This window comes from Vanessa cardui, chromosome W (genome assembly GCF_905220365.1).
Source record: "Vanessa cardui chromosome W, ilVanCard2.1, whole genome shotgun sequence".
In the NCBI taxonomy this organism is placed as follows: domain Eukaryota; kingdom Metazoa; phylum Arthropoda; class Insecta; order Lepidoptera; family Nymphalidae; genus Vanessa; species Vanessa cardui.
Window position 1 is genome coordinate 8,681,645 of NC_061153.1, and position 72,089 is coordinate 8,753,733.

A 72,089-nucleotide genomic window follows, 5' to 3' on the forward strand; every position below is an offset into this window, starting at 1 on the left:
TATAACAATAACAATGTAGACTTAATGTTCCATCTCACTCTCAGTCTGAGCGTCATCTCTAGCGCTGAGCTGTCGTGCGTACTGCTCGTCCGCACTAAATAATTATAATTATCATTTATTATAGGCACAACTTGTAATTAAAAATAAATAAAATAGCAACAATGACAAGTAATAGGAAAAAAAAAAGGGAAAACAGACATCGCAATGGTAAGTCAATATTTTTTGGATTACATATGATAAGATCATAACTTAGGCTTTTCAGTTGTATTATATTTCTCTGGTCCAAGTCCTTTACTTTTTATTTATTTATATTCTAGGCTCTCAAGTGTAAGTGATCAAAAACAATACTATACGGAGAATACTAATGTTAGACAGAAAGTTAACGCCAAGAAAATTTAAACCTGTGGAAGTATTATAATGTTTAATATCCAATACAAAAAAAAAAAAAATTGGAGTCGGAGATTGTGTTTAAAACTACAATAACAACAACAACCGGTCACCGAGCGCTGGCATGACTCATTCCCAGTGCTATCGGGCCGCAAACAGACAGGTACCTACTCTTACTATTTTAATCGTATTCCTAAAGTAAACTAAACATACTTAGTGTATTATAATAATTACATTCTGTTAAAATTTATTTTCATAATTTATATCAATTCTTAAATACTGAATACCTACACACGAGTACATACTATAACATAACATATATACATAGAACAATTATTTAAAAAAAAAAAAAAAGAAAAATAAATAAATAAAAAAATAATAATAATAAATGAGTATCTAGTATCCTCATTCAGTTTTTTGTTTATCTAGCAAGTATTGTTTATATTTACTTTTAAATGTTGAAATTAAAGTTCTATCTTTTATAGTTTAGGCATCATACGCAAAAAATCAACTTTTTTGGTAGATTTTTTCCTTTTTTGTCCGAAAAACCCAAAATATCTTACGGAACCCTATTTTTTTTCAAAATAAAATTTAGCCTATGTTATGCGGGATTAATTTAGCTTTCGAATGGTGAAAGAATTTTTAAAATCGGTCCAGTAGTTTTTGAGTCTATTCATTACAACCAAACAAACAAAGTTTTCCTCTTTATAATATTAGTGTAGAAATTACGTAGGGCTGCCGTTGAGGATGCAGAATGAAACCGAACGAATTTAACTTATACGTTTATTTAAGTAATTCAATTTAACAATTAATTATTTCTAATTTATAATACGTGACAGTCTGTTCGATGTCAGAACAGAAAGTGAAGTTCTGTAGTCTGAATTACATATTTATAACGAAATCACTGAATGGTGCCCACGGTATGGTGATTCTTGGTAGCGCTCGATGTTCGGGAGGTCTTGCGATTATTTCTTAACATAGATAATAATAGTGTATGTGAGCTCATATTAAAAAATAAGTAATGAAATACTTTCTTTGATTTTTAGACTACCCAACGATAAAATCAAATAATAAAACCTCGTTTTTAGCGGCAGTTTTCTCAACGTAACTAACGTATAGTAGATGGAACAACACGATGCAAGCGGCGGAGCCATACCGTTAAGGTAAGATGATATGTAATTAATATTTATATACCTAGGTAAAGAAAATTAGATCTCAATGTATGTTATATTTTAGTACTAGGGATTGCATTAGAAATTCGCATCCCAAATTTAAGGTTGAGGAAGGGGTGGGGGGTAAGGGGGGGGGGGTGTAGTACCTACACCACCACTCCCCCGCGCGGAAATCATTAGTTTTTTTAATGTGCGTTTAAAGATACGTGTAACGGATCGATATTTTACATTATAATTAACCTTAAATTATTTTTTATGTTTATTAGCTTTTCTCTATATTACATTCCAACAAATACTACGTTAATTTATAGTAAAAACACATGTAAAAATTTAATTTTGTGGATATAAATATATATATATATATATATATAATATAATTATTAATTTTGTGGGTCACCCAGAAGATTTTACGAACATGATAATAGAATAGGGGTAAATTTCAAAAGGGGGGAATCAGGGGGTAAATTTCGTGAAAGGGGAGAAACCCCTTTAAGGAACAACCCCTACTATCATCAAATTCGGGATGCGAATTTCTAATGCCGAACCCGTATTAGTTGTAGGGATAGGTTAACTTGGGGTATTTGGAGAATATGTGGAAGGGGTAAACATCTCCTTTGCAATCTCTGCATAAGATCTACGTACAGGAGGGAACCGGGAGGATGCTTCCATATAAGATATGTTATCATGAGACATAACAATTTTAATCGATTGTTGCCGAGAAAACTCAGGACAGTCCTTGTCTGTTGAAATGATTACCAGAGTCATTACTTGTCTTCCTGTTTAACCGTCTAATTTTCATTACTTCACCATATCCAGTGGGAAGTTTGAGTGGCATAGCTAGTTCTTCCATCGTCCAGTCAACGGGGATACTCTTAATCAAACCCATTCTGGTTACATTGAAAGTCGGTACAGTCGCTTTATACTTGCACATTTCAACGATAGGATTTGCCAGAAATGAGTTTGCTGCTTGAGCTGTTGAAAATTCAACAGAAATTTTGTTCCGACCTATATTTTTAACACCATCGTTAATAATTCCTTGAATTTTATGTGTGTGCAGAAACTGTCCAAATTTAATTGCTCGGATAGTAGTTCCTGAGGCTGGGTCAGACATTTCCCGGGACACTTGAACGATAAAAGGACCCTTGTCGTCGACTGAATATATTTTATAGAATTCAAGCAAAAACGAAAATATTGACGTGGCAAAGAATTTTAAATTGAAGAATGGTAGAGTCTATCGTAACAAAAATGATGGACTACGGTGGTTTGTACCAAAAGCAGTGCGTTGGCAAATTTTAAGGAAGAACCATGATGACATTGGCCATTTCGGCTTGAATAAGACGTTATCTCGAATAAAATCATCATATTGGTTTCCTAAGATGCGCAGATTTATTAAAAAGTATGTAAATGCTTGTCTAGAATGCGCTCATCACAAAACGCATGGTGGACCTCGGGAAGGATTCCTTCACCCTATACCTCGAGTAGATAGACCATTTCACACTGTGCTCGTCGATCACCTTGAACCCTTTGTTCGTAGTAAACGTGGAGACTGCTACTTGCTAGTGATTAAAGACAACTTCACAAACTTTGTGAACATTACTGCAGTAAGAAATACAAAAGCAACAACTACAGTGCGAACAATGAAAGATCACATAAGCTATTTTGACACACCGACAAGGCTTATTACAGACCGAGGCTCTTGCTTCACGAGTCTGGTCTTTAAGAAATATATACAAGGTACTGGGATCAAGCATGTTTCATTGCATCTTGTTATACTTACCTACAATAATCTTTTTTACACATAGATCTGAACAACCCTTATTATATAAAATTACTTCTTTAAGAGTATTTAAATACATCTTATTATAATTTTACAGTTTAACATCATGGAGTATACTATCATGACCCGCAAAACTTCAATGAAAGATATGGAGGCCAAATTTCAATTGACCCTTAAAGAATTACAATCTTCCAAGGAGTTAAACAGACAACTTCTTCAAGAGCGTGAGGACAGTGAAGAAGAGATTCAAAAAATTGTTAATAAAAACACTGAACTCAAAAGCGAGTTAGCTGAATTAAACGAACATTGTTTAGATGTTGTTAGCCAGCGGGACAACCTTCTTGAGATTGTGACCTCATTTAAAGAGTGTAGCGAGGAACATGAAAGAGCTTTGAGTCGCATTACAGAACTGGAAGTGAGTCTTTTTAATGCTCAAAAGGCAGAATTAGAATTGAAAAAAATTCAAACAAGCCAGAAATGTGATGCGACTGAAAGTTTGTATAATGAGTTAGTTATACCTGCCCCTGACTCCAAAACCACCTTACAGGAGTCTAAAATTAAACATACACCCATGAGTTCACATAATAAGATAAAAAAATATATAAAATTAAATAAATTCATCCGTAAAACAAAAGAAAACATTAATAACTATCAATACATATGCAAAATGAGAAAAGACCGGTCACATTTAATTAATAAAGTAAAATCATCAAATAATAAATTGCAGAATAATAAAATAATATATGAAAATGACATTGAACAACTGCAATTAGAAATTTCTAGCCTACAAAGATCTTTAGATTTTGTTAATAAAAAATATGAATTGGCTCAAAAACAGATAGAGGAACACATACACACAGCCAACAATCTTCTTGAGCTATGCACCTCCAACTTATAAAAATTTGAATCCTTATCGAATAAATGTAACTGTATGCATACTCAGGAAAATTAGTTGGTTCCTCCCATTAGTAATAATACCAAAGTATCACCTATCAAATTGAGTCAATGTGCACCAGGGATCCATAACCATAATAAACTGGGGTTAGAAGTAAATAAAGATGTTATTGTAGTATCGGATAAGTTAGGACAGGGCTTTGGCTCAATAATTAAAAGTGAAGTAAAAAATGTATTTAACACATGCTCACCCGGGGCAACCTATCAATATCAAATAAATAAAATAAATTCTATGCATCTGGGTTCTAATAATGTAGTAGTATTAATGCATGGTGACAGTTTGTCTCTAAACAAAAAGAGTTTAAAGAAGGATATTAAATTATTAATTGAAATCCAAAATCAAAAGAAATGCAAATTTATAATTAGTTTATTTCCATATTCACATACCTTGACAGATGCACAGAATTTACATATTTATGACTTAAACCTATGTCTATATAATTTGACTCGACATTGCAGTAATGATTTAATGTTATTTGACATTAATAAATTCATTCATAGATTTAAGTGGACAGAGGATACTATGTACCTACCAATGAAATCGAAAAGACAAATTGGTAACCTAATTGCCTACAATATCAAAAATTATTTTACAAGTAATGTTACCAAGGATCATATGTATAATAAAAATAATAATTTAATTTATATTAACACCGACAATATTCAAAATACTCAAATTAATAGTTTAAACTAAATAAAACGACAACATCTGCGCCCTCTTACTTAAATATTATACATCAAAATATACAGGGCATAGGTGGCAAAGATCATGAAATAGAATTATTTTCGGAGTGTTATAAAATACATGTATTTTGTTTCACAGAACATTGGGTTAAAAAATTTGACATATTTAATATTTCAAACTTTAAATTGTCAAGTGCGTTCGTAAGAGGGAGTGCTATTCGTGGTGGCTCATTAATATTAGTACGGAATGATATCGTTTGTAAATCTCGAAAAGATATTGTGGCCCTCTCTATCGAACGTACTATCGAACTATCCTGCGTGGAATTTCCACAGTACATTATAGTCTGCGTGTACCGGCCCCCATCGGGAGATTATTATTTGTTTGAAACCACTATGGAGGACATTCTTAAAAAGCTATGTAAAACTAATAAATATATAATTGTATGTGGGGACTTTAACATCGACTTACTTAAAGAAACTACGTTAAGTGTTCGGTTGGTCGCCTTGTTTATGTCATTTAATTTAACTCATAGAGTTAATGAACCGACGCGAATAACCGACGGCACTTCTACGTGTATTGATAATGTGTTCTGTGACTGTGAAATATATGAAGTATCAATTATAAATAATTTAACTTCTGACCATTGTGGTCAGAAGTTTTCATTAAAACACAAAGAAATAAATCATTTAAAAAAAATAACATACAGGCCAATAACGGCTAACAAATTACATTGTTTTAAAGATATTGTGGCGTATAATTTGTCTAATCTAGATCTTACGACACAGGATCCAAATGAGCTTTATAATTCATTTTTTGAAGTAATACTAAAAGAATTTAACAATATATTTAAAATGAAATCATGTTATAGTAACACAAAATTAAAGTTTAATAATAATAATAATAATAATAAATACTCTTTATTGTACACCAATAATAAAAAACAAGGCAAATGGGTAAGATGTTGAGTAGATGTACAAAGGCGGTCTTATCGCTACGGTAGCAATTTCTTCCAGACAACCTTTGGGCATAGGACTGAAAAAATAAATGGAAGCGGTTTGGAGGCGTACAAAAGTTATAAATTAATTGACTAAAATATATTACATGCGAATCAATATATATCAATATGGAAAAAATATATAAATATATAATAATAGATATAAATGAAATATATACATACATACACATGCACATACATACACATACACATATATACATATACATATACATATACATATACATATACATATACATATACATATACATATACATATACATATACATATACATATACATATACATATACATATCATATACATATACATACATATTAACAAAAGTGTAAAATAAGTTATGACGTATTAAGCGACAAGTAATGTTCTTTTAAGTATTTTTTGAAACAGGTGTGGGATTGCGCTTTTCTAATGCTAATAGGAAGGGAGTTCCAAAGGCGTACTGCTTTTACTGTGAAGGAATTGGAATAGAAGGAAGATGAGTGAGAGGGGGTTTTTAAGGTAAGGGTATTGTTGGATCGGAGGGAACGTTCATGGGTATCACAGAGGAACTCAAAGCGCTCTTTAAGGTAAAAAGGTGTGTCAGGATGAAAAAGTACACAGTAAAGTAAGGAAAGGATATGCGTATTCCTGCGAAAGCGAATTGGAAGCCACTTGAGCTTATTACACGCCACCTTGTGGGACGCCAGCAGTTACGTAAGACCAGTTTGAATATGAATCCTGGACACGCAACCGCTGCCGGCGCCCGTACAAGTAACTACGAAACCAATCAATTACTGATGGAGATATGTTAAGAGAACGTAGGATGGCCAAGAGAATATCAATGTCCACTGTGTTAAAGGCATTGCTAAAGTCAAGCAATGTTAACACCGTAAGCCTTTGATTATCCATTGCAAGTCTAATGTCATCTGTAATTTTAACAAGAGCAGTGGTCGTACTATGACCCTTGCGGAAGCCGGATTGGAGTGGATTTAGGAGATTATTCGATGAAAGGAACAAGGATAATTGTTGATGGACAAGACGCTCCAGTACTTTGGACAGGAAAGGAAGAATTGAAATAGGACGAAGATCAGTAAAGGCTAATGGATTAGACTTCTTAGGGAGAGGAATAATTTGGGCGTCTTTCCAACAGGAGGGAAAAGTACCGGATGAGAAGGAATGATTAAAAATGTGGGTTAAAATAGGAATAATAAGATCACAAATGGGAACGATCATGTTACGACTGAGGCAGTCACAGCCCACTGCATTAGAATTGACAGCAAGTAAGTTCTTCTTAACATCACATTCAGATAATTGAGAGAAATTAAAAGGGGAATATGTCATAGGAGTATTTATGGCTGAAAGAAAACTAAGAGTATTAGATTTTGTAGTATTATCAATAGTAGATGATGAGATGAAATATTTATTGAGTTCGTTAAGGTCGAACGTGCTTAGATTAAGGTTCTGTTTAACCTTGCCAACTCCCAAAGACTTAAGGAATTTCCACACTTTAGCGGAATCTTCTTCCTCAGTGACAGATTTGTGAATATGGCGTCGTTGTGCATCTCTACATGCCTTGTTGCAGCGATTCCGAATTTTTTTATAAATCTCCCTGTTACTTGAAGTCGGATCTCGTTTGTACTTTGCTCGAGCTTTATTTTTTAGGTCTTGTAACAACTTGATATCAGCGGTCAGCCAAGGAGCAGGCAAATGCTTAACACGCACAGGTCGTATCGGAGCATGTTTATCAAATAGCTGTGTCAAAAGCGAATTAAATATAGCTACCTTTTCATCCACCGCAGACGTGCTAAACACCACTGACCAGTCAATCTTAGCCGCATCATCACGTAAGCGGTTCAGATCCATGCCACCAAAATTGCGCTGCAGAAGAATTCTTGACTTTGCTTTTGGGGGTCTAATTTTGTAAGAAAGGAAAATTAAGTCGTGATATGAAAAAGCATCGGCAGAACATTGTCCATTTTTCTCAACGTGATCGGGCGAGGAAACAAGAATAAGGTCAAGAAGGGAAGGAGTTGAGTTAGGAAAGGAATGCGTAGCATTTAGGGGGAGGATATGCATATTGGCCGAGTTTACAAGAGAGCAGAGGCGTGAAGACCTGCTGTCTTGCTTGAGCAGGCAAGTATTAAAATCGCCCATCAACACTGTATGACTATATTGGGGAGTATATAATTCCAGAAGATTTTCAAAGGAACCAAAATAGTCAACAGTTAGTGATGGGCTATAATAAACACCTAATAAAAGTTTTGTGTGAGAGAATATGATCTCAATGAAAAGATGTTCGGGGCCATGACCGTCACATGAGACGGAAGTGTTAATAATGGTAAAGGGGATATGGGGTCGCAAGTAAATTGCAACACCACCCCCTGTTCGGCCAATACGATCATTGCGGATAAGATGGAAACCAGGAAGAGAGTAGGAAGTTGAGGGTAGACAAGGTTTCAGCCAAGATTCTGATACTAAAATAGCGTGAATGTTTTTATTATGGAATGAAGATAACATATCGGGATAATGAGCAGGGATACTTTGCGCATTGATATGGATGATGTTAAAGGTTTTTGGTAGATCATGGAATTGGGAATCAAGAGTTTCGGAGAGGGAAGGAATACTGTGAAAACTTAAATCATCACTGATCACACCAGTCGAAGAAGAAAAAGAATGATAGATGTCGTTATTGTCGCTTGTCATAATAAATATAAATATATATATATATATATATATATATATATATATATAAAGAAAAGTATATAATATGTGTGTAAAAAATAAAAAAAAAATGAATAAATAAATATAAATGTAATTAAAACGAAAATAAACTAAGATTAATATAAATGAGGTCTAATCTATATGTCGTCCATACACCCGCCAGCGTATGAAAAAAGAAAGCTTTACACTTTATACCCTAAAAAACCAACAATTTATAATAAGACAATGACAGCAAATACATCTTACAAAAATCTTACAACGAGAAAAAAAAAAAATGATAATAACTAATCATAAAGTAAAAAGTAAAATCACTACGTCATAAAAGCAACCGAAAAATTATTAATTGCACTATAATAAAATCTAATGTAAAAAATCTAATATCTAATTAAATATCTAGATAGATATCTAATTAAATAAATAAATAAATAAATAAATATGAGACAATCTAATTAAATAACTATCTATTATTTATACTAAGTAATAGTTATTTCCGAACGTATAGCAACTGGCAACCCGTTCTGCATGTCAGGCTATCATTGTCAAAGATATAAACAATGTTCTCGCATAATGTACCTAATAAAAAGTTATATTAAAACAAAAACATACATATTAAGAAAGTAAATGTGGGTACGTTGTGGAATTAATTAATATTGTTGTAATCGGCAAATAATTAATAAGGTGCCATCACAAATGAAGAATACATGAGGAACGACTAATAAGAATTAAAATAAGAACTGATTTAAATAAAATGGTAATCACTTATTTTTTTACCACTCGTTTGGTACGAGGAGAAATCACTTTTTGATCAACTCTGGATGCTGCAGTCTTCACTGGTGGTGGAGATTTTTGAGAGGATGACGAATTGGAGATGCAATCAAGATCGGGTATGCACTCAGCCCTGTGGTGCACACCATCCGGAGTTACAATGTGGATGCAGCCATCCCGTGTCCAGCAATTGCTTACGCCGAAACGCTGTCTTGCCTCTAAGAACACTCGGTGTCGGGTTTTTGTCAAGAATTCTGACTGTGTAAATCCAGTACCCTTAAGTTTGGATTTGGCGAACCAGACCTTATCTCGACTAGCAGCATCAGTGAATTTTATTACTATAGGTCTAGGCTTATTGTCCAGTGGGCGACCCAACCTATAAGATGCCTTGATGCTATTGCTAGAGAAATTTCCAAGGTTGAGATGGTCCGCTACAACGGTGGTAACACGAGCCGAAGTGTCCTCAGATTTGTCTTCCGGCAGCCCATGGAGTAACAACATCTTCCTTCTGCGTCTCATCTCTAGCCGATCAATTTCTCTGCCAAGAAATTCAACCTGACGCTGAAGTGTGTTCAGTGCCGTGACGATAAAGGTTTTAAAAGCTGAAAAATCTGAGGATAGTGTTGCAGTGGAAGCTGGTGAATTTCCTTTGTTTAACTCCCTTTGGAATTCAGACATTCTGGCGTTGAACATGTCTGACAGTGCAGAAATTGAGTCCTTCATGGCATCCATTGTTGTGAGTGATGTGGTGGTTTTAGTTGGTAATGACTTTTATTGTGAATTAAAGTGTAAATCAAAAGGAAAACACTTGCTGGTAGGTAGTAAGGTGCAAGATTATATGCACATAAGTAATTTATGCATTAAATTAATTAAATTTTTAAAAATAAATACGAGTGTCAAAAACAGCTGTGTTGTCAGTTTCACTCCTACCCGCGAAAAAGTTTAGTGACTGGGCTACTGTTGGTATTTATAAAAGTAGAAATAAATTATACGACTTATATGATATGAGGCGGTGGAATCGAAGCGTAGCCTTTTTAGAATACGTCATTAAATATTCCAAAATTTTTAAAACAGTATGCATTTCTGCTAAGTCCTTATATTTAAAGAAAAAAATCCTGAATTCTGATAATAGAATTAAAGCCACATGGGATGTTATTAGTAGTGTTAGTGGAAAACCCAAAAAGGAAATGATACCAATAGAATTGAACACAGGTAGTAGATACACGAGTTCTGAATTAAAGGTTGCTAATTTATTTGAATAATTTTTTGATAAAGTACCCCATAAAATAACATTTCATTTAAAATCATCTACATCAAATGCAGCTAGGTTATTAAATAATAGTGTTTCTAAATGCGTTATTGATTTTTCATTTGAAACGGTTTCTGCAATAGATGTCATAAAAGTATTTAAAACTGTAAATATTAAAAAAACTAACGACATATGGGGCATTTCGGTAAAATTTTTTAATAACATCATATACGATATTGCTCCGTATATAGCAGTAATTTTTAACAAGAGTTTGGACACGGGTTCATTTCCTAACTTGTTAAAATGTAGTAAAGTTTTACCACTTTTTAAAACTGGAAACAGAAGCGATCCCGGTAATTACAGGCCTATTTCAATACTCCCATCCTTAAGTAAAATTTTCGAAAAAAATATTTTAAATCAACTTCTCGTCCATTTACCGAAATGCTATTTTTCATGGTGAGCAATTCGGTTTTAGAAGAGGTCGCTCGACAACTGATACGGGAATATAAATGATCTTCCTTTCTATGTTAAGGGTATTTGTGATATAGTGTTGTTTGCTGACGATACATCGCTGATTTTTAAGGTTGACAGGAAAAAAAATGACTATGACGATGTGAACGGTGCATTATCACAGATACACAATTGGTTTACGGTAAATAATTTAGTTTTGAATGCTCAAAAAACAAAATGTGTAGTTTTTACCCTACCTAATGTTAGCAAGCAAAATTATAATATATCTTTAAATGGTGACCGTCTTGAAGTAGCTGATACTACGGTGTTTTTAGGAATAGAATTGGATTCCAGACTTTAGTGGACTTCTCATTTATCATCCCTAACAGGAAGACTCAGCTCCGCAACATACGCGGTTAGAAAAGTTAGACAACTAACTGATATTGATACCGCTCGTTTAGTTTATTTTGGTTATTTTCACAGTATTATGTCATATGGCATATTACTTTGGGGTAACGCTGCAGATATTGAATCTGTCTTTATTTTACAAAAGAGAGCAATTCGGTTTATTTATAATCTTGGAGCTAGAGACTCTCTTCGGGATGTTTTTAACAGAGTAGGAATACTTACTGTTGCGTCGCAATATATTTACAACAATATCATGTATATTCACAGTAACATTGATCACTTTGATAAAATCAGTGATAATCAATGTATATGCACTAGAAGTAAGGATAAACTTATAACGCCAAGTTTCCGACTCCGCAAAGTCAATGGATCCTTCTTGGGGCAAGGTATCCGTTTCTATAATAAAATTCCGCAGAAATTTTTAACTTTGCCGTTTAGTAAATTCAAATCGTTTGTTAAAAATACATTGGTAGAAAAAGCATACTATTCGATACAAGATTTTGTAGATGATAAAAAAGCGTGGAGTTAATACCTGTTGACTTCCAAGCAGGATACATTAATTGAAATAATTGTATTTAATTAACATGACGCTGTATTTTTTAAATGTTAAAAAAGAGTAACTACTGAGTTTCTTGCCGGTTCTTCTCGGTAGAATCTAATTTCCGAACCGGTGGTAGCTTCACTTAATTGTAAAATGACGATTCAAAAGTGCTTATAAAAGCCTACTTGAATAAAGTTTATTTTGATTTTGATTTTGATTTTGATTTTAAACGCCGTTGCAACGCCAAGATCAAATGGCCAAGTGAAAGATACAATAGGACAATATTAGACGCGCTAGCTACAAAATCACATGGAAGAGATGAAAGAACATGGGATGAATTTGTACCTGAGATACAAATAGGACTTAATACAACAATAAATAGGACAACACAAAAAAGTCCTTGTGACCTTCTTTTTGGTTATAAGTTTATGAATATATCCGAATCGATATTAAATGACGTTTTGGAAGATACGAATATAATTGCGTCATCTGAAGAAATACAAAACATGAGGAAGGAGAGCGGAGACCGTATAAAAATACAACAAATAAAGGATAAAAGTCGTTTTGATGAAAAAATGAAACCAGCGCCGAATTATAGAGTAGGGGACTTAGTGAAAGTTGAAAGAGTCATTAATAGTAACAATGGAAAATCAAAAAAACTTTTAGCTAAATACCAAGGGCCTTATAGGATTGCTAAAATTCTGCCAAATGATAGATTTTTGATAGAAGACCCTCCCATAACGAAGAAAAAAATCGCCGATATGAAACTATTGTAGCGGTGGATAAAATATCCCCCTGGTTAACTCTCAGCACTCAACTGGAGACTGCCACAGATAGTAAAGAGGACGATAGTGATACTGACGATAGTTAAAAATATAAAGAGTAAGATCTATTTCCCATAATTTCGCCTACTTAAATGAAGAAGTTATTGTATAGTATTGTATAGAAACATATTCTTGTATCGTGTATTACCTACATATACCTATATAATTTAATTCAAATTGTTTATATTTGTTGGTACGGGGACATACCGGAAGTCTGATGGGCGAGCTGTTAACATATTTATATTAATATGATCATATTTTATTGTTTTAATGTATAAAAGTATTACCAGCTTAAATAATTCGATTTAAATAGTTGTTACAATTTACGTTGATTGTCAACATTCTGTTTTGACTAAACTAAATTGTTTTTTTAAAATAAATGAAAACCGGATGTTGCTACAGTCGGAGGACGGGCGTGTAAACACTAAATACTAGGAGTAAGCCTAGAAATTGGCATTCTTACTCGAATCGTCGAATTGGAAGGATCGAACAAAATAATCAATCCTGCACCAGTTTTGATTGTGAACCACTTCAGGAGAGATAAAGTATTGGAGTTTTTGTATTATTCCAACAATCCATGCTCAAGACGCACACCACCTGAGCAGGGATGCCCAGGCTGCCCTCCGAATTCTGGGGGGGGGGGTAATTTTGCGCTCGCCACTGCTCGGGGCAAGCGGAGCAGGCATCATAAGGCAACTCCAACCTCAACGCCGTTCACCACCATCTGGAAACGGCGAAGCCGGCCTTGCTCTTTCTAACCGAGACCCAGATATCTTCTCCTGCCGATACACAACTTTTCTTTCGTACCCTGGGTACAAATTGGAACATTCCTTTGTAGCACGAACTGGGGTATGCGTTTACGTCAGAGATGATATCTGTTCTCGACGCCTCGGCAGCCTTGAAGGAAAGGACCTATCGATTATCTGGCTGCGTGTAGACTGCGATGACCATCCGCGAATCTATACGCGCCTTTATAGGTCCCATAGCGGTAATGCCGAAACTGATCGACTGGTTGAGCACGTCCAAATGGCTACAGATTCCGTTGTGGTATCCATCTAGATATACACATGTTTAGTGCCGTCCTAATATAAAACCCACACCAGTAACGTTAATAAAGTAGTCTTATATCAACATTCGAGCGTTTCATTTCCCTCGTCCTTATATGGCGACCCTGCCAGCGCAGTATGCGCATCGGTAACGCGAGTTGCTTTAATTTAAATTACCGACACGTATAAATTCAAACTCGCCCAAGTTCAAAGTTAATAATGGTCGTGAACTAGTACTTTAAAATATTTTTTTTTCGCGTTTTCACATCTTTTGGAACTATAAAATACAATTTTTCCGGCGAATGGGTAGTTGTATTTTTACATTTAAGCAAAACACATGATTTCATAGTATTTGGATTGGACATTTTTAAAAGTATTTATGTATATATATGCAGAGCTGTTACATCACTGCCTCACATCTGGTTATTTATTGTTGAATGATGAATTCTATGTACAAGTTGACGGGGTAGCCATGGGTTCGCCAGTATCCCCCGTGGTCGCCGATTTATTCATGGAAGACCTGGAGGAGAGGGCTCTTCGCTCCGGACCAATAACACCTAGGTTTTTTAAACGGTACGTAGATGACACTTTCACAATATTACCTAGTGATCTGACATCTGCATTTTTAGTACATCTTAATTCTATAAATAAAAACATTCAATTTACTATGGAATTAGAGGCAAATAATTCTTTAGCTTTCCTTGACATTCTTATTATCAAGAATCCTGACAATACATTAAGTCACACAGTTTATAGGAAACTCACAAACACCAACAAATACCTCAATGGTGACTCGCACCACCATCCTAGCCAGTTAGCTACCGTTGGGAAATCTTTGTTTCAGAGAGCCCACCATCTCTGCGATGCTGAACACCTAGAGGACGAGCTACGTCAGGTCAAGCTTGCACTCCACCAGAACAAGCTGCCCGTGCCTCGCCAGCATCGCAGAAGCTGTATCAAGCCACCCACAGTTGAGCGACAACCTGCATTTCTACCATATGTGAAGGGAGTTACAGACAGGATTGGCAACATCTTGAAGCGAGCTTCGATTAAAACCGTTTACAAGCCTCATAAGAAAGTAAGCCAGTTCTTGAGACCTATCAAGAGTAATATTCCTTTACAAACTGCAGGAGTATATAAACTCGAATGTAAGTGTGGTTTATCTTACATAGGCCAAACAAAGAAAAGTATCGGTACCAGGGTCAAGGAACACATAGGAGATGTCAAAAATAGGCGTTCTTCAAAGTCTGCAGTCTGTGAACATGCTCTGGATAAACCGAACCATTTTATCCGATTTGATAAACCACAGATCCTCGCTAAAGAACACAGATTCATTCCTAGAATGATATGCGAGGCTATTGAAATTCAAAAACATCCGAACTTCAATAGAGAAGATGGTTGGAGACTTTCTAACACCTGGGATCCACTTATTTAAAATTTAAAATCTCAAATCCAACAAACTGCAAGACCTAAAGATACAGTCAGTGCCTTCTGCGTGCAACCAGAACGTTACTCAAGATACCAATTGAGAAATCGTTGGCGGTAGTTGTTAATAATATTTCCTTTGTTCTTCAAATAGACAAATGTCACCTTAGTCTACCCGTGACCACGAACGCTGTAAAGTGCTCGAAACGTCGGGATGTCCAAAATAATTAATATACGCGATTAAAATCCGTAATAACTAGTTTTATTTAAATGACAATCACCCTGTCAGAAAACGCCTAAAGGATGCTGTTAAAACTGGCTCGAACCCTACGCACCAGTGATGTACACCGTTTACGCATGGTTGCGTAAAAGCAGTCCACATTCGCCTCGGCGAACATCCCAGACGCGCTGCAGAATCGAGGCAACCCCATCAGCAACCTAAAAGCGTTGTTGTACTGCACACGTAAGGCGTTGTACTGTTTTTGCGAATAATCAATCCACAGGCTGCTCGTGTAGAAGGATGTACAGAAGGCTCTAAAAAGAGTTATTTTAACAGGTGTAGTACAACGAGCAAACCTGCGTGCGATCATGTTCGCTCTAACAGACAAAACCCTGCGTTCTCGCTCGATATCTGCATCGTCCTTCAGGTCAAAGGATAGCACATGCCCTAGATATTTAAATTGATTTACCCTGTTCAATGGGGCGCCGTCTAGTTTTATCGACGGTATAGTTGAGGGCAGTACTTTTACCTTAGCCTTGAAGACCATACACTCGCTTTTACGTACATTATAGACAAGACCATGATTGCGAGCGTAGTTCATGCATATGTCTAACAGTTTCCCTATCCCACACGCCCAAGCACTCAGCAGCACCATGTCGTCTGCGTAACTGATATTGTTGATATTTACTCCATCAATATGGCATCCGGCACGCGTGCTACTGAGCTCCTCTATTAATGCGTTAATGTACAGGTTAAAGAGCTTAGGTGAAGTTAATCCGCCCTGTCTCACGCCGCATTCCAACCTGTACGGGGACGAGAAACTATTTGACCATCGCACGACGTTCGACTGGTTTCTATACCAAAATTTAAAGATACTGTTTACTACTTTCGGAATACCAGTATCCCGCATCTTTTTCCACAGGATATCATAATGTACCAAGTCGAAAGCATTGGATAGGTCGAGAAAACATGCATAAACAGGTGTTTTTCGCTGCGTATAGTACCTGACAGTTTGCTTGAGACACAAAATGGCAGACTCAGTGGATAGTCCCGGCCTGAATCCGAACTGATTGTCATGTGGTTTAATGTAATTGTTAAGTTGTATATTAAGCAGACCATCAAGCACCTTAGCTGTAACCGTAGCAAGAGAAATCGGCCTGTAATTGGACTTGTCAGAGATATCACCCGTTTTGTTCTTCACAATAGGCACGACCATAGTTTTCATCAGAGTTGAACTCAGATGTAAAACAAATTCCGATTTCCTGGTCACTCGATGCTTCCCCTATCTCCGACTGTGAAGAACCCAACGGTGACTTTACAGCAAAATGATCTCTAAACGTATTAGCAATGAGACCATGTTCGCTAATGCCCTCGACGCTCACAGGAAGACTCACCCTACTATTAAATTTATTAGTAGCCTTCCAGAATTGTCTAAAGTCGTGCTTGGAATGATGCGAAGCCAGGATATCCATTTTTATCTGCTCGGCGTTGTTTTGGCACCACTTTAAACGGGACTTGAAAACACTCCGACTACTTTGCATTTCCTCATACACATGACCTATCATTGGCTTACCGAACCATACCCAAACTAAAAACGCAGATCTAGCCTCCCTATGAACCTCGCGTACATGTCTGTTCCATCCAACCACCGGCCGCTTCCTAAAACACCTGTTTGTGCGGCTAGACTCCGAGGCGGCATTAGTTAAAATATATATAACGGAGCAGGCATGTCCGAGCCCGTTTTTTAAAAAACATGATGTCAGCATAGCTGACGTTACCATTGTCAGAGTTTCGATCTTTAACCATTTTCGGTTATATGAAATAAAACTCAGGAAATAATCCTCTCTGATTTATTCCAATATGAGACGGTCCGATCGCTCCGACGGCTCGACCAAGTCTGTCGATACCGGCGGGTGCTTGATCTTTTATAACAAAAATAGGTGGGTAGACTTATTCGATCAACATAACAGCTGTTTACAAACACTAAAATGTTTCAGACGAATTTAACATTTCAAATTCATTATAAATTATTAATTCAACAAAGAAACAGTTTTAAATTATTAAAATAATTATTTCTGGACACGTGTTTTTCTTAAATTCGTGGTTTCGCGCCGACATATATAATGTCACTATAAAGCTTATCTATATATATATTGTGAGTTACATTTTTACACAAATAATTACAGAATTTAATTTCATTACACAATTCTAAGGTACTTAATTTTCGTGACGTAGTTCGCGTGTTGACTTTAACAGCTGAAAACGGCGGTGAAGCTGACTTCGCACCCAAGCATTCTTTTCTCACCTCCCGTAGCTGGTCTTGGGTCACGTGTGAAGCTTTTATATTTTTAATTTCGGCTTGCACCATCGTTAAATCCTTCAAAAGTTTCGAGATATCCAGTAGATCGACTCCGATTGGGGACAAAATTTCAAGGTGCCACATATACCGGTAGAATGTCTGTTTCTGTTCTCTTGAGAAGACTAATTATGTCATACATAGTTCGCGCCTCCTTTCCTTTCCCTTTCCTGCTCGTTTTACGATGCTCGATAGGAATAGATTCAACCAGTAACGAACTTGCTTCTTCAATTTGTTCTGGTGAAAACGTCGATACACTAATCCTTACTAACGTTTCTTCATCAGCAATCGACAGCTTACATTGTAAGTAGGCTAAAAGCTCCGAGATCACAATATTACACGAATTACATTTTAACTTCATTGTATTCGCTCCATACAGCGAGTCCGCTGCAACTACGTTACGTGACACTAGTCGCACACACCCGTTGCGTACAGATGTGCGCGCGCGACTGAATAATCAAAAAAAAACTCCAACTAATGTCAATTTTCTATTAGCGAGTTAATGAAAAAGACGAAAAACGTGTCACAAAAATGACCACGTGTAATTATTATTTTTTGTAAATATTACGAATTTTATTACGAAAAAACACACTATAATTTTCATTACAGTAATTTTTCGATACCTTTCACGAGAAAAAAGGAAACTGCCTAACAAATTCACATCGTTTATAAAAAATAACTTGCTAAAAAAGGCATATTATTCGATACACCATTTAGTAGATGATAAAAAAGCTTGGAATTAATACCTGTTTCCAGGCAGGATACATTACATACATATGTATATAATTGTATTTACTAATATGATTGTATTTTTTAAATGTTGAAAAAGTGTAACTACTGAGTTTCTTGCCGGTTCTTCTCGGTAGAATTTACTTGGTGGTAGATTCAATTAATTGTTAAATGACGATTCAAAAGTGCTTGTAAAAACCTACTTGAATAAAGTTTATTTTGATTTTAATAGCGAAAAACTATTTTTTTCTGCCAAAATTCGTGTATTTTTTATCGAAATCTCGATAACGATGATCGATACATGAAAAATGTATAGGACCATCATTGTAGGTCGTACAAAAAGTAAAAAAAGTATTCAATAAAAAAATTCGTATCTCGATAGGGAACCGAGTTATAATAAAAAATGATACTAGCGGCACGCTTCCCGCGCGGCGTGTTGTGAAATGACGTCACAGCACTCGCGCGGCTGTTAGCGGGACTCGATATTTTTCGAAACTTTGAATGCCTATAAAAACAAAACTACTAGGTATTTTTGACTAAAACAAAAACTAGTGTATTTGTATGCATACAGGCTTTACTGAGAAAAATTCAAGTGATTTGGCATACCTAGTAACATTCTCCATTACACTTACCATATCATTTAACTTTGAACTGGAGGGAGTGGGAAGTAACATGTGCTGTAAAGATGAATTTTAATTTTGCAGTACACAATAATATATAATGTTGTCTTAAATTTTCGCGATTATTACACATTTAAATAAAACTAATTATAACGGATGAATCGCGTATATTAATTATTTTTAAACATCCCGACGTTTCGAGCACTTTGCAGTGTTCGTGGTCACGGGTAGACTAAGATGACATTTGTCTATTTGAAGAACAAAGGAAATATTATTAACAACTACCGCCAACGATTTCTCAATTGATGTCTTGAGTAACGTTCCGGTTGCACGCAGAAGGCACTAACTGTATCTTTAGGTCTTGCAGTCTGTTGGATTTGGGATTTTAAATTTTTAATAAGTGGATCCCAGGTGTTAGAAAGTCTCCAACCATCTTCTCTATTGAAGTTCGGATGTTTTTGAATTTCAATAGCCTCGCGTATCATTCTAGGAATGAATCTGTGTTCTCTAGCGAGGATCTGTGGTTTATCAAATCGGATAAAATGGTTAGGTTTATCCAGAGCATGTTCACAGACTGCAGACTTTGAAGAACGCCTATTTTTGACATCTCCTATATGTTCCTTGACCCTGGTACCGATGCTTCTCTTTGTTTGGCCTATGTAAGATAAACCACACTCACATTCGAGTTTATATACTCCTGCAGTTTGTAAAGGGATATTACTCTTGATAGGTCTCAAGAACTGGCTCACTTTCTTATGAGGCTTGTAAACGGTTTTAATCGAAGCTCGCTTCAAGATGTTGCCAATCCTGTCTGTAACTCCTTTCACATACGGTAGAAATGCAGGTTGTCGCTCAACTGTGGGTGGCTTGGTACGGCTTCTGCGATGCTGGCGAGGCACGGGCAGCTTGTTCTGGTGGAGTGCAAGCTTGACCTGACGTAGCTCGTCCTCTAGGTGTTCAGCATCGCAGAGATGGTGGGCTCTCTGAAACAAAGATTTGCCAACGGTAGCTAACTGACTAGGGTGGTGGTGCGAGTCACCATTGAGGTATTTGTTGGTGTGTGTGGGTTTCCTATAAACTGTGTGACTTAATGTATTATCAGGATTCTTGATAATAAGGATATCAAGGAAAGCTAAAGAATTATTTGCCTCTAATTCCATAGTAAATTGAATGTTTTTATTTATAGAATTAAGATGTACTAAAAATGCAGATGTCAGATCACTAGGTAATATTGTGAAAGTGTCATCTACGTACCGTTTATAAAACCTAGGTGTTATTGGTCCGGAGCGAAGAGCCCTCTCCTCCAGGTCTTCCATGAATAAATCGGCGACCACGGGGGATACTGGAGAACCCATGGCTACCCCGTCAACTTGTACGTAGAATTCATCATTCCACAATAAATAACCTGATGTGAGGCAGTGATGTAACAGCTCTGCATATTCAATAGGCATGTTGTGTGTCTGTAGCTTCCTCTTAACAATTTCGATGCAGTCTTGTATGGGTAAGCTGCGTCCTATTGTAAGCCAAATCGATACACCAACATATAGATTGGCTCAACACATAGCAAGGATATTATCACCCCTCCGAGGACACACTGCGGCGTATGTCAAGGATTCTTACCAGTTTGTTGGTGAAATCAAAGACCTTAAATTAACCAACAACGAGAAAATGGTTAGTTTTGATGTCCAGTCATTGTTTACATGCTTACCCATACAAGACTGCATCGAAATTGTTAAGAGGAAGCTACAGACACACAACATGCCTATTGAATATGCAGAGCTGTTACATCACTGCCTCACATCAGGTTATTTATTGTGGAATGATGAATTCTACGTACAAGTTGACGGGGTAGCCATGGGTTCTCCAGTATCCCCCGTGGTCGCCGATTTATTCATGGAAGACCTGGAGGAGAGGGCTCTTCGCTCCGGACCAATAACACCTAGGTTTTATAAACGGTACGTAGATGACACTTTCACAATATTACCTAGTGATCTGACATCTGCATTTTTAGTACATCTTAATTCTATAAATAAAAACATTCAATTTACTATGGAATTAGAGGCAAATAATTCTTTAGCTTTCCTTGATATCCTTATTATCAAGAATCCTGATAATACATTAAGTCACACAGTTTATAGGAAACCCACACACACCAACAAATACCTCAATGGTGACTCGCACCACCACCCTAGTCAGTTAGCTACCGTTGGCAAATCTTTGTTTCAGAGAGCCCACCATCTCTGCGATGCTGAACACCTAGAGGACGAGCTACGTCAGGTCAAGCTTGCACTCCACCAGAACAAGCTGCCCGTGCCTCGCCAGCATCGCAGAAGCCGTACCAAGCCACCCACAGTTGAGCGACAACCTGCATTTCTACCGTATGTGAAAGGAGTTACAGACAGGATTGGCAACATCTTGAAGCGAGCTTCGATTAAAACCGTTTACAAGCCTCATAAGAAAGTGAGCCAGTTCTTGAGACCTATCAAGAGTAATATCCCTTTACAAACTGCAGGAGTATATAAACTCGAATGTGAGTGTGGTTTATCTTACATAGGCCAAACAAAGAGAAGCATCGGTACCAGGGTCAAGGAACATATAGGAGATGTCAAAAATAGGCGTTCTTCAAAGTCTGCAGTCTGTGAACATGCTCTGGATAAACCTAACCATTTTATCCGATTTGATAAACCACAGATCCTCGCTAGAGAACACAGATTCATTCCTAGAATGATACGCGAGGCTATTGAAATTCAAAAACATCCGAACTTCAATAGAGAAGATGGTTGGAGACTTTCTAACACCTGGGATCCACTTATTAAAAATTTAAAATCCCAAATCCAACAGACTGCAAGACCTAAAGATACAGTTAGTGCCTTCTGCGTGCAACCGGAACGTTACTCAAGACATCAATTGAGAAATCGTTGGCGGTAGTTGTTAATAATATTTCCTTTGTTCTTCAAATAGACAAATGTCATCTTAGTCTACCCGTGACCACGAACACTGCAAAGTGCTCGAAACGTCGGGATGTTTAAAAATAATTAATATACGCGATTCATCCGTTATAATTAGTTTTATTTAAACAATAATATATTTTAATTAATTGCAAAACAGTGATTATGGTTGATATAGTACAGACTATAAAAATATGCAATATAAATTACCTGATTTACATTATCTGAGTCGAATTCATTTGAATCCACTATAAACTCGTTAGGAAGCCAACTACTAATGTCTTCTATTAGAATTCCGTAAATGGAGGCAGACCACCACCAGTTTCAAAAACATCCTTCCTCGTCTCAGATAGCTGAGACGTGACGCGTTTCTTTTCTTTTATTTTCATTAAGCCCCACTGTGCTTTTAACTGAGTTACAGTGCGTGGAGCTCCTTGGCACACGCAGTTAAAACTGAAATTAGAATGTAGATTTGCTTAAAAAAATATTTTATTAATATTTTATTAATTATGTGAGATTTTACTCACAAAAACCCCCTGCGATGGCCGCGATAGCGCGGAAAACGGAGAGGCTACGGGATCTTTCGCAGCACGTCCGCGGCGTCTCCCGTGCGTTGCTCCGCTCGTGGCTTGCGGAGCCCTTCTCAGGAGGGCGAACATGGTCTCGCCCTCCCCGCACCCCTCGCTGGTGCATACATTGGCAGTCCGGGGCCATACCGGACTGCGGTCCTCCTATCGGCCGTATGAAAACGGATGCGTGAGACCCCCATCTCACGCACCCACGGCCGGAGGGATTGCCCTATTGATTCCGCCCCGGGCACTGGGGCTTGGAGGCTGTGAAGGCGACCCGCAGGTCGCCTCCGCCGGGCAGGATCCGCCCTCTCCCGAGCCCGCTCCGCAGTCTCCTTCTGGACCATGACGGTCTCACAGAAGTTGACTACGGCCTCCCACGCCGATTCGACTGCTCGCAGGGAGAGATTTCGCCCGATTTGCTGGACCAAGACTTGCCTTTCCGCGGTCCACGCGGGACACGCCTCTAGCGTGTGTTGGGCATCGTCTTGGTCCGCCCCGCAGTGGTGGCAAACCGCCGTCGTCTCGCGTCCGATCCTACACAGGTACTCTCCAAAGCAACCGTGACCGGTCAGCACCTGTGTAAGTCGGAAGGTGACTCGTCGCTTCCGCCGTATCCAGGCCTCGAAGGCTGGCAGGATCGCACTCACGACGCGTTTGTGCGCGTACCAATCTCCGCGGAGACGGGCGTACCACGTCGTGTGTGCCCTTCTCTGCTTCTGCCGCCTGAGCGCTTCGAGGACGCTGGCAGGGTAGGACGCACTTCCGCCGCTTTGACGGAGGGCGCGAGTCTGGTCGTAGTCCCTCGCGTCCCTCTCCGCCAGGATGTCCAACGGCGGAAAGCTCGCCAGAAGGGTCGCCGCCTCGAAGGATATCGTGCGATATCCCCGCACCATGCGGATGGCCACTCTCCGCTGCAGACTCAGGATCTTAGTCTTGCAGCGGCGGGTGCCCGTCAGTCGGTGTGACCAAACGGGTGCCCCATAGAGGGCCATCGATCGAACGACACCAACATAGAGGCGGCGAATCTCCTCCCTCGGTCCCCCGAGATTAGGCAGCAGTCTGTGCAACGCACCCACTGCCTTCTCGATCCGGGGGACTAGGAGCTTGAAGTGCTCTTCAAAGCTCCAGCGACCGTCCAGGACAAGGCCCAGGTATTTCATGCACCTGGACACCTGGACGTTTGAGTCACCTACGCGAATGATCTGCGAACGGGGTGGTTCCCGGCCCATCGGCCACTTGTGGAACCATAGCGCCTCCGTCTTATGCGGCGCTATCCGAAGACCCAGATCGCAGATTTTCGCGATAACGAGTTCGACTCCGAGCTCGGCTCGCCGTCTGGTCATAAGATAAGATAAGATAAGATAAATATACTTTATTGTACACCGAAACAGAAAAAATACAAGAAGCAACAAAACAAAATATCAAACACGGTACAAAAGGCGGTCTTATCGCTAAAAGAGCGATCTCTTCCAGACAACCTTTGGATAGAGGAAATTCAATACTCTAAGAAAGGGGTTCGGAGGTGTACACCTTTTAGGTAAATCACATATACACAAACATAACATATCTACATAACATACATACATACGATTAATACATGTTATATATAACATATACATACGTGTATAAACAAAATAATACATATCTACACTAATAATATAATAATAATATTATAAAGAGGAAAACTTTGTTTGTTTGGTTGTAATGAATAGGCTCAAAAACTACTGGACCGATATTTTAAAAATTCTTTCACCATTCGAAAGCTAAATTAATCCCGCATAACATAGGCTAGGGTAGGGTTTTTCGGACAAAAAAGGAAAAAATCTACCAAAAAAGTTGATTTTTTGCGTATGATGCCTAAACTATAAAAGATAGAACTATAAAATGTATTAACTCCGGTCCTTAGAGGGCATAATGGCCTCCGACCCTAAGAACCTCATCAGATTCGTGGCTAACTATTCAAAATTATTTAGAAAAGTGTGCTTTTTGGCTAAGTTTTTAACTATCAAAAATAGAATTAAGAATGCACATAACAAAATAAAAATGACTTGGAAAATTATTAATTGTGAAACTGGTAGAAGTGGTAATCGGAGCTCCGAATTAAACTTAAATTATAATAATAAAGCCATAAATAGTGAACGGGAAGTTGCTTCAGTTTTTGAACAATTTTTTGCTGACATACCAGTTTCTACAACTAAGTTACTTATTTCTGCTCCAGCTGTTGCCGAATCATTGATGAAAGGAAACTATAGGCCTATCTCAATATTACCTACCCTCAGCAAAATATTTGAAAAAAATATTTTAAATCAATTATTAGCATATTTCAATACACAATTCAAGACACAATCTGCTTCACAGAAAACAATTTGGATTCATGAGGGGTCGCTCGACTACCGACGCGGGTATCGAACTTATAAAAAATATCTATGAGACCTGGGAGGGGTCGCAGGATGCCTTAGGGATTTTCTGCGACTTATCCAAAGCCTTTGATTGTGTTCAGCATGAAACTCTGGTCAGGAAACTATATCACTATGGAATTAGAGAATGTGCACTCGACCTTCTGACTTCCTATCTTAACAATAGAATTCAGAGGGTTGACGTTAAAGGGACAAGGTCTCCTGGGGTCTCAGTTGGTATGGGGGTCCCACAAGGATCAATTCTTGGACCTTTACTTTTCCTCATATACATAAATGACTAGCCCTTTCTTGTTGGGAACAAACATGATATAGTATTGTTTGCTGATGATACCTCTTTGGTTTTTAAAATTAATAGGAAACAGGTTCAGTATGACGATGTAAACAATGCTATGTCCGATATAGTACATTGGTTTAGCGTAAATAATCTTAGACTGAATAATAAAAAAACTAAAATTGTAAAATTTAGCACACCAAATGTGCAAAATGTAAAACCCGATGTACTTATCAATGGGGAATCGATGGATCCAGTTGAAACAACTGAATTTCTTGGCATTACTCTTGATGCCAAGTTACAGTGGCTCCCCCATATAAACGGATTGGCGGGTAGACTGAGTTCTGCGGCATTTGCGGTCAAAAAAATACGGCTATACTACGATACGGCTCGACTAGTACATTTTAGTTACTTTCACAGTATAATGTCATACGGTATTATGCTTTGGGGTAACGCAGCCGCTATCCAAACTATATTTGTGCTGCAGAAGAGGGCTATTCGCGCAATCTATAACCTAGGAGCCAAGGAATCATTAAGGTATAGATTTAAAGAAGTTAAGATATTGACTGTTGCTTCTCAATACATATTTTGTAATGTTTTGTATGTACGGAAAAATATTAATGTTTTTATGAGAAAATGTGATTCTCATAACATTGGTACAAGGAACAAACACAATCTTGTTGCTCCTGTTACTCGACTGCATAGAGTTAGTAACTCTTTTGTGGGGCAATGTATACGCTTCTACAACAGGATCCCAGAAAGCGTTCAAAATGCTTCTGTTGCCAAATTTAAAAAAAATGTTAAGGAACGCTTGTGTGCAAAAGGTTACTATACAATTAGCGAGTTTATGTTTGATAGCACACCTTGGGAATGAAACGATCGCCTCCTGGCTATTTCTAATCATATACTACTATGTATCTCATTAATTTGACAAAAAAATAACAAAAAAAAAGACCCGCTGAGTTTCTTTCGCCGGTTCTTCTCAGGTCAGGGTATTCCTTTTTCCGAACCGGTGGTAGTGTTTATTTGACAATCAATAAGTAAGTGTAATGCTTCTATATTGAATAAAGGAATTTGAGTTTGAGTTTGAGTTATCTACGCGGGCGAAGCCGCGGGCGACCGCTAGTGTTTTATAAATACATTCAAATACATAAAAATACATACTTATACATATATGCAATACAACGATTTACAATGACAAATAATAGTGTTTTAGAAGCCTCTTAAAAGCAACAACGGATTGTGCACGTCTTATATTTATGGGCAAGGAGTTCCACAAGCGTACTGCTTGGACAGAGAAGGATTTAGTAAAAAAGGAAGAAGTATGGGAAGGAGTTTTAAGAGTAAGGTTTTGTTCGGAGCGAAGACTGCGGAAATGGGAATCACTAAGGAATTGGAAGGACTGTTTTAGATAAATAGGGGCATTGGGGTTGAAAAGTTCCTGCGAAGGCGGATCGGGAGCCACTCGAGCTTTTTGCGAAAATCGGAAATGTGGTCATACTTGCGAAGCCCAAATATGAACCTGATGCAAAGATTTTGAATGCGCTCAAGTTTGTTCAATTGATCTTCTCTAAGATCAAGATAACAGCAGTCTGCATAATCAAGAATTGGCAAAAGGATAGATTGTGCTAACGCAATTTTGGTGGGAATCGGTAAAAGGTTACGTAGTCTGCGTAAGGAACCAACAGCAACCAACATTTTTCTGCTTACCTCACTCATTTGTGGATTCCAAGAAAGGGTTTTATCGAATATTATACCCAGATTTTTGATTTTATCGCTGTATGGAATTATGGCATTGTCAAATAAAATAGGGGATAAAAGAGAAAAATCTATTCGTGAGATTAATATTGGACTGCCAATAAAAATAGATTGACACTTAAGTGGATTTATTTTGAGACCGAATGAATTGCTCCAACTTAAGATCTTTTTTAAGTCTGAGTTAATTGTCTGTATTGTCAGTGGTAAATCTATTAACTTAGAGTGACAGTAAATCTGAAAATCGTCGGCATACAGGTAGTAGAGAGAAGATATATTGTGAGTTATGGAATTAATAAAAATCGAAAATAGCAGAGGTGAAAGCACTCCGCCTTGAGGCACACCGGCACTTAAAATTGACCAATCAGAATAAGAGTCCTGAACTCGGATTCTTTGTCTGCGGCCATATTAGATAACAACGAAAGCAGTCAATTACAGTAGGAGATATATTAAGAGAACTTAAAATAGCCAGTAATATGTCGAAATCAACAGTATTGAAGGCATTACTGAAATCCAGTAATGTCAAAACTGTAACTTCCTGGTTATCCATAGCTAATCTGATGTCATCGGTGATCTTAACTAAAGCAGTAGCCGTACTATGAAAAATTCGGAATCCCGACTGAAGTGGGTTAAATAGGTTATTTTTGGTTAGGAATAAATTAAGTTGTTGGTAAACAAGGCGCTCCAGGACTTTTGAGAGAAAAGGAAGTATGGATATAGGGCGGAAATCACTATAGGACGATGGATTAACTTTTTTCGGTAGTGGGACAATTTGAGCGTCTTTCCAGGAGGAAGGATAAATACCAGTATTAATGGAATTATTAAGGATACATGTGATGACAGGAATAAGGTAATCAATGATAGGAAATATAATTTTACGGCAAATGCAGTCAGATCATCTCAAAGCTCAACCCGCATGCCAGTACCAGCGTGTCATCTGCGTAGCAGATCACGCTGACGCCTGCGGGGAGCTCGACGCGCAGAACCGCGTCGTACGCGAGATTCCATAGGAGTGGTCCTAGGACCGATCCCTGCGGAACCCCACAGTACACTTCCCTCCGGGTCCTCGTACCGTCCTGGCCCACGTACACAATGTACCTGTCGCGCAAGTAGCTCCCGACGATCGCCTGCAGGTAGAGAGGCACACGGTGGTACACCAGGGCCTTCCTGATGGCAACCCAGGGTAAAGCGTTAAAGGCGTTGACGATATCCAGGCTTATCGCCAACGCCACGCCCCCCTGAGCCACCGCCTGCTCCCTCAGGGACCGGACGCGCATGATCGCGTCAACGGTCGAACGACCCTGACGGAAGCTGAACTGTCTGTCGGCCAGGTCGGGACCGACGCACGACAGATGCTCGCTGAGACGAAAAACGACAATCCGCTCTAAGAGCTTGCCAGCCTCGTCCAGCAGGCATATGGGACGATACGCAGAGGGAGAGTCCGCGTCTCTGCCGTCTTTCCTCAAGAGGACCAGACTTGCCTCCTTCCAGGCCTTGGGGAACGTGGCGTTACGGAGACAGCTGTCGAACAGCCGCCTCAGCCTGTCCCCCAAGTGAGCCGAAGCCAACACCCACGCACGTCCCGGAATCCCATCGGGACCGGGCGCTGTATTCCGGGCACTCAGGCGACCAAGTGCTCGGTCAAACTCCTGCTCTGTAACCCTCAACTCGTCGGTCCAAGTGACCGGCGGTAGCGAGGAATACAGGGGACTTGACCGGATCACCGGGAAGAGCGAATCTATCACTCTCCTCAGTAGATCCGTCAACGGGGGCATCCACGGGCGTAACTTGCCCAACACCATGCGGTACGGGCGCCCCCATGGATCCCTGTCGAGTCCCTCGAGGAGCTCGTTCCAGGACCGAGCGCCGGCGTCCGAGATGGCGTCTCGCAACGCCTTCTTGACCTCCTGGAAAGCCCTGTAGGCTTCGTCTTTCTCCTCTGGAGTTGCTCGCCTTCTTCTCCGGGTTCTGCTGGACTGGCGGTGAGCGCGCAAGCATGCGGTTCGCAGCTGCGCAATCTCCTCCGACCACCAGTGCATCGCCCGGCGCTCGAAGCGGCCTGCCCGGGGCATCGATGCATCGCAGATCGACGTCATCGTGCCCCTGAACCAGACCGACTCACCCTCGGGGTCGGGCGAAATCTCCTCGGCGTTTTGTGGCCAAGCCGCGACGATGGCAGCGGCTTCGAGATGATCTCGGTTTAGCCGCTTGAGGGCCCATCGTCGCGGCAGGGTGTCTCCCTGACGACGGCTGGATCGATCGGGATGGCGGATAGCCACATCGAAAAAGATGTGGCGGTGGTCGGATAGTGTGTCCACTTCCTCAGCGACACGCCATCCCGAGAGCATGCGAATCGCAGGAGGAGTCGCCCATGTAAGGTCCACGACCGACTCCCCCTGCCACCGCACGCATGTACTCTCCGACCCGACGTTAATGAGCCGGAGGTCCAGCCGCCCAGTCGAGAAGCGTCACTCCCTTCGGATCGTCCCTAGAGTTACCGCAAGCCCTGGCGTAGGCATTGAAGTCCCCCAGGACGATCAGCGGACGGGGTAGGCATCTGCGAACGCAGTCCGCCAGCCCGTCCAGGTACAACTCGTAGTCGGCGAGTGACCTGTTGGGAGAGACGTAACACCCCACAATGGCCAAGGGGCCCCACCGAACGGCCACGAATCCCTGCCCCGCTTCGAGCAGGGAACAGGGTGGGACCCCCGCACCGCCCGCCCAATGGACGGCCACGGTGCCAGCGTCGTCCCCAAACCGGCAAGGTTGGTCGGGGACGCGATAGGGCTCCGCCACGACCGAGAGGCCTATGGACCACTCCGCAATGATCTGCATCAGAAGTTGCTGAGCATTGTGGCAGTGGTTCAAGTTCGTCTGCAGTACCCTTACTCCCGCGAATGGGAAACCTCCATGGCCTCCTGCGGAGCAGAGTCCGGTGCTGAGGCGGGAGCCTCGGCGGTCGTATGAGCCGGGGTGGGAGGAGCGGTCTTTTTACCCTTCTTCCTCCTACCCGGCGTCTGGCAGCATGTCTTTGCGCCCAGACGATGGGTCGACGGGCGACCCACATCTGAGCACAAGGGGCACCGAAGCGACTTGGCCGTGCATTGGCTCGCTCTGTGGCCGCGCTCTCTACAGGCGAAGCACCGGTCGCTCCGGTCTGCCCCATTCGGACACGTCTGCCCAACGTGGCCCTTCTCGAGGCACCGGAAGCAATATAGCGGCTTTGCTTCCAGCACCTCGACCGTAGCGGAGCCCCATCCCACGCGGATGCGTGAGGTCGTCGCCAGCTTGCGCACGGCGGCGAGAGGGCACCTCACATGTGCCGTGCCTCTCGCCTCTGCGATGGCCGACGCCACCTCCTCCGGTGTCGTGGCGTCGTCCAGATCGAGCACACGTAGCTCACGCATCCGCGCTGCGAGACGGTCGGCTTTAGCGTCACTGTCGGGACCCCCGATGTTCAACAGAATCCCGCCAGTGATGGCCCTTTTCTGCTCGACCGTCTCGATACCGAGGTCAGGGAGCTGAACCCGCGTACGGGCAGCTCGCATGACCTCAGTATAGGTCATCGTCGAGCCTTCGACGAACGTTATGGCGACTGCCGCGGTCGCCGGCACCTTTGGGAGCCTCCTCTTAGGCGCCTTCTTAGCCGCAGGCTTTATTGCCGCAGGCTGGGAAGACGCCTTCAGCCGCGATCCAGGGTGCGCTTTCCTGGCCGCGACCGTCGCCCAAGACTCGGCAGAAGCCGTCGGACGAGAGGAGGAGGGAAAGGAAGCGGGCACCGGTGGTAAGTCGGTGACCGGAAGAGGAGCCGGTCCCGCCTTCCTCTTCCTCTCCCTGCTTCTCCGCTTCCTGGGCGGAGGAGGGTCCGTCAATGGGGCCTCCACTGGCCGAATAGGCGCAGCTCTCCCCGTCAATGCGGGCCTATATGCCCTGTCGGGGAAGAGCTCCGCCCTGAAGGCGGCCAGCTTCTCCTCTATGAGGGCTCCGATGTGCTCCATGAGCCCGGCTTCACTGCTCGTCAGTTAAGCAGGAGCGCGTGGAGTAACAGAAGCCCTCGACGTCGCCGCAGCCCCCGCAGGAGCGCGCCCGGCCTGTGCGGCAGGGGCACGCTTCCTGGACGCCACAGGGGCTCGCGCTGCAGACGCCGTAGCAGTAGTCGCTGCTGAGTGTTGCGCGTGGCCTCGCGCAGGTCGCAGACGAGGCTCCCTTTCATCTTACGGGAGCTGTCTGTGACCTTCTGTATGGCCGCCAGATTGCTGGCGATGCAGGCACCAAGTTCGTCCATGGGACGTGCCTGCATCTTTGCCTGCAGGACCTCGGGTCCAGGGAGGCTCCCCCCATTTCTCGCGGCAGCCGAAGCCGCGGAGGGGTCTGGGCGCTCGTCCCCGGTATCCCCGTCAGTGGCCCTGCTGGGCAGCAGGGAGATACTCCAGCGCAAGAGAAGAGGCTGAGACTCGAACAACTCATGTCCGAGTCGCAGCCACTCCCCTCCACCTCTTCCTCGCCGGCGATGTCGGAGCCGGGCGTGTCCGAGCGAATAAACCGCCCACGCTCGTCTCGTGCCAACTCCTTTCTTCCCTCCCCTGGATCCTTTAACTGGATCTTAACCCTAGTTTTGGTCTTTGCGGACCGCGGTCTGCCTCTCCCCGACCGTGCCTTGGGCACCTTCGGAGGCGGCAAGACGTCACTGGCCGACTCTGACCCCTGGGATTCCCCCTGTCGGACGCACAGGCGTTTCCGGCCGTCGGGCCTCGCCTGCGCGGTGTCGGTTCTCGTAGCCATCGACTCCAGGCTACGAGAACGAGTGGAGCCTCCTCGGCTCTTGACGCCATCGGCGTGTGGTTCAGCGGTATGCGCGCCCCCCACAAATTTCGAGTCGGGGCGCTTGCCGGAGACATGCTTCGGGTGGGATTGACGGCTATTGCCGCTGCCCACCTGGAGAATTATACTTTTGGTACATTCCATATCGGTGTTTTTTTGTTAGCGCTTGGGGCCGGATGCCCTCCGACCATTCATCCCCTCGGCACGCAAGACCTTAGGATTAGGATACGTATATTGGGGCGAAGTTCCAGTCTGCTTAAGCAGAGCGGAACAACGTGTGTCCCCAATATACTCCCCCCACCCCTGTCGGTCGTCAGCCGTGTCGACGGCAGTCTCGCAGCAGAACCGCTGCGGGGCCGCCGTCCACACGTTTCCAGGGAGCACCACGTGGAGGTGACCGACCTGCTCCCCAATATTATGTACTATAACAGCATTATAGTTATACGAGGTTTATCGAACGATTATGAATAAAGATTTTTATCGAACTGATAGGCTTAAATGACATTTTAACCAATATAGGTTATACCTTCGATAAGTGTTTTATTATGAATAAGACCGTTAATGTAATAATAAATTTATGTTTATGTACCTCTTGATGAATTTTATAATAATTTTAAATTCCCATAAATTAATCTTTTAAACAATGTTTCAATGTAATTTTTTCTCTTTTCACTGGTATTATAACACTTAAAAATCAAAGCATTCACAGTTTTATCTATTATAGTAATGTAAACATTTTAAAATACGATTTTTTTTGTGTCTTTTATTTGTGCTTAAAAGGCACAGATTATTTCGCCAATGTCACGTGCGAGAAATACGACAATATAACCTTGAAATTTTTAAAGACGATACTTTGCCAGAATTCCGTATAGTTAGCAGATAAATTTAACATTTATTATTTTTTATTGTTGTTATATTTAGGGAATTATTTACGCAATTTCATGCCACTATTTTATAATTTATGGCATTATATTTTGTTAATAACAAATGAAAATAGGTTCAGCGTATAGTTAGCAGAAAATTATTGGAAACTCAGTTTTTTTTTGGAACTTGGGAAAGGCGTATCCAAGGTTAAAATAATTTGCGAAATAATAGTTTTGTCACAAAAACGCGATAGTTAAGTCGATCAATTTTTCTGACTCGCGAGTCCCTCAATCGATATCGTATATACTCGATCGGATCGATCGAATGATTCCTAGTTTTGTGCAAATTTTATGTTTTCATTAATTAATGAAGTAGGAGCTATATTACATTGAGGATAAAAATTAAGATTAACTCGAAGGTCCTGTATTTTTTTTTTGCTTTAAGTATACAACGTTCTTATTATTATATTCACATTATTAGGTCATGCGCAAATGACCTCTGTCTTAAATTTAATTGAAGTTTGCGCAGCAGTTTAGTCTTAAAATTACGGTAAATCTTGATTTTACAATAGTTTAAGATATTTATAAACAAATGCCATTTTATGCTGTACTAAAATTTGGACATGCTTTATAACTGTGGGGGTAGTGGTCCCTAGGTAATTTGCTGTAGGTACTACTTCTGGGTTTTTCTTGAGAGAAAGAACACTTCTTGCTGGTCGGATCGGAATAACTTTATTCGGTTTTTTTTTATGTGTGAAGTATTGCTGTTGGCCCTACTGGCCTTTTTAGCGTCACCGGTCTTTCGGGCGAGAACTAATGTCCCCTGCCCTGAGGTTGAGCGCGGGGCTCGAGATTAAATTTAAAGTTCGTCCTGAGGGTGTCTCCTATGAGATCGCACCTCGGCTCAGAACGAAATCGGTGGGGGAGTGATTCTAAATACTTAAGTGAATTTACTGACGTCTCGGCCGCCTCCGAGACGTCGCATATCTGGGTCCTCGTTTCCACCGGCGGAAACGCTGTGAATGTGAGGTGTGTAGTCTGTTTTTCCCTACAAATGGTTCGTTTGCGATAGTGAAGCAATCGTCTACGTCGTTCAGAACGTGCATAGGTCGCCTGAGTCTAACTGGAATATTACCTCTGCGAGAGGTGTACCGGCACGATTGAGCAATCAGTGGATTGCTGTGTTCTTTAGCTCTCTTAAAATACGCCGTCGATAATGTTTTGAGATGCTTCGCGATCGAATCGATGTCGAAGTCCTTATGTAGGTCTACGTTACGGATGTACCACGTCGAGTCCGTGGTAATTGTGATATATGTGGGGTAGATTTATTATAAATAATTGTTACTAGGTTTTAAGGTATTCATATATTGCTTTGTCTCCGATTAAACGTTAGACTGAGTGGACGTATTTCATTGTGATCCCTAATTCCAGTGTTATATATCGAGCTGTGTGGTATATACTACTCACATATTTCTACAGGGAACTGGGAGAGGGAGATGGGTTGATGACCTGTCATACTTATTTGACAGATTGACGCTTCAACGTTGGTGAGCGGCGGGCTGTCGAGCGGCACGCAGTGCAGTGACTTTTTGTAATAGATGAGCATGCCTCCGCCTCGGGCGGAGTCACGGTCATTACTTATGACGCGGTAGTTGGCCATGTTAGGGCTACGCGAGTTTGGTTTTAAGAACGTCTCCTGCACTAGCATGACGTCGACGGAGAAGGTTCCGTAGGAATTCCCGAACTAGATCGATTTGTTGGATAAGCCCGTTTGCGTTAAACGTGACTAACGCTAGCGAGCGCGGTTTATTCTCAATAGCGGTTCCATATTTTCTTAACGATGCTTATAATAGTTTTAATGAGGGGGATCCTTTGCAACACAATTGTGAGTGTCAAGTCGTCAAACGAACAGTCAGAAAAATTAGATATACGGAATTTAAGAAAAGGAAGGTATTGATGTCTTTAATAAAAAAAAATAAAAAAAGAATGAATCACAACGAAAAACTATAATTAATCTACGGAATAAACTCGAGTTCATACAAAATTTACCAGATAAAGACCGAAATAAAATAATAAACAGCAAGCCACCTAAAGAAGGATTTTTTTCATCCAAGAGCACATACCGTAAAAAGAGCTTATCTGAAATAAAAAATGCAATCATATCATTTAATTGTGTCGACAAATAGCACCACCTTTTTTTATTTCAAGGAATAAAAAAAGAATGCAAAAGCGATATCTGACTGCTCCATTAATTGATTTATATAAAATATTCATAAATGAGACCAAAAATAGAATCCATTATTCATTTTTCTGCAAAAACCGACCTTTTTGGATATTGCACCCCAAACCGGCTAACCGAGATACATGCATGTGTATTACTCATATAAATATGGAACTTTTGGTGAGCGCTTTGAATAAGGCATCTATAATTAATGAAAAAAAACCACAAGATATATTAAACACACTGTGTTGTGATACATACAACACAGAATGCTTGCAAAGAATATGCCAATCTTGTGCAAGACGTCACATTGTTAACAAACCGTTTAATAATGAATATAATTTAATATTTTTTCAATGGGAGAGAGTTAAAAAAAGATGGTACCAAAATACAAGTGTTTTGGTGTTAAGGTTGATATTAGCTTGCAGTACGATTATGTTTTTAAAGAAAACCACGATATGTGTTCACTTATACGTTGTTTATTTGCGACTGACTCAAGATTTAAACAGATCGAGTACTACACTAGGTTCAAAGTAATAATTTGTTTATATATCCAAGAAATACTTAACATTCCGCCCACCAAAAGGACTATCAGGTCCTTTTACAGATAATCTAGACAAATGAATTTATATAAATCAAATATTAAATATGTACTCTAAGCGAATTGATAAGCGAATAAATAAGCTAAATGAACTACAAGTTACAGTATGTTAAAATAAAATTAATAATACAATCAAGTAATCATAAAAAACAATACTAACAATAAGAATAAACAAAATATAATAATGGTTCTACTTTACTCAGTGCTAACTGGAAAAGGACATCATTTCGTGATTGGTCTTTTTACTACACTATTACCAGATTTTACGCTGTATACTCTCGTACATCCATCGTCACCAGGATGCTTATCCACAATACGTCCCAATGACCATTTGCCGGGAGGCAAACCATCGGTCCTTATCAAGACTATATCGCCTATTTTTAATTCCTCAGTCTTTTTTAGCCATATAGGACGTTGCTGTAATCTCGAGAGATACTCTTGTTGCCACTTTCGCCATAAATCACCGAGCAACTTCTGTGTATATTGCCATCTTGATAGATTATGTACTTTTGAATCCTTAAAGTCTGGTGAAGATACGACAATTGGTGGTTCTCCGATTAAGAAATGGCCAGGAGTAAGAGGTTCTATCGAATCTGCATCAGTATTATCTATAGGACATAGCGGACGAGAGTTTAAGCAAGCCTCAATTTGGCACAACACCGTGGACATTTCTTCGAAGGTAAGATTGTTGGTCAGTACTCTTTTTAGGTGGTATTTCACTGATTTGACTCCAGCCTCCCATAAGCCACCGAAGTTTGGAGTGTAAGGTGGTATAAAATGCCATTGAGTTCCATCTAATGCTAATTCGTTTGCTAACCGTCACCGTCAAATGTCAGATTAGCGTCTTCCCAGGCTATCGCTAGCTCCTTATTGGCTCCTACAAAATTTCTTCCCTGGTCACTCCATATGTGTGTGCATTTCCCTCTTCTAGATACGAAGCGTTTGAATGCAGCAATAAATGCTTCGGCACTCAGATCTCCTACTAACTCTAAGTGTATGGCTTTAGTTGACATACAAACAAAGACTGAGATGTATGCCTTCTGAAGTTTCATGCCTCTTCCCCTTGACATTAATATTTGAAAGGGACCGGCAAAATCCACTCCACTATGTAGAAAAGCCCGTGTAGGAGTAACTCTCTGCTTGGGTAGGTCTCCCATGATCTGAGTCTGGAAAACTGATCTCTGTCTTGCGCATGTCAAACACTTGTGGATGCATGTCTTCACTAAACCCTTGTCTCGTATAATCCAATATTTGTTACGTAAGTAACAAAGCATCAATTGAACGCCTCCATGCAGCGTTCGAGCATGTGCATCGGCAACAATCAGGGTAACTAATTTACTTTTGTTTCCTAAAATTATAGGGTGTTTAGCTAGTTCATCTAAATTTGCATGCCGAAGGCGACTGCCCACCCTGAGGATATCATTCGCATCCAAGTAAGGATTGAGTGTTTTAATAGTACTGTCTCCTCTTACAGGTTTGTTCCTTTTTATTCTATCTATTTCGTTTCTAAACTCTTCATTTTGTACTAATTTAATACAGGACGAAAGTGATTTCTCTAATTCTTCTGTTGTAAAATTTGCATCTACTTGCTCTAAGTTTCTTTTAAAATTTAAAAATCTTCGACAGTAGGTAATAGTTTTTAACAATTCTTTTAGACATCTAAATTCCTCTATTTGTGACATTAATCCCTTCCCTGCTTCCTGTTGTAATTTTAAATTAATTTGTATTTTTTCTTTTTTTATTTCCAGGTCTGTATATACATCTGTTTGTTTTAATTTTATTTCTTTTTCAGAAAGCCAAGCTGGACCTTTCCACCATAGATCAGCATTCTTCAAGTCAGCAAGTAACATTCCTCTGGACGCTATGTCTGCAGGGTTTTTTTCAGACGAAACATGATACCAACGGTTATTATTGAGTTTTTCAATAATTTCTACTACTCGGTTTGCTACGAATGGCTTCCATCTATTCGGTTCCCCAGACAGCCACGCAATTACAATCGACGAGTCTGTCCAGGCATACATTTGTGTCATCTGTATCCTCATAGCTTGTCCGATTTGTTTTAGTAATCTTGATAACAACAATGCTCCTGACAACTCTAATCGTGGTAAAGATATTGTACGTAATGGTGCGACTCTAGTCCTCGAAGCAATAAGCTTAGTCCTGATGAAGCCATCTGCAGTTTTTATTCGGATGTATGCGACTGCTGCATATGCTTGCATCGAGGCATCACTAAAACCATGGATTTGTATTTCAGTGTCAGTACTAATTGTTCCAAGCCACCGGTCAATATGAATTTGTTCAACGTTTTTAAAATCGTCACGAATAATCATCCATTCCTCTTCTAATTTATGACTTAATTTATCATCCCAATCCACCTTTTCTACCCATAACCTTTGTATGAGTGTTTTCACTTTAATTAAAATTGGGGAAATCCGTCCTAATGGGTCGAATAATTTTTGAATATCGGATAAGATTATTCTTTTCGTAATATTTGTTTGATGAAGTGGTAAGTTACATCGATATGTGAAATCATCTGATCCTAAGTTCCAAATCAATCCAAGTGCCTTGACTGTACCATCCAGTTTTATATCCAAATGTGCATGAGTTGTTCGTTGACTGGGTTCGATGGATCTCATAAATTCAGGACAATTCGATGACCATTTTGAAAGTTTGAAGCCACCCTTTCCTAATATAGAAGATATTTCTTTTGCTGTAATGATTGCATTGTGTGTTGTGTCATCTCCTGACATCAAATCGTCCATATAGAAATCTTCTTTTATAATTCGCGCAGCTTTAGGATGATTTTTGCCTTCATCTTCGGCGATTTGATGCAGAGTTTTAACTGCAAGGTAAGGTGCAGAAGCAGTACCAAACGTGACGCGAAGCAAGCGATATTCTTTAATATTTTTGATGAATCTTCTCTCCACAGAATTCGTTGAAAGGTATCGGCATCCTCTTTACAAATCATAATTTGTCTGTACATCTGTTGAATGTCACTTGCGTAACATACACGTTTCATTCTCCATCTCATAATTAAATTCCTCATGTCTTCTTGGAGTTGTGGTCCTAAAAAAAGTTCATCATTAAGTGAGACGGAGTTTGAACCCTTCGCAGAAGCATCAAACACAACTCGTGTTTTCGACGTGTCTTTATCTTCGCGGACTACTGCGTGGTGAGGTAAGTATACAACCCTTTCTTTATTTGTTTCATTTTCAGGTATTTCTTCCATATGTTCCAGTGTTAAATATTCTTTCATAACTTTAATGTATCCTTCTTTCAGCTGTGGTGATCTTCTAAATCTTTTTTCTAATTGCAGTAACCTTTTTGTAGCGACTTCCTTAGTGTTCCCGTCAACTGATATTGGATTATTTGTTTTAAAAGGTAGTTTTACAATATATCTTCCTTCTTTTGTTCTTGTATATGTCTCTTCAAAAAAATTTTCACACATTACTTCTTCTTTTGTAAACTTTCTTTTATTATCGGTGTTTATCTCCCACAGTGATTTCAGCATGTTGTCCACATCTACTTGATGATGGAGAACCAGAAATGATTCTTCTTGTTGCTTCGTGTCTATCTCTCTAAACAAGATCCAACCCAAGTGTGTCTTTTGTGCACAAGGAGAACCTGCTGGACCCTTGATCAGGGGTTGTTGTAGAATTTGTGCATATTCCTTTACGCCTAGAAGCAAATCTATAGGACCTGGTGTATGGTAGCTAGGAGCTGCCAGGTTGAGTCCTTCTAGGTGTGGCCATTGGTGAACAGATACAGCTTTGGATGGGATCTTAGTTGTAAGTTGCTTGCTCATAACATAAGCTTGTATATTAAGCTCAAAATTAGAATCCCAAATGGAACCTATCTGTAGCGTTAATACATGTTTAACATTTGTTTTTGTAGATCCTACTCCAATGATACTTCCTCTCGCTGATTGTTTGTTAAGATTGAGCATTTGAGCCGCCTTCTCCGTTATAAACGATGCCTGCGAACCTTGGTCTATTAGCGCACGTAGAACAACTGTATGATTTTGCTCGCTTCTAGTTATTACCGTTGCTGTCGCTAGTAGTGCTATACCCGTGTTTTGTCCAATACTGTAATGAGACGCTACCATTGTATTGACTTGCAATTCTTCTTCTTGTTCTTCTACGACGTGGTGTGATACCTCCGGTTGAATTGAGCTCGACGATACTGGAGTATCAAATTTCTTCTTATCGTGTAGAATAGTATGATGGCGTCGTTTGCATATCCTACATAACTGGGACAATCTACATTGATGTGCTGAATGTCCCGGTACTAGACAATTAAAACAGAGGTTGATTTTCTTTACATAGTCACATCTTTCAGTAGGTTGCAGTTTAGAAAATTCCTTGCAGTGGCAAAGTGCGTGGTCTTCTTTACATAGATAACAAGATTTTTTAAATGACGTACCAACATGAAAAGATCGTTCCTTCACAGGTTTTTCACGTGGACCCGATGACGTTACAAGTTCCAAAGTGCGGTATTTTGATTGCAAAAACTTCTTTAAATCACTCCAGGTAGGTAATTCTTCTGTGTCTTCCTTGTAGGCATTTTGTTCCCAGTCTTTATGTGACTCTGGGTCCAACTTCTGTACCACCAGAAAAATAATTAAAGGATCTCAAGAATCCGTGGAAATATTTAAATTTTGTAAATTATTTAAACAATCTGTCGTGACGTCTAATAAAGTTCTTATTTGAACTGATAATTGAGAATTATTTTTCTTCTGATTAAATAATTTTTTCAAGACTGAGTTTATTATTAATCTTTTATTACCATACCTCGACTTTTAAATCCTCCATGCTTGTTCATAATTTTTATGTGTTATTTTTACGTGTTTTAACAATGTTTCGGCTTCTCCAGTAATGCTAGTCTTTAAATAATGTAATTTTTGAACATCACTTAATGAAGTATTTTCATGCACTAATGAAACAAATAAGTCCTGGAACGTAGGCCATTCTTCATAGTTTCCGCTAAACCTAGGTAATTCAATTCTCGGCAACCTGATGAGTTGGTCTGAATTATTTGCGTTCGAACTTGTACTTGAATTTTGCGATACAGATGATCCAGAAGATGAGGTTAATATATCACGTAAATCTGCCACCAATATCAAATATAAGTCTTCGTAAGTAAAATAATCTTCGTTAGCGAAGTACGGTAATATTGACCTTTGTTCCTTGGGCGTTATTTGAGTTAAATCCTCGTGAGTTTGCTTAAAAGATGACCAATACTCTTCGATAACTTTAATTCTTGCTTCAACGTAACCCTTTGTTAAGCGTGATTTCGGACATTTTTTCAAGTTAATTTGATTTTTCTTTAATTTTGTTGCAATATCTTCTAATATATTTAATAATTCCGCAGTAGTGCTCATCGTTATCGCTCGGGTCTCGGTTCCTTTTGTTCTCGACGGGCGATCGTAGCTCAGGTAATTAGTTCACGATCCGGCTCGAAGGACCATATGTTTTGGTGTTAAGGTTGATATTAGCTTGCAGTACGATTTTGTTTTTAAAGAAAACCACGATATGTGTTCACTTATACGTTGTTTATTTGCGACTGACTCAAGATTTAAACAGATCGAGTACTACACTAGGTTCAAAGTAATAATTTGTTTATATATCAAAGAAATACTTAACAACAAGTTTTAACAGTAAAACAAAAAATCGAATTGAAACCTTTAGAAGCTACTTCCAAATTAGAAGAAGAACTACCAAATTACTTTAACCATATCTACAAAATTATTAACCAATATAAAACGATAAAATCACTTAAGGCTAATTTAAATATTCATGTAGCAATCATACACGTCGATTTTTCTGAAAATTATAATTTAAAATATGCTAAAGAAGTTCAATCTTTTCACATTGGAGGGAGTCGACAACGTGTGTCGCTTCACACCGTTGTAATATATACCCACAGTTTTATAACTGGTCAAGTTACTCCCACATCAATGTGTACCACATCAATTTCATCATCAGTGTGTGTGTAATACATCCATTTGGGCACATTTGTTACCTGTGCTCGACAAAGTTATAGAACTTAATCAATTCGTTGATACTATTCATTTCTTATCGGACTCTCCATCGTCGCAATATCGTAACAAGTATATGTTTTATATAATCAGTCAGTTATCGTCACATCACTCCAACATAACCAGAATAACGTGGAACTATTCTGAAGCTGGCCACGGCTAGGGTGCTCCTGACGGCGTAGGCGCCACACTTAAAAGATTAGCTGATCAGACGGTTCATTTTGGTACAGATGTTGGAAATTTTAATCAGTTTTACGAACTTATGGAATCGAGATTAGAAAATATTACAATTAAAAGTGTTACAGAAGAGGATATCATTCAGTGGGAAAAGTTAATTCCTGAATCATTGAAACCATTTAGCGGTACTCTTGCCGTGCACCAAGTCTTATGGGATAAATTTAATCCTAGAATCACTATGAGAAATGTGAGTTGTTTCTTATGTGACGTTGGTGAAATTTGCTCCCATGGCAAACATCTGGGTTTTATCAATAACTTATCTGTGAATCAGAATTCTAATATTGATGCTTCTGTTGTTCCTTTAAAAAATACTACGAGCAAATTTTCATTTTCACTTCAAAATAAAATCACTATTTTATCCGATATTCTCATTGATGTCACTAACAAGATTCCCCGTCAGTAAAATCAGGTTTATATGTTGATTGTTTATTCATTTAAAAAATCAAAAAATGTAAGTCTACGCGCAAAAAATGCACTCAGTCATCATTGGGATAATTGGCATCCCGATTATGACTGTTGCTTTGTAATTGTGTGTATATCTTGCATTTGAAAAGTTTTATTGAATACTTAAATATTTGAATTATGATTGTCTGTGATTTTTTATTACCAAAAGTTATGTGCTATCGCTCTTGCTGAATTGGACGTCAAGTGCGACAAAAGTATCCCATTTGCATTATTAAATTGCTATTTTATCTTTCTATTAAAATACAATTGGTTGTTTTATAATTCGGTAAATAATTGATTTAGTAACAAATTATTGTCTACTACCGTATTTTTAAAGCATTTAAATCATTTTATGCCACATAATGCAACCGTTCAATTACCGTTTTTTTAAAAAAACACTTCCAATTAGGAATTTCTAATAAACTAAGGATTTGAAAAATAAATGACGTTATGATTCATGCTAAATAAATTATAAATAATTTACTTTACTGTTTTTGTAATTATAAATAATTTATAACGCAAAATCAGAAACATTTTATTAATATATCTGAAGATAGATTACCTTTGCCTAAAATTTTGTAAAAAAAAGTATAATAGTATATATATATTATTTATTTATGTACCAACAGAGTATACAGAGAATTATATAAATGAAAAATATGTACATAGGGATAACTTATCTCTAACAAGAGATCTCTTACCCTGTCGAAATCTAGTGGAGATTATTTGTAATACAGATTTATGGTGTAGGTACAATATCAAGTAGTTTTATATTATAAAATTCAAGTAGACTTAACGATAAATTAATATATTACACACTAAATACAAATATTTATAAAATATATTATATATTTATAAATATTTGTATTATAAATATTGTAATATATGTATTATAATTATAAATATTTGTATATATTATATATTTATAAAATAAATTAAACTTAAGTGGAAAGAAAGTGTTGCTTGACTCTGATTTTAAACGAACTTATTGTAACATTATTATAGAAAATATTATCGGGAAGAGAGTTCCATATGCGAGCGGCAACAAACGAAAACGAAAGCGAAAACGAGGTACGGGAGGTATGGGAAGTAGTATTAAAAAATGGTACATCAAGAGTTTTCGACGCCACACATGCGCGTACTGGTCTTTCACGAACAGGACAGAACAGAAAACGCTCATGTAGGTAATCAGGGCTACCATGTTTTAATATTTTAAAAAGAAGCGATAAAATGTGCAAGCTCCGGCGAAGTCGGATAGGAAGCCACTTTAACTGACGTCGATATTGAGAAATGTGATCAAATTAAGTACCGTCCGTCATCGGAACGTCATTGACAGTGTTTATGTACAATTAAATTCAATAAAAATAGTAAAACGACGTAAATATCTTTAAAAGTTTTATTAAAACGTTATATAAATTGTGACTACATATTTACAGTGTTAGTGATATCTAAAATAAAGTGATAAGTGCTGCAAATACAAAAATATAATTTAGTGTACAGTGGAAAGTTAACTTGTACCCGCTAACAATTAAATAAAATATAATAATACTAAATTAAAGTGTTTAATAGCCAGAAAAGTTCATATAAAATAATAATAAACCTGGACACTTAAGAATCAATTACAATTAAGTATAGCCATATAAAACTAAATTAAATTAAAATAATTTTACAAAATACTATTAATTATTATAAGTGCCATCCATGCCATATTATAATTGCCTTGTTGATATTAACGCAGCGTTATGACGAATAAGTGCAATCATTGCGGTAAATACCTCGCAATAATAGATGGCGCGAAGTGTACCAAATGCGCTATGCTTTATCATAGAATGTGCGTTAATATAAAGCCGGGAGACACTATTCCCAAGAAAATACTGTGCAACAATTGCAAAGTAGGAACGAAGCGTACTACCCCTGCGAGCGCCAGTAGCCATCCCTCTCCCAGCTCAGATACAAAAAATGCAGAGGACAATTTCACAGATGCTGATGAAAATAATTCTGAAAAGTCCCTCGCTCATGAGATAAGGCTGTTGCGATTGGAATTTTCTTCGGTAACCAGGGAGCTGTCGCGGCTTAGTACGACTATATCCGAATTTAATAAACGGGTGGACAGCGTCGAGAAACGCTTAGATAATTTAGAAAAAATTAATCAGGAGCGACACTCGGAAATTGACGATAAAAATGCGACCGAAACAATTGCCCAACTGCGATCCGAATTGAATGACCGTGACCAAGAGAACCTGCTAAATGATATTGAAATCTCGGGTTTAGAGGAGAAAAATGGCGAAAATCCAACCAATATAGTGGTTTTAATTTAAAAAAAAATTGGGGTGCCACTGGAGGAACGCGACATAGTCAGCGCTGAGCGTTGGGGCCCGCGCCGTATAATAGCCGATCACAGCAGCCAAACTCGGCCGCGGCCAATTGTCGTGCGTCTCGCTCGGCGCGCCGTCCGCGACGAAATGCTACGAGCCGCGCGCGTGCGCCGCGGCTGTGACTCATCGGGAATCGTCGAGTCGGTGCCTAAGCGGTTTTATGTTAACGAGCGTCTCACTCCGATGAATCGCCATATATTTTTATAAAACACGCGAATTAGGTCGACGCGATGGATGGCGATATATCTGGACACGAGGAGGACGCATTTACGCTCGTCGCAGCGGAAACTCCGAAACTCGTCGTATACGCACGTTGAGCGACACAATTAAGTTTTTTGGAGACAATACCGTTTGATTTTTAGCTCATATAAGATTAGTTTATTAGATAAATTTAAAGAATATATCATACATGTAAAAACAAAATTAATTCGCAAGTAGGTTAAATTAATTTCTCATTTATTTAAAGTGTATTATATTTTATATAATTAAGTTTTCACTTTGTGGCAGTATCATACTTCTAAATAGTAATTGTAACGATGTATTATTATTATATTTAATTATTTTTTGGCGGGTAGGAGTGAATTAACGCACAGCACAAAATTTTGCTCTTGAACTTTTTATTTTAATTAAATATACATATACATATACATATTTTATATACAGTGTTATGAAAAATTAATATATGTAGCTTACGTTTACCGTCAGCAAGTGTTTTCCTTTAATAAAGTTCACTCTAAACAATTAAACAATTACCACCAACTTAAACACTCAATATGGATTCTATCAAGCAATCACTGCCAGCCATGACAGAGTTGTTTAATAACAGGATGCAAGAGTTCCAGCATGATCTAAATAAAACCTCCTCTCCCGGATCTACAACTTCTTTGGCATCAGATTTTATTACATTTAAATCCTTTGTAATATCTGCTTTAAACACTCTTCAGTGCCAAGTAGAATTTCTTGGGAGAGAACTTGACCGTCAGGAGATGCGGCATAGACGGAAGATGCTTCTTCTTCATGGTGTCCCAGAGGAGAAGACGGAAGACACGTCGGCTCGCGTCACGGGTCTTGTAGCGGATCATCTCTTGCTTCCAAACTTTTCAAGTGCCAGCATTAAGCACTCATACCGCTTAGGCCAACGGTCAGATAAGAAACCCAGGCCTATTGTGGTAAAATTCACTGGAGTTAGCATCCGCGATAAAGTTTGGTTCGCAAAATCCAAATTTAAAGGCACGGGATTAACACAGTCGGAGTTCTTGACGAAAAGCAGGCACGATGTTTTCCTCGAAGCCAGAAAACGCTTTGGCATAAATAAGTGCTGGACGCGGGACGGTTTCATATACGTAATAGCGTCGGATGGTGCTCGTCATCGAGTTGAAAGCCTGTCGGACCTCAACAGCATACCCACTGCGTCTACTACGAAGTCGCCGGTTCAAACAAAGTCGCCGGTTCAAACAAAGTCTTGAGACTCCAAAGGTGTTGACAAGGTAATTGTTACACGTACTAAGAGACTGATAAAAAAGTAATTTGTAATGTTTACTTTCTCGACTTTACTATCTTAGTACCCACTTGTTAATTTTATTTATATCTAATAATTTCTCTTACGGTTACCTACTCTTATTATTTTATCATTGTGTATGTCAAACTGTCAAATATCCGAAGTGTCAATGTCACAGACTAAAATATTCTGTCACAGAATGCAGGATTAATTTACATATTATGTACATAGAATAATGTAATTTTTATTAACATAAGAATTAAATATACATAATTATTGTACATAGATATTTAAATATGGACTTGGCATTGGGATCTTGGTGTTATGGATGTTTTTTATTTTTTATTTTATTGTCAGTGTTGTTATTGTTCTTTTATTTTTTAGTTATTTTGGATTTTCTTTTATTATTATTATTTGCTTTTTTATTATTTTTTTTTTGTTTAGGTTTTGGGTTACATGTATGATGCATGAATCCTGCTTTGTTAATTTTATATTGATTTTTGTTTTGAGTGTAATAAATGTGCTTTGTTTTCCTTACAGCTGGCGGATAAATGGACATTATACTAAATTTATTATATATTTTTAGCAGTTATAGACTTTTTATAATATTGAAATATATATAATTATATATTTAAAATAATTTATATAAATATTTATTATTATTTATACTTTACTTAAAGTTGTAGTTACAATGGCTTTTAATGACAGCCCTGATAGTGAATCTTTTTTTTCCTTATCCTCAAATGGTTCGAACAGTGACAGTAGTTTCCATAGTATACATTCCGTCAACGAGTCCCTTGATACTTATTTTTCTGATGTTGAAAAAAATTTTAATATAGTTCATATTAATGCACAAAGTATTCCTACACATTATCCAGACTTACTATCCTCTTTCCAGAATAAAAATCTTCATGCAATATTGATATCTGAGTCATGGCTTAAACCCTGTTTGCCGTCTACAACGTATTCACTCCCTGGTTTCCATCTGATCCGAAATGATCGTTTAGGGCGAACGGGCGGGGGTGATGCCATATATCTCAGATCTCATATTGCATACTCGATCATTAGCTACTCTCAGTCTCACACCAATGGAGAGGCAGAACACCTTTTCATTGATGTTACACTATCACACACTAAACTTCTTTTAGGTGTTTATTATAGTCCGTCGCAGAATGTGGATTATTTTTTAAGTTTTGAAAATCTGTTGGAGTCATTCGTACCCTCGTACAGTCATACGGTGGTCATGGGTGACTTCAATACATGTCTGCTTAAAAATGATTGTCGGTCATCTCGTCTGACATCGCTTGTCAACGGGGTGAATATGACAATCTTGCCACTTTCTGCTACGCACTGTTTTCCTCATTCTGTTCCTTCTCTTCTTGATTTAATCATTGTGTCATCTATTGACCATGTTGAAAAACATGGTCAATGTGATGCGCATGCCTTTTCCTACCATGATCTTTTATATCTATCCTATAAAATCAAACCCCCGAAGGCAAAATCAAGAATTCTTCTGCAACGCAATTTTGCTGGGATGGATTTAGAGCGTCTGCAAGCTGATGCTGCTGAGATTGATTGGTCAGTGGCGTTAAATGGAAATACTGTTAATGAACAGGTTGGTGTTTTCAATTCGCTTTTAACTAAACTTTATGATACACATGCACCTGTTCGGCGTATTCGTATAAAACATTTACCGGCACCATGGCTTACCTCAGATATAAAACGTCTCCAAGAAAAGAAAAATTAGCTAAAGCCAAATATAAATCTAATCCGTCTGACACAAATAAAGAAAAATATATAAAGTATCGAAATCGTTGCAACAGGCTGTGTAGAGACACACATCGACGGCATATTCACAGAGCTGTAGTTGAGGAGGGCGATACCTCTAAAGTTTGGAAATTTCTGAAATCTCTTGGAGTTGGGAAAGCTCAGTCGGATACAAACTTTAATAATGTCGATCTTAATCAGCTCAATAATCATTTCGCGTCAGCAGTTGCTATCGATGGCACTGTCAAATCAAAAACAATAAATAATCTTTCTGCTTCATCCACTCCAGCATTCCCATCTTAGTTTTAGTCAATTAACGGAAAGTGATATTAAGAAGAATATTTTAGCTATAAATTCTGATGCTGTCGGCTCTGACTGCATTAGCCGTAAAATGATAATTCCTTTCATTGATTACCTTATTCCTGTCATCACATGTATCCTTAATAATTCCTTTAATACTGGTATTTATCCTTCCTCCTGGAAAGACGCTCAAATTGTCCCACTACCGAAAAAAGTTAATCCATCGTCCTATAGTGATTTCCGCCCTATATCCATACTTCCTTTTCTCTCAAAAGTCCTGGAGCGCCTTGTTTACCAACAACTTAATTTATTCCTAACCAAAAATAACCTATTTAACCCACTTCAGTCGGGATTCCGAATTTTTCATAGTACGGCTACTGCTTTAGTTAAGATCACCGATGACATCAGATTAGCTATGGATAACCAGGAAGTTACAGTTTTGACATTACTGGATTTCAGTAATGCCTTCACTACTGTTGATTTCGACATATTACTGGCTATTTTAAGTTCTCTTAATATATCTCCTACTGTAATTGACTGCTTTCGTTGTTATCTAATATGGCCGCAGACAAAGAATCCGAGTTCAGGACTCTTATTCTGATTGGTCAATTTTAAGTGCCGGTGTGCCTCAAGGCGGAGTGCTTTCACCTCTGCTATTTTCGATTTTTATTAATTCCATAACTCACAATATATCTTCTCTCTACCACCTGTATGCCGACGATTTTCAGATTTACTGTCACTCTAAGTTAATAGATTTACCACTGACAATACAGACAATTAACTCAGATTTAAAAAAGATCTTAAGTTGGAGCAATTCATACGGTCTCAAAATAAATCCACTTAAGTGTCAATCTATTTTTATTGGCAGTCCAATATTAATCTCACGAATAGATTTTTCTCTTTTATCCCCTATTTTATTTGACAATGCCATAATCCCCTACATTGATAAAATTAAAAATCTGGGTTTAATATTCGATAAAACCCTTTCTTGGAATCCACAAATGAGTGAGGTAAGCAGAAAAATGTTTGTTGCTGTTGGTTCCCTACGTAGATTACGTAACTTTTTACCGATTCCCACCAAAATTGCGTTAGCACAATCTATCCTTTCACCAATTCTTGATTATGCAGATTGCTGTTATCTTGATCTTAGAGAAGATCAATTGAACAAACTTGAGCGCATTCAAAATCTTTGCATCAGGTTCATATTTGGGCTTCGCAAGTATGATCACATTTCCGATTTTCGCAAAAAGCTCGAGTGGCTCCCGATCCGCCTTCGCAGGAATACACACATTCTCTCTCTTCTCTACTGTATACTATTCAACCCCAATGCCCCTATTTATCTAAAACAGTCCTTCCAATTCCTTAGTGATTCCCATTTCCGCAGTCTTCGCTCCGAACAAAACCTTACTCTTAAAACTCCTTCCCATACTTCTTCCTTTTTTACTAAATCCTTCTCTGTCCAAGCAGTACGCTTGTGGAACTCCTTGCCCATAAATATAAGACGTGCACAATCCGTTGCTGCTTTTAAGAGGCTTCTAAAACACTATTATTTGTCATTGTAAATCGTTGTAATTTTATTTATGAAATATAATAATACTTTATATATAAGTATGTATTTTTATGTATTTGAATTTATTTATAAAACATATGTAATATTTTGTTTATACACGTATTTATATGTTATATATAACATGTATTAATCGTATGTATGTATGTTATGTAGATATGTTATGTTTGTGTATATATGATTTACCTAAAAGGTGTACACCTCCGAACCCCTTTCTTAGAGTATTCAATATCCTCTATCCAAAGGTTGTCTGGAAGAGATCGCTCTTTTAGCGATAAGACCGCCTTTTGTACCGTGTTTTCTATTTTGTTGTGTTACTTCTTGTATTTTTTTGTTTCGGTGTACAATAAAGTATATTTATCTTATCTTATATTATTTGCTTTTAAAAGTAATATATGTAACAATTATTGTGAGATGCCGAATGTAATATGTAAAAATAAACTTCATACGAGTATAGCGTATATTTTGGAACTCATGTATCGTTCACAGTTAGCCAGTATAATATAGATATTTGATTTTTTAATATATTATATACATGCGTAAAATGAATAAGTCAAAAAAAATACGAATTGGCTTTCTGAATCCTGGCTCACTTGGTACTGGTCATGATGAGTTTTTATATGCAATGGATCGCCACAATGTCGATATCATGGCACTAAATGAGACTTGGCTACGTGAGGGGGAGGATGCCCGAGCCCCAAGAATTCCAGGATACCCATTGCGTCACATTCCTCGACCTGCGGAAATACGTTCCCGTAGCGGTGGAGTCGGTTTTTATATAAAACAGGGTATTTCTGTTCGGACCCTTAAACACCCAGAGACCATAACTATTGAGCAAATGTAGTTAAGTGTTAATATTAGGGGTAAAGTTTTAGTCATAGGTACAGCATATAGACCGCCTTGGTTAAGTACGCAAATTTTTATTGATGCCATTACTGACACATATGGCGCTTTGCCATATCATGATCACATACTATTGGTGGGCGATTTTAATATCAATTTCCTAGATACAGGTAATGTAAATACAACTATGTTTACAGACTTTCTCACATACACAAATATGACGCAATATGTTACCGTTCCCACACATTTCACAAGTCACAGCGAAACCCTCCTCGATCTCATCTGCTCAGATACCAACGTCGAACGAGTGTGGGTTGACTATGTAAGCAATTTAAGTGATCATGCATTTTTATCGTGTGAGCTTAATATTGAAAAAGGTAAGCCCGTAACGGAAAAAATATATAGTAGACGATTAGACGACATAGATTTAGACCAATTAAAATATTATTTAACCGCGCTTATTAACTGGGAACTCATAATTTCAGAACAAGACATTAATAAAACAGTTGCAGCTTTTAATGACAGTATCCTGTGGGTATTTGACACATTAAGCCCTATAAAGTTGCGATATATCAAAGAATTACAATATCCATGGGTTACTTATAACATCAAATTAATGATGAGACGGAGAAATGAAGCACAAATTAGATGCCGTAGTACGAAGATAGAAGCTCATGTTAACTATTATAAGCAACTTAAAAAATCAGTAGAATCGGCCATAAATACAGAAAAAACTGTTTATTTTACTTTATTTATTAATGATAATTACAAAAATTCGCGATACTTATGGTCACATATTAAACGCCATGTCAACTTTAATAATAAGAAAGACAAACTTTTGCCCGCTCATTTTGATGATCCAGATGGTATTAATGATCACTTTCTCCAACTACCAGGCAGGCCTCAGGCTTCTCAAACTGATATAGCATACTTTAACAGTCAACTTTATGGTGAGGCTACATTCTGCATCAAAATTGTCGATTGTACAGTTGTCAATAAAGTAATAAGTAGTATTAAATCAAATGCTGTTGGGGCCGATGGAATATCTCTAAAAATGTTGTTGCTCATTATGCCTCATATTCAAGAAATGATTACTACGATAATTAATATGTCTATTACCCAGAGCATATTTCCTATAATATGGCAGAAAGCGATAATTAAGCCTATCCCTAAAAATAATAATCCCTCAGAAAAAAGGATCTACGGCCAATAAGTATCCTGCCATGTTTATCCAAAGTATTAGAAAAAATAGTATATAACGGAGCAGGCATGCCCGAGCCCGTTTTTGAAAAACATGACGTCAGCATAGCTGACGTCACGAGTGTCAGAGTTTCGATCTTTGACCATCTTTGGTGGTATGTAATAAAACTCAGGAAATAATCCTCTCTGATTTATTCCAATATGAGACGGTCCGATCGCTCCGACGGCTCGACCAAGTCTGTCGATACCGGCGGGCGCTTGATCTTTTATAACAAAAATAGGTGGGTAGACTTATTCACTCAAGATAACAGTTGTTTACAAACATTAAAATATTTCAGAGTAATTTAACATTTCAAAATTCACTAAAAATTATTCATTTAACAATGAAACAGTTTTAAATTATTAAAATAATCATTTCTGGACACGTGTTTTTCTTAAATTCGTGGCTCCGCGCCGATATATAATCAGCTATCTGATTTTCTTGAGACCAATAATATATTACCCATGAGACAGTCAGGATTCCGTAAACGTCGCGATACTGCAACTGCACTGATTGATGTGGTTGACGAAATATTAAACGCGCAAGATAAAGGTAATGGCACTATACTAGTTTTGTTGGATTACTCTAGGGCATTTGATACGATTAACGTCTCTCTTTTACTAGCTAAACTACACTACTACGGACTTAGCGCAGAAGCTATACAATGGTTCACCAGTTATCTGGGTAGTAGAACGCAAACCGTAGAACTTAAACATGAAGATGGCACCATAAAATCATCGCAATGTAGGCAAGTTCTTAGAGGTGTACCCCAAGGATCGATACTTGGTCCTCTACTGTTTATTATATATTGCGCTGACGTAACAAAAGTCATAAAAAACTGCCGTTACCATATGTACGCTGACGACATACAAATATATATATCTTTTCCACCTAATGAAACTCATAATGCTGTACTTAAGCTAAATGAAGATTTAAAAAACATAGCAGGTTGGTCAGAAGCAAATTGTTTAGCGCTAAATCCACAAAAGTCTAAATTTGTAATACTGGGCACGGCGAATCAAATACAACTGATATCAAGGGAAATACCTATGGTTAAAATTCAAGATGAACCAATTGAAAGAGTTACAGAAGCACGTAATCTTGGCGTACTTATGGACGAATGCCTTAGATTTGAAAAACATATTCATAATACAGTTAAAAGCTGCTTTTATCGTCTAAAAGTTTTATACCAAATAAGAAAGTTTTTAAAAGTAAATGTAAGAATCCGCCTATGTGAATCATTAGTATTATCCAAATTAAATTACGCCGATGTAGTGGTGGGCCCAAGACTATTGCAACGTACAAAAAATTTAATTCAAAAGGTGCAAAATGCTTGTGCAAGATATTGCTTCGATATACCTCCACGTACGCATGTCACACAATATTTAAATAACGCAGGAATTATGAGAATGGAATACCGTAGGCAACTGCATTTGCTCTTATTCGGGGTAATCAAGTTCAAACTTCCACCATACCTTTATCACAAGCTTCGTTGGGCGCACGATTCGAACACATACGCAACCAGATCGAAATCATATTTACTTCTTATGCCTCTCCATAGAACGGCCGCCTTCCGTGGCAGTTTTCGATACGCCGCCACCAAGTGCTGGAACAACCTTCCACCGCCATTGAGGAACCTAAATATAATTCATAATTTTAGAAACAAATACAGAAAATTTCTTCTTGATAAACAAAAGCAAACATAGCAATTGATTTTATTTATCTTTGTTAATTTAAATATAATATAATGATTTATATTTAATTGTATACATATGTATGAATTTATATACATGTTCGTGTGTGTGTGTATAATATGTAGGTATGTGTGTGTATGTAGTTGTATAGATGAGATTTTATATATGTATATGTCATCATCATTCATTCTCCTGCCCTTATCCCAATTTTATTTGGGGTCGGCACAGCATGTCTTCTCCTTCCATACTTCTCTGTCAGACGTCATCTCACAAGTAACATTCTTTCTAGCCATATCGTCTTTCACACAATCCATCCATTGTTTCCTTGGTCGTCCTCTACCTCTATATCCATCCACATCCATGCTCAAGGCCTTCCTTACAATGTGTTCCTCATTCCTCCGCATTACATGTCCATACCATGATAGCCGTCTTCCACATAACTTCTCGGCTATCGGTGTCACTTTCAAACTTCCTCTTATATACTCATTCCTTACTCTATCCATTCGCGTAACACCACACATTCCTCTCAGCATTCTCATCTCCGCAACATGCAATTGTCTTTCGGTCATCCCTTTTGTAGCCCAACACTCTGATCCATACAGGACAGCAGATCTGATCATGGTCTTATAGATCTTCCCCTTAAGTTTAAGGGGAACACGGGGGTCACAAATAGTTCCCGTAACCTGCCGCCATTTCATCCATCCTGTGTTAATCCTGTGCTTCACCGTTCGATCTATTTCGCCATCGCCTTGAATGAGTGAACCGAGATACCGGAAGTTGGAGCAGACTGGAAGAGCTGCGCCATCAAGCGCTATCGCTTCGGGACCGGAGAGACCGCCGAAATCGCAGAACATGTATTCAGTCTTCGTTCTACTGATTTTCAGGCCAACATTCTCTAGTTTCCGTTGCCAATCCTCCAATCTGCTCTGTATCTCAGGTCCATCTTCACCAACCAGTACAATGTCGTCGGCAAAAAGCATGCACCAGGGTGCCTCCTCCTGTATGTCCGCCGTTAGAGCGTCCATAACCAGCAGGAAGAGGTAAGGACTTAGAGCCGACCCTTGGTGCAAACCTACAGCCACATTGAACCGGTCGGTGTTACCGGCAGACGATCGGACGTAGGTACAAGATCCCTTGTACATAGCACGAATTAACTCCACATACTTCCCAGGCAAACCTTTCTCTTTCAATGCCCACCATAACACCTCACGAGGCACCCTATCATACGCTTTCTCGAGATCAATGAACACCATGTGCAGGTTCTTGTGAGCACGTCTGTACTTGAGTGCAAAGATAGCGTCCATTGTCCCTCGACCTGGCATAAACCCAAACTGATTTTCGGTAATTTCACTCTCTTCTCGCAATCTTCTCTCTATTAACTTCTCCCATACTTTCATAGTGTGTGATATGAGCTTAATCCCTCTATAGTTGTTGCAATCCTGTACATCTCCTTTATTTTTGAAGATGGGCACTAGTGAACTACTGCACCATTCTTGTGGGATGGTTTCATCATGCAACAACTTATTGAAGAATAAAGTCAACCACATACATCCTTCACTCTTTAGTATCTTCCATACTTCAACTGGTATATCATCTGGACCCAAAGCCTTCCCATTTTTCATGCTTTTGACTGCTGTCATTACCTCATCCATGCTAATTTCTCTTACTAATTCCTTATTTACTTGCGCCTCTCGAAGAACACCATTCCAGTCATTTTCTTCATTCATAAGCTTTTCAAAATAGACCTTCCATCTTTCTTTTATTTCCTCATCTTTACATAAAACTTTACCAGCCTCATCTTTCATGCATTTGATATATGTTATATCTCTCGATCGTCTTTCTCTCTCTTTCGTAATTCGGTAGAGATCCTTCTGGCCTCTAGGGCTATTCAGTGAGTTGTATAACCTCTCCTGTGCCTTCGCTCTGGCAACCGCTACCACCTTCTTTGCTCTCCTCTTAAATTCCCTATAAACTTCCTTTTTTTCATCTTTCAAACTCGCATTCACATTTTTTACAACCTGCCATTCTTTAAATGCCACTTTCTTCTCTTTCAATACATTTTGAACTTCGTCATTCCACCACCAGGTACCTATCTATTAAACCCTTTCCTTTCGACTCTCCAAACACATCTTTTGCGACCTTCCTTATATACCTAGCCATCTCAATCCAACATTCATTCGCTAATGTCTCTTTCATGTCACTCATTTCTATCATTTTCTCCACTATTTGGTTCCTAAATCTAATAGCACATTCATCATTCTCTAACATACGCCATCTTGTCTTAGGAGGGGGCCGTGTTCGGCTGTTTTTGGGCGAGACACTTAATTTTACATCCAATAGGATTAGTCTGTGTTGGGTTACTAAAGCTTCGCCTGGCAGCACTTTACAGTTTTTGACACAGCATAGACACCTTCGCCTCACTAAGAAATAGTCTATCTGTGTCGCGTGGTGGCCACTATTGTAAGTTATTAGGTGTTCCTCTTTTTTCTTAAACCACGTGTTTGTTATAGCCAGGTCGAAGGCACAGGCAGCTTGTAAAAGTGCCTCGCCGTCAGCGTTCCGGTTTCCAAATCCCAACCCACCATGTACTCTCTCATATCCATCACTCTCTTTTCCTACATGGCCATTAAAATCACCACCCACATAGACTTCCTCGCTATCCTGTAAATCCATCAGCAGACAATCAAAATCCTCCCAAAACTTTTTTTTCACGCTTTCCTCACAGCCTGACTGTGGCGCGTATACACTTATTAAATTCAGTGTCACGCCGTCCACAATTAATTTAATCGCTATCATTCTATCATTCACTCTTTTTACATCAACCACACATTCTTTCAACCTACTATCTCAAACTATACCCACACCATTTCTCTTGCCATCACTTCCACAATAGAATAGCTTATATCCTTCTCCTATTTCCCTAGCCCTTGCACCTTTCCACTTTGTCTCTTGCAGGCACGCTGCATTTATCCGTCGCCTTTTCAAAACATCTGCTAGCTCCCTTCCTCTTTCAGACATCGTTCCTACATTCCAACTCGCATACCTCAATTTTACCTCTCTCACACTTCGAGCTCGCTTCTTACGTCGCACCCGCCCGTTTTGGTGCGACAACCCTTGTCCATTTCCCACAGGGGCCGGGTGCTGCTCCTGCGCGTCGCCTGTGGGGTACGCCCTAGCCCTATCATTCTTATGGTTTTCATTGTCCATGCTGTAAATGTTTCGGCTTATATTTTTAAAGTCGGCCGCCTGTCTGACACTAACCCTCCTTGGGAATGCTATCGTGGTGGTTTACCCGCCACCGTGCGGGTGGCCCAAAGTGCAGATGATATGCACTGGGCCCTAATATAAGCCCTTAGTCGCCTCTTACGACACCCACGGGTAGAGTTGGGGAGGTCTTATTCTAATCCGGGACCACACGGGGATTATATATTATATATGTATATGTCATAACTATAAAATGATAATTCAATATAATCTTATAAATTTTTTTAATATGTAATCAAATCTACTCACCTTACAGTGCATGGCCCATTGGCAAGATGGAGTATTGATCAGACTTGGTTAGACTATTTAGTGAATAGATTTCAACCTCTATTTGATTGTTATGATATTTGTTAAACGGCACGTCTCGACCTGCTTGCGACCTTCTGTAATAATATGTTCGCTATATTAATTTATATCTCCAATAAATGCAAAGAATCAAAAGTAATATTATTGTGATTTAGATTATATTAAAACACATTTAAAAAAAAGAAAAGAAAAACAAATTAGTATATATTACTTACTTATTATTATTAATTCTTTTTTTTTCTTTCTCCTTAAATAATTCGTAGGTGATCGAATATCTTTGTGATCTCAGCGTAATATAATTTAGTTTTAAATTTTAATTTATTGTGCTACACGTCCAACCTCCTCTGCCGCCGCGAGGTACCTGAGCGCATCCTACTATCCTAGACTTGTTTTTATTTCTGTTATGTTTTTATTTGATTTTAACACGATATAATAGTGGACTATTGTCAATGTCGTTCACTTGACGGAAATAAGGTGATCACTGAAAATCAGTGCTGCCGTCTTTGCGAATTTCACACATAGTATGAATCGTATTTTAATTTAAGTATAGAAAATAAAAACTATATAATTTAAATCGTTAATTTTTTTTTTATTGTTATTCTTTTTTTTTCTGTGTGTGAAATTCCTAGGACGACAACAAATGCTGAGTGATTTCCCTTTTTGTGGCATCGTACTGCTATGTAGGCAGCATTTTGTTTTTATTTATTTATGCCTCTTTTTAAAATCTTTCTTAGATATTATTTAATTGTATTGTTATTTTAAGTTTTTGTTTTTTTTTTTTGTTGTTTTGTTTATGTCACTGATGTATCAAAACGATGCTTACAAATAAAAATTCTTTCTTTCTTCTTCTTCTTCTTCTTTCTTCAAATTTGCGCAGACCGTAAATGAAACGAATGCACAAATTTTTAAGTCTATCTAGTTTATCAAGCAGCTCATCATTCGCATCAAGATAGCAAACATCAGCGTAGTCCAGGATGGGAAGAAGAAGGGATTGTGCAAGTAAAATTTTTGTTTTGAAAGGAAGGAAGTTCTGCAAACGTTTTAGATAATGCAGAGAGAAATGGACACGTTTACTGACTTCGTTATGACTAGCCCCAGATTACAAGCTTGGTCACTATATGCAATTTGAGTTCCACCATAGACAATTGATAGTACAATATCCCAATTAATCTTGCTACGTAACTGTCTAGTACCTATTATCAATGCCTTCGACTTCAAGGGATTGACAAAAAGCCCAAAGGATGCAGCCCAGTTCTTAATTTTTGCAAGATCATAATTGATATAATGTATGGTCGAACACAGATTTGATAAGGTGGTGTGTCTATAAAGTTGTAAATCGTCTGCATAGAGATGGTAGTGAGAAGAAATAACTTTGGTAATTTCATTAATGAAGATTGAAAACAGAAGAGGAGAAAGTACGCCGCCTTGCGGAACGCCAGCAGAGAGATCAGCCCAGTCCGAGGAAGCCTCATCAGACTTTACCATCTGCCGACGACCATGAAGATAAGATTCGAACCAATCAATCACAGGCTGATCAAAGTTAAGTGAGCGAAGGACACCAAGCAATACATCAAAGTCGACTGAATTAAAGGCATTGCTAAAATCGAGCAAAATGAGAATAGTAAACTCTCTTTTGTCCATAGCAAAGCGAATGTCTTCAGTGACTTTAAGCAGTGCGGTGGAAGTACTGTGACCGGAACGGAAACCGAGTTGAAAAGGACTAAGGAGATGATTATGTGTTAGGAATTCTGACATTTGCTTACGTACAACGTCTTCAAGGATTTTTGATAGGATAGGCAAAATAGAGATGGGACGAAATTGTGAAAATGAAGAGGGATTTGATATTTTAGGTAAAGGAATCACGTGTGCTAACTTCCAAACCGTTGGAAAGGTATTGGATTCAAAGGAAAAGTTTATAATGTGAGTAATAACAGGGTTTAAAGAGTCAAGGACAGGTATTAACATATCCCGACTAATGTTGTCATTACCAACCGCCTTGGAAGTGATAGACAAGATGCTTCTCTTGACTTCGCTCTCTGTGACTGTATGAAAATTAAAAGGAATACAATCAGGCGTGATGGCGTTCGCCATCTTTAACAATGTTTCAGCCTTCGTAGAGGCTGAAATTGTTAAAGGGGGAGTAGAAAAATGTTTATTTAGAGAATTCAAATCAAATTAATGTTGAGAAGATTTTGAGGGATAACCCACCCCTAAGGAGTTAAAAAATCTCCACATTTGTGAAGTGGTCACTTTATCGATGGAGGAGTGGATGAAACGGCGTTTAGCATCTCTACACATCCTATTGCAGAGATTTCGCAATTTTTTGTACGTCGCAATATTGAGGTCAGTAGGTTCCCTTCTAGAGACTCTCTTGGCTTTATCACGTTTTGCCAACATATTTTTAATATTTTGAGTAAGCCAAATGCGGGTAGATGTTTTACCTTAATCTTCCTAATTGGAGCGTGCTTGTCATACAATTTTGTCAAAGATTCGTTAAAATAGGCCACGTTGTGCAGAAAATGGTTAAATTACCCCAGAAGGGTACCATCAGCGACAGCGGTGGAGAATCCCTCTCTGGGCATCCATGCTCAGGACATACACCACCTGAGCAGGGATGCCCAGGCTGCCCTCCGAATTCTGGGGGGGGGTCAATTTTACGCTCGCCACTGATCGAGGCAAGCAGAGCAGGCATTGTAAGGCAACCCTTACCACCCTCGCTGTGGACTTCTGCAACATAAGGGGACTCAACTCCAACCTCAACGCCGTTCACTACCATCTGGAAACGGCAAAGCCGGCCTTGCTCTTTCTAAACTTTCTAACCTAACCGAGACCCAGATATCTTCTCCTGCCGATACGACTCTTCTTTCGTACCCTGGGTACAAATTGGAACATTCCTTTGTACCACGAGCTGGGGTATGCGTTAACGTCAGAGATAATATCTGTTCTCGCGCCTTGGCAGCCTTGAAGGACAGGACCTATCGATTATCTGGCTGCGTGTAGACTGCGATGACCATCCGCGAATCTATGCGTGCTTTATAGGCACCATAGCGGTAATGCCGAAACCGACCGACTGGTTGAGTACGTCCAATTGGCTACAGATTCCGTACTGCAGCAGATTCCATCCGCAGAGATCATTATTCTGGGCGACTTTAATGCCCACCACGCTGAATGGCTCGGCTCATGCACCACCGATCATGCGGCTATATTTGTTCTGGACTTCGCTCTAGCATATGATCTGACACAACTGGTCAACTCGCCAACGCGAATACCGGATGTGGAGGATCATACACCTTCCCCGTTGGACCTTCTGCTGACTTCGCATCCGGATGGCTACCTGATAGCCATCCGGATATCGTCGATCCCCCTCTGGGCTCGTCGGACCACTGTCTCGTCCGGAGTACAGTGCCAGTTGTGCGGTACTCACGGCCTCGCTTTGTTGGGTGCCGCCGAGTATGGCACTACAAGTCAGCAGATTGGGATGGGATGCGGTCTTTTTTTGCATCTTACCCATGGGGGCAGATATGTTTCTCTCCGGATGATCCTAACGCTGCTGCTGACTCTGTTGCCGATATGGTGCTTCAGGGTATGGAACTATTCATTCCTTACTCTACAGTACCCATCGGTGGCAAGTCCCAGCCTTGGTTTGGTCGCTTCTGCAAAACGGCATCACGCCGAAAGTGGGAACGCTATCGAACCTGGGCTAATGCATCTGCGTCTCGTGATGTAAATACCAGCGCATTCAAAAAGGAATATAACTCTGCTTCTATGTCCCTCAAAAATGTGATTGCTAGGGCGAAGATGGAGTTCATTGGCAGAATTGGCGAAAGACTGGTGCGCCTCCCTCCAGGAACACGTGCGTTCTGGTCTCTCGCTAAGGCTGTCTTAGGGAATTTCTGTCAGCCTTCATTTCCGTCTCTGCACAGGGACGGCGAGTCATTGGCCCATACCACGAAAGAGACGACGTGTGGGTGGGTCATACGAATAACATCATAAGTCTTGCTCTGCACTTGTTTTTTTTTAATTTAAATAGTATTTCTCTATTTTATTTAAATAAAAAGTATATATAAATGATTTAGTGTTTACCTACGTCAGCTGGCACATTTAATTACTCAACATATCATCTTTATTTTGCACGATTTTTATTGGTTACACTACAATGGATCTATACACTCAACTAAATAAAAATATGGAAGATATGACGAAAATGTTCGAGGCACGTATGGATCTCTTCGATAAAGCTTTGGCTAAAACACAAGTTGCATCATCAAGTCCTGACGAAAGTGCTTCGGGTAATTGTTCCTCACTGGCGGCCGACTTCAATGTGTTCAAGGAGTTTGTTTGGAAGGCTCTATCGATGTTACGGCATCAGTTGCAATTGCTTAGCACGGGAGTCGACAATCAAGAGGTATTGTCCAGAAGAAATATACTTCTACTTCATGGTGTATCTGAAGATAACAATGAACAAATCAATATCACAGTTGTATCCATTTTGCGTGATCGTTTAAAACTATCTGATTTTGATTACTCTCATATTGATATTTGCCATCGATTAGGAGTAAAGAAGAATAAAGCTAGACCCATACTCGTCCGCTTTATTAGTTTAAGGGCCAGGAATGCAATATGGAACTGTAAAATTGCACTTAAAGGTTCCGGCATAACAATTACTGAATTTCTCACCAAACCCAGGCAGGAGTTATTTGTGGCTGCCCGTAAGCATTTCGGAATGAGAAATTGCTGGACCGTCGATGGTAATATCGTCATATCTTTGCCAGACAAAAATCGCAAGAAAGTAAATTCTATATGTGAACTGAAGGTATTAATAGAAAAACATCCGCTTGCTGAATCGCTATATGAACAGAAAACTACAAGAACTCGTCGAAATATTAAAACATCAGCTAAGTAATTGTATTCCTTGTTGGAGGGTACTATGTGGTCAGTTTCTTATTATTACACCTTCATCTATTACTTATTGCACTAAATTCAATTTTTCACTTGTACTGTTTATCCACTTAATTGAATGAGGTCCGGTAGATCCAAATTTTTTTATTTTTTTTCTTCACTTTTTATAACCTTAAGTTGTAAAAGATACCTAATTAATAAATGTCTGTCACAATCTGTCATTGTCTTAATGACTACTCATTTCCACAGATAAATTGATATAATGTGCACAGATTATTTATCATTTAGACAATCCTATACTGTCATCTTGCACTGCGTTCGGATATTCCTATAGATTGTTTTTTGTAGATAAATATAATAGCTGATTCTGAATTCTTTTTATTTTATTTTTATTTTTCTTTTCAATTTGTTAATGACTGTTCAATATGTTTTTAGTAAGCTATTTTTGTGTTTTTTTTTCCTTTTATAGATATATGAATTTGCTCCAATGAAGTTTTGTGTAATTTGATGATATCTCTCTCCTTTCGCCAGTGTGAGCAGGTTTTTGCTTGTAAAGTTATTTTATCTACTTCTGTTATTTTTATAAGTTATTTATACATTTTTTATATAATACTCTATATATTTATTTATTTTATTGTTTCATATTAATTTTTATTTTGATAATTCTCTCAAGTTTTTATTTATTTATTTTTTAAATAAGTTTTCTACATATTATAATGTCTGATATATTGTTCTTTGATGATGAATATTTCTCGTGCTCATCTTCTGAAGATTTTCAAAGCCTGTCAAGTAACCATTCTTCAATGGATGATTCATTTACAATTGGTCAAAATCTCAGTTCCATTTTCACTAATAAATTACATGGTCTTAACATAGTTCACATTAAAGCTCAAAGCATTCCGGCTCATTTTCAAGATTTTCTAGCATCTTTTAGCGGCATCTTAGTTGATTGCATTCTTATTTCTGAGTCCTGGCTAAAGCCTTCTCTCACTTCTGCCCTTTTTCATTTACCTGAATTTACTTTAATTCGGAATGACCGTACTGGCAAAGGCGATGGAGGCGTCTGCATTTATCTGAGAAATAATTTAAATTTCAAGATCATAAATCAATCTCCTTCCACATACTCTGGTAGTTTAGAACATCTTTTCATTGAGATCCGCTTAAAGCATACCTCACTCCTTGTAGGGGTGGCATACAGCCCTCTATCTACTATTAATTATTTCGATGCCTTCGAATCTCTCTTAATAAATTTATCTCCCGCTTATAGTGACACAATAATCATGGGTGACTTTAATACGTGCCTACTAAAAAATGACTACAGGGCTCAGAAATTATATTCTTGGTTTCATCTTTAAACATGTCAATTCTTCCTCTCTCTGCTACCCATTTTCCACCTAATGCTAATCCTTCTCTTTTAGACTTAATAATTACTTCTCAAACGTGTAATGTATTATCTCATGGACAATTAACTGCACCTTTCTCCTATCGCGACCTCTTATATCTACGCTATAATGTTAGCACTCCTAAACGTAGACGTAAAGAAATTCTGCATCGCAACTTCAGAGACATTGATATGGAGCGTCTGCGTGTTGATGCCGTAAATTTGGACTGGTGTGTACAATGAATCGGACATAAACAACAAAGTATCTCTCTTTACTTCATTGCTTGTACGACGTCCATGCGCCAGTAAGACCGGTCAGAGTTAAGCATTTACCTGCTCCATGGCTTTCCTCTACAATAAGGAATGTAATGAACAAACGCAACAAAGCCAAACTGAAATATAAAAAGTATCCAACAGCTGAGAATGTTACTGCCTACAAGAAATTACGTAACCTTTGTAACAGATTGTGCAGGGACGCTAAGCGACGATTTATTTTTAACTCAATCGAATCTCTTTCCACTGCTCAGACATGGAGATTCCTTAAAACTCTTGGCATTGGTAAAACTGATATGCACTTTAATAACTCAATTAATCTTAATGACCTTAACAAACACTTCTCTTCTCCACCTTCCACACTTCTAACTTCAAAAAAAATTCTTCTCTTCAAAAACTGGCTGCTATACCATCTCCTGTCTTCCGTTTTCTTTTCAAGATGTCGCAGAGGAGGACGTTAAGAAAGATTTACTTTCAATTTCTTCAAAGGCCGTTGGCAGTGACGGCATAAGCCGGGACATGTTAATTCTCATCATTGATATAATCTCTCCTATTATAACTCATATTCTAAAAGTCTCCTTATCTAACAAAGTCTTTCCTACTGCATGGAAAATGGCACATGTCATTTATCTGCCTAAATCCCCTAATCCCAGTTCTTTTTCACATTTTCGCCCTATATCCATTCTTCTCATTCTTTCTAAAATTTTCGAGAAAGCTGTTTCAAAACAGTTTTCCTCTTTTCTCCTCAATAACAATCTCTTAACTTCCTTCCAATCTGGTTTTCGTCCTTTTCACAGCACAACCACAGCTTTACTTAAGGTTACTGATGATACCCGTTACGCAATGGACAACAAACAGCTTACTGTCCTCACTTTACTCGACTTTAGTAACGCATTCAATTCAGTGGACTTTGACTTATTGCTGGGTGTCCTCCGCTCTCTTAACATTTCCTCCTCTGCGATTGATTGGTTTCATTCTTTTCTCTATGACCATCAACAACGTATACGTTGTGAGGAGAGTCATTTTGACTGGACTAGACTCTCTGCTGGAGTACCACAGGGCAGCGTTCTATCACCTCTGCTGTTCTCTGTATTTATTAATCAGCTTACTAAAATTGTTTCCTCACACTATCACCTGTACGCTGATGATCTGCAGATTTACAGACATTCCTCACTGAATGAATTAAATGATGCCATTGGAAAAGTTAACTGTGATCTTGCTTTAATTAAAGATTGGGCTGACTCATTTGGGCTGTTAGTTAACCCCACTAAATCTAAGGTACTGATAATTGGTAGCAGACAGCTTAGAGGGCGAATTAACTTTGCTGAACTACCCTTTGTAGTCTATGATGGTTTACCTATAAGTTACGTAGATAAAACTAAGAATTTAGGCTTAAAATTGGACTGCAATCTGTCCTGGTCTGCACATATCAATGATATCAGCAAACGTTTGCATCATTCCATTCATTCTTTGAAGCGATTGCAGAATTTCCTCCCACTAAAAACAAAAACTATCTTGGCTCTATCTCTTTTACTTCCTCTCCTCGACTATGCCGATGTTTGCTATTTAGATGCCACGGATGAGCTACTTGACAAACTCGAACGACTTCAGAATTTATGCATTCGATTTATATATGGACTGCGCAAATTTGATCATGTCTCCCATTTCAGACGTCAATTAAAGTGGTTTCCGATTCGTTTTCGCCGTAATGTACATGTTTTGACCACACTTTTTAATGTATTAAATCATTATATTTATATATATATAGGATCGGGGGCGGTATTAGACGGATCGTCAGAAGGTCGGGCTCCCATTTTAAGAAATAGCAATTAATTTAAATAACAACAGATTTATTATTTACAATAATTACAGTAATGGTCTTAAAATAATTTATACACAATCAAAAAAAGCAAACAGATAAGCCAGAGATATACAGCGAAAGCAATATGCCGAAGGGCAGCGTAACCGCGTACAAGCGGACAAGTACAGCTAACTAAATAGCGTAGTAAAGGCAGTCAAGCCTGAGGAGTAAACCGACAGTTTTGTCGGGAGCTAGAGCTCTTGCTTGAGTCGATCCTGGAAATCGACTGAAGACTAGCCAGTGAACACGGTATTTATACCCTAGCCCCTACTCCCAACAACTCTGTCCATGGCGCGAAACGCTAGCCACGTGTTTACCAAAATGAAAATACAAACTAATTAAATCTGCTATTATGACTTTTAGTCATAAAATATTCCAATATGAATTATCGTTAATCAAGAACAGTCAATTTGGAGTTATTTCTGTGATACAAATTAAATAATCGTTTATAATGTTTCGTAACGTTATTAACAATTACCGAAATCGAAACTAGTCGTCATAAATCAATTAGCAGGTAGCTAGTAAATCATACCAGATATAATTAGGAATTGTCGTAAAAGATTTGCATTAAAAATCTAGCTAATTGTAATAATCATTGAGTAAACAACAAATCAATCAAGTCAAGGTGGGTACTTTTATCTTTGCGTTGATGTGACGACTGACTCCGACATATATATATATATATATATATCAAATATTTTATTAAATTCTATTAATATTAATTCAAAAAATGAATTATAAAGTTAATTTGAATCTTGTGTCGTTAGATCAAAATAAGACAATTTACACGCCACAATATCTTTAAAACAGTTTAATTTGTGAGCCGTTATTGGCCTGTACATTATTATTTTTTTTTTAATTTCTTTGTGTTTCAAAGAAAACTTTTGGCCACAGTGATCAGAAGTTAAATTATTTATAATTGAAAATTCATATATTTCACAGTCACAAAACACATTGTCAATACACGTAGAAGTATCGTTGGTTATTCGTGTCGGTTCCTTAACTCGATGCGTTAAATTAAAGGACTTAAACAAGGTGACTAATCGAACACTCAGATAAGTTACTTTTAATAAGTCGACGTTAAAGTCGCCATATACAATTACATATTTATTACTTTCACTCATCTTTTTAAAAACATCCTCCATAGTGGTCTCAAATAAGCAAAAATCTTCCGATGGGGGCCGGTACACCCAGACTATAATATACTGCCGAAATTCTTTTAATCCAATGCCCTGTGAAACAAAATATATGAGTTTTGTAACACTCCGATAATAATTCTATTTCATGATCTTTGCCACCTATGCCCTGTATATTTTGATGTATAATATTGAAGTAAGAGGGCATAGGTTTTGTCATTTTATTAAGTTTAAACTATGAATTTTAATATCCTTAATTTTGTCAGATTAGATAATATAATGTCCTTACTTTAGTTAGATAAGGGCATAGATAATAAGTCTTATTTTTAACTATACAATGTGAATTGTCAAAATACATACAAGCAATTCCTTTAGTAAATAAAGAAACTACGTCCATTGCTGATGCATATTCGTACCTAATTTTATTCTAATATTTGGTATTCCTAAGGTAATAGCTACAGATAGAGGGAGTGAGTTTATTTCGTCGACAATGGGACAGGTTTGTATGATCTTGTATATAGAAAAACTATCATCGACTGTATAATGTAATGTAACATAATGTAGGTAATTTAATATTAATTAAGATAGAAAAAGGTAGAAAACTAGATCCTCTTTATAAAGGACCATATACAGTTGTAAAAGACTTAGGAAGTAATTTTAGAATTAAAAATAACTCGAATAAGGAAGAAATAGATCATAAAAGTAGGACCAAATCCTTTTATGATTAATATTTGATATAATTATATTGTCATGTCTGTGTTGTATTGTATGAGTATCTTTTTTTTATATTAATATTCTTTAATATATATTTTTTTAAATTGGGGTGTAAATTGTTTGTTCGTAGTATAAGAGTTAAAGTTAGTTTTTATTTTTAAAATATATCTAATTATGTTACCTAAAACAAAAAAAAAATGTTCCAATGTTACATTTTTTTTTCTTCGAATTCGGGAGGTGAAGTGTGTTTTAATTATAATGTTTGAAATTATACATGTAACTGTACTCGCATTTAGCTATGTAAGCATAATTTTATTAGAATATTTTATTAATATACGAGTTAGACCAATAAACGCCACGATACAGTAAACAATTGTTTTCTTTAACTAGAGAGTAAGGTTTCAACATCACAGAAATAGGGATACGGCATATTTCAGTAACAATTCTTCAACTAACAATAGTTAGCTAGAAGCTCGACTCAGTAATCACTCAACCTTCAATCAGACAACTTACAACAGAAGTATCGCTGTTTGGGGTAAAATATGTAATGACTCGACCATACTTACTTACTTTGACTTAGACTTTTATACCTAACTAGACAAGGATGCATACAAAGTCCTATCGATGAATAAACTTTAAAGCCATAGGTAATTTTTTTCAAAATCAAAATAAACTTTATTCAAGTGGGCTTTTACAAGCACAATTGAATCGTCAATTAACAATTAAGCGACGCTACCACCGGTTCGGAAAGTAGATTATACCGAGGAGAACCGGCAAGAAACTCAGTAGTTACTCTTTTTCAACATTTAAAAAATACAAAGTCAAATGTTTGTTAATACAATTATTTAAATTGGTATATCCTGCCTGGAAGTCAACAGGTATTAATTCCAAGCATTTTTATCATCTACAAAATCTTGTATCGAATAATACGCCTTTTCTACCAATGTATTTTTTTTAAACGATTTGAATTTTCGCAATGATATTCTAATAAACAGATATGTTATATCCATACTAAACAACAGAAAAAAGTGTGCCGCGCCGGGGACCATTTATTTTAGTTTATTTTTATATTTCATTAAAAGTAAAAAGGATAGCTTGATAAAAACAATAAGTAAAAGGGATAACTAGATGTTTTAATTACGCAAAACGTATTACTACGTAATTATGATTTTTTGTGGGTAGACTTACAAGTGTGTACATCTTCTCTATAAAGCTCCTAAACATAATTATTAATTTTATTTATTTTAAAAACTTTTATTACATGAATTAATATTATAATAAAAGGCAATCACCGCTCCTTTAATTTTCACTTTTATTTTGCACAAGAAAAACCTTATTTAGAACAAACATGGACCAATCACTTAAAATGTCCTCTAACTTTGATGAAATAGTGAAAATGTTTGATTCTCGAATGAAGAACTACGAAGAGAGGCTGAAAATCTTTCCCCGCCATCTGCTGCTCCTTCTATGGATTTGAAGTTATTGGCCAGTGAGTTTCTCGATTTCAAAGTCTTTGTTTGGAAGACTCTCACACTTATGAAATCACAAGTTGAGATGTTGACCCTTGGTCTTGAACGACACGAAGCTCACTTACGAAGAAAAGTCATCCATATCCATGGTGTCCCTGAAGAAAAAAATGAAAAGCTTGACAACACCGTTCACATTATATTAACCGACCAATTAGAGTTGTCCGAGGTCAGACCTAGTGATTTGCAAGTGTGCCATCGCCTGAGAGTTCATCAAGGTAAACCGAGGCCTATTTTAGTCAGGTTTAACAATTATAACATGCGCCAACTTGTATGGAATTCTAAGACTTCACACAAAAGGCCCGGTATTACTATATCAGAATTCCTTACGAAATCCAAACATCACGTTTTCATGGAAGCGCGAAAACATTTCGGCGTTAATAGCTGCTGGACTTCTGATAGCAAAATTATCATACTGCTCCCTGACAAGACGCGAAGAAAAATTGAAGTTATGTCCGATCTCCAAGCTATTATTTCAAAGTTCTCTTCCTCTTCTTTCTCTCTTCAGCCAGTTACCGAAGATGATGTAAAGAAACATGTATCATCGATTAAATCAGCTGCAGTTGGTAGTGATTCGATTTGTTCCAGAATGATTCTCCCTATTCTCTCTGAGCTCCTTCCTGTCCTGACGCATCTGTATAATTACTCCATATATACCTGCACTTTTCCGTCAGTATGGAAAATGCTCACATTATCCCTCTACCTAAAATACCTAACCCTAGTTCTCCTTCACACTATAGACCAATTTCAATCCTCCCTTTCCTTTCTAAAGTTTTGAAACATATCATTCACGAACAGTTGTCGTTTTACCTCGTGTCTAATCGTCTTCTGAACCCTTGGCAGTCTGGTTTTCGAGCTGGTCACAGCACGGTTACAGCGCTTCTAAAGGTTACGGAGGTCATTCGATACGCTATGGAGAATCGTCAACTTACTGTAGTTGTATTGCTTGATTTTAGCAATGCATTTAACTTGGTAGATTATGATGTTCTTTTATGCGTTTTACGATCTTTAAATGTGTCATCCTCTGCGTGTATCTGGTTTGAATCATATCTCCGAGGACGCTCGCAGTGCATTCAGTTGGGTGAATTAAGCTCAAATTGGAGCGCGCTTAATTCGGGCGTTCCTCAAGGCAGTGTGCTATCCCCTCTTTTATTGTCTTCATTAATACTATATCAGCGGTAATTTCTTCCAAGTTTCACCTTTATGCAGATGATCTACAATTGTATCGCCACTTTAGTGTTGTGGATGTTACTACGGCTATTACTGGTATAAACGGATTCACAATTGGGCTAACAGTTTTGGCTTTGTCGTGAATCCCGCAACATCGCAGGCATTAATTGTTGGTAGTCGGTATATGCATAAATGTCTCTCTTTAAATAGCATTCCTCCTTTGGCATATAACGGCATACCAATCAATTATACCGAGCATGCCAAAAATTTGGGTCTTCTTTTCAGTAGTGACCTGTCCTGGTCCAAGCATATCAATGAGGTAAGTAAAAAGATTCATTTCTCCTTTCACTCCCTTAAACCTCTTCAATATTTCCTTCCTACTAAAACAAAAACTCTTCTTGTTCAATCTCTTTTGCTTCCTCTGATAGATTATGCTGATTCCTGTTTTCTTGACGCTACTGAAGAACTGCTTGATAAACTTGAGAGGCTACAAAATTTATGCATCCGCTTCATTTTTGGTCTACGCAAATTTGATCATGTCTCTAGATTTCGAGCTGAACTCAAGTGGCGTCCTATACGTCTTTGCAGGGATACTCACGTTCTATGTCTCCTTTATTTATATATAATTTATTTATAATATACTTTTTAATCCCTTATATCCCAATTACCTTCGAGAACGTTTCAAGTTCTTGCATCCTCCTGGTTCTCCTTGCCGTCCTAATTTCCTAATTGTGGAACGCTCTGCCGTGCACGATTCGCACTTCTAGTTCAATTCACATTTTTAAAAAGAAGTTAGACAGCATTTTTTATCAATCTCCTAATTTTGGCATATTAAGTAGTGTATATGTATTTATATGTATGTATATTGTAAGTATTTATATAAGTAAACTTTAATGTATTATATGTATATATATATATATATATATATATATATATATATATATATATATATATAGATGTATATATAATGTAATAATAGTTAATAATTATTTGTTGCACTTTTCTTCTCTATCTCATCTAGATTAAGTGGATTAATATTGTTATTAATTTAATTCTTAATTTTTAACTTTGTTTGCACCTAGCTTTTATTTTGTTTTGTTTCGTTTTAGTTTTATACTATTTAGATGATACTTTAATAGCATCATGTAATCGCACACAAACAAATGCCAACAATGTTGTATACACCTGTAAAGGCAAATCATACTGGATTGTATATTTAGTGCATTATAATATTGTGTTAGTTATTATGATAAGTCGATGGTGTATCTTAATAATAATAAATAAACTAAAACAAATACTAAACTAAAAATGAATATAAATATATATACAAATACAAAATAAATATATCGCCGTCCCCGGGGAATAAAAAGATAACTAACAACGTAAATTTTCAGGAGAATTAAAAAACATGTTTTCGTCAATAACTTTTTAAATACTGGACATAGAAGCGTGATTTAAAGTTTTTAGAAAATTAGATTTTTAAAAGCTTTAAGTTAATAACGACAAGAACCTGTAACCTATGTAGAAACGGAGATATTTAAAAAATAAGAAGTTAGCCAAAATCAATCATCACCTGTGTTGCCTAACGCCCGTTATCATTTTATTCACAGTATTTCCTATCCAAAGTCAAATATTGTACAACAGCTATATCATTTTATTCTTAGGGTTTCAAGAGTACAAATGCAAATGATAATACAATAATATCATTTTGTTCTCGTAAATATTCATTTACCATTTTATGTTTAATGACTGTAATCGATTTTTCTT

General features: G+C 38.3%; 7 protein-coding genes and 1 long non-coding RNA gene across 8 annotated transcripts; 2 read left to right on the plus strand and 6 right to left on the minus strand.

Annotated features, from left to right (window-relative positions):
- Positions 1–9,447: 9,447 nt before the first annotated feature.
- On the minus strand, positions 9,448–10,397 carry LOC124542778. The gene has a single exon (XM_047120670.1). It carries the CDS (start codon positions 10,183–10,185, stop codon positions 9,448–9,450), a length of 738 nt encoding a protein of 245 aa, XP_046976626.1. The 5' UTR covers positions 10,186–10,397.
- A 9,214-nt stretch (positions 10,398–19,611) lies between these two features.
- On the minus strand, positions 19,612–20,637 carry LOC124542388 (the record flags this gene model as incomplete). Its single annotated transcript, XM_047120347.1, has 1 exon — positions 19,612–20,637. A coding segment is annotated over exon 1 (1,026 nt), but the record flags the coding sequence as incomplete, so codon positions are not given.
- A 577-nt stretch (positions 20,638–21,214) lies between these two features.
- Positions 21,215–22,237, plus strand: LOC124542409 (the record flags this gene model as incomplete). The annotated part of the gene is made up of 1 exon (XM_047120363.1): positions 21,215–22,237. A coding segment is annotated over exon 1 (1,023 nt), but the record flags the coding sequence as incomplete, so codon positions are not given.
- Positions 22,238–22,912: 675 nt separating this feature from the next.
- LOC124542557 lies at positions 22,913–24,184 on the minus strand. Its single transcript, XM_047120495.1, has one exon. The coding sequence runs from the start codon at positions 24,182–24,184 to the stop codon at positions 22,913–22,915; it is 1,272 nt and encodes a 423-aa protein (XP_046976451.1).
- Positions 24,185–29,714: 5,530 nt separating this feature from the next.
- On the minus strand, positions 29,715–30,119 carry LOC124542558. The gene is made up of 2 exons (XM_047120497.1): positions 29,941–30,119; positions 29,715–29,895 (listed from the first exon to the last, which is right to left on the minus strand). The coding sequence occupies exons 1-2, from the start codon at positions 30,117–30,119 to the stop codon at positions 29,715–29,717; spliced, it is 360 nt and encodes a 119-aa protein (XP_046976453.1).
- Positions 30,120–36,012: 5,893 nt separating this feature from the next.
- Positions 36,013–40,601, minus strand: LOC124542559. The gene is made up of 5 exons (XM_047120498.1): positions 40,581–40,601; positions 40,213–40,390; positions 38,788–39,972; positions 37,130–38,632; positions 36,013–36,602 (listed from the first exon to the last, which is right to left on the minus strand). The coding sequence occupies exons 1-5, from the start codon at positions 40,599–40,601 to the stop codon at positions 36,013–36,015; spliced, it is 3,477 nt and encodes a 1,158-aa protein (XP_046976454.1).
- A 5,055-nt stretch (positions 40,602–45,656) lies between these two features.
- LOC124542403 lies at positions 45,657–46,349 on the plus strand. Its single transcript, XM_047120359.1, has one exon. It carries the CDS (start codon positions 45,657–45,659, stop codon positions 46,347–46,349), a length of 693 nt encoding a protein of 230 aa, XP_046976315.1.
- A 7,267-nt stretch (positions 46,350–53,616) lies between these two features.
- LOC124542703 lies at positions 53,617–57,674 on the minus strand. The gene is made up of 3 exons (XR_006967353.1): positions 57,578–57,674; positions 57,306–57,439; positions 53,617–53,735 (listed from the first exon to the last, which is right to left on the minus strand). It is a non-coding gene; the product is annotated as an uncharacterized LOC124542703 (long non-coding RNA).
- Between the last annotated feature and the right edge of the window lie 14,415 nt (positions 57,675–72,089).

Excerpts from the sequence above, each read along its gene's own strand:
- LOC124542778 (XM_047120670.1), bottom strand. The coding sequence starts at position 10,185 with ATGGATGCCATGAAGGACTCAATTTCTGCACTGTCAGACATGTTCAAC.
- LOC124542557 (XM_047120495.1), bottom strand. The coding sequence starts at position 24,184 with ATGACCAGACGGCGAGCCGAGCTCGGAGTCGAACTCGTTATCGCGAAA.
- LOC124542558 (XM_047120497.1), bottom strand. The coding sequence starts at position 30,119 with ATGCAGATCATTGCGGAGTGGTCCATAGGCCTCTCGGTCGTGGCGGAG. Across the intron at positions 29,896-29,940 it reads CAGGGATTCGTGGCCGTTCG|GTCACTCGCCGACTACGAGT; the intron begins GTGGGGCCCCTT and ends CTCTCCCAACAG.
- LOC124542559 (XM_047120498.1), bottom strand. The coding sequence starts at position 40,601 with ATGGAGGATTTAAAAGTCGAG. Across the intron at positions 38,633-38,787 it reads GAAACGTGTATGTTACGCAA|TTAAAACTCTGCATCAAATC; the intron begins GTGACATTCAAC and ends CTTACCTTGCAG. Across the intron at positions 36,603-37,129 it reads TATAATTTTAGGAAACAAAA|CAAACGAATTAGCATTAGAT; the intron begins GTAAATTAGTTA and ends GGTGACGGTTAG.
- LOC124542403 (XM_047120359.1), top strand. The coding sequence starts at position 45,657 with ATGGATTCTATCAAGCAATCACTGCCAGCCATGACAGAGTTGTTTAAT.